The 67,611-nt window shown below is 34.4% G+C and overlaps 8 protein-coding genes, 2 long non-coding RNA genes and 1 pseudogene across 19 annotated transcripts; 5 read left to right on the top strand and 6 right to left on the bottom strand.

The window, feature by feature from the left end:
• Positions 1–2,746: 2,746 nt before the first annotated feature.
• LOC108473040 (two-component response regulator ORR24-like) lies at positions 2,747–5,425 on the bottom strand. Its single transcript, XM_017774603.2, has 5 exons — positions 5,136–5,425; positions 4,667–4,819; positions 4,156–4,434; positions 3,976–4,052; positions 2,747–3,721 (listed from the first exon to the last, which is right to left on the bottom strand). Exons 1-5 carry the CDS (start codon positions 5,281–5,283, stop codon positions 2,891–2,893), a joined length of 1,488 nt encoding a protein of 495 aa, XP_017630092.1. The 5' UTR covers positions 5,284–5,425; the 3' UTR covers positions 2,747–2,890.
• Positions 5,426–7,872: 2,447 nt separating this feature from the next.
• On the top strand, positions 7,873–13,703 carry LOC108470411 (uncharacterized). Its single transcript, XR_001869326.2, has 5 exons — positions 7,873–8,315; positions 8,419–8,478; positions 8,567–8,695; positions 8,898–8,987; positions 13,343–13,703. It is a non-coding gene; the product is annotated as an uncharacterized LOC108470411 (long non-coding RNA).
• A 1,717-nt stretch (positions 13,704–15,420) lies between these two features.
• On the bottom strand, positions 15,421–18,094 carry LOC108470410 (uncharacterized). Its single transcript, XM_017771705.2, has 5 exons — positions 17,345–18,094; positions 16,593–16,629; positions 16,191–16,427; positions 16,054–16,101; positions 15,421–15,969 (listed from the first exon to the last, which is right to left on the bottom strand). The coding sequence occupies exons 1-5, from the start codon at positions 17,641–17,643 to the stop codon at positions 15,685–15,687; spliced, it is 906 nt and encodes a 301-aa protein (XP_017627194.1). The 5' UTR covers positions 17,644–18,094; the 3' UTR covers positions 15,421–15,684.
• Positions 18,095–21,766: 3,672 nt separating this feature from the next.
• On the bottom strand, positions 21,767–25,260 carry LOC108470653 (uncharacterized). 6 transcript variants are annotated; one of them, XM_017772037.2, is made up of 9 exons: positions 25,031–25,259; positions 24,882–24,932; positions 24,427–24,448; positions 23,961–24,075; positions 23,780–23,812; positions 23,325–23,450; positions 22,866–22,972; positions 22,714–22,785; positions 21,767–22,469 (listed from the first exon to the last, which is right to left on the bottom strand). In XM_017772037.2, exons 1-9 carry the CDS (start codon positions 25,172–25,174, stop codon positions 22,108–22,110), a joined length of 1,032 nt encoding a protein of 343 aa, XP_017627526.1. In that variant the 5' UTR covers positions 25,175–25,259; the 3' UTR covers positions 21,767–22,107. The 6 variants fall into 6 exon arrangements, with proteins under 6 accessions (XP_017627526.1, XP_017627529.1, XP_017627527.1 ...); XM_017772040.2 differs by having other exon boundaries at positions 24,427–24,500; positions 25,031–25,172; XM_017772038.2 differs by having other exon boundaries at positions 24,336–24,448; positions 25,031–25,172.
• Positions 25,261–25,657: 397 nt separating this feature from the next.
• LOC108471112 (putative cysteine-rich receptor-like protein kinase 20) lies at positions 25,658–29,463 on the top strand. The gene is made up of 7 exons (XM_017772702.2): positions 25,658–27,339; positions 27,561–27,689; positions 27,817–27,992; positions 28,094–28,304; positions 28,408–28,645; positions 28,737–28,887; positions 29,019–29,463. The coding sequence occupies exons 1-7, from the start codon at positions 26,226–26,228 to the stop codon at positions 29,325–29,327; spliced, it is 2,328 nt and encodes a 775-aa protein (XP_017628191.1). The 5' UTR covers positions 25,658–26,225; the 3' UTR covers positions 29,328–29,463.
• Positions 29,464–30,692: 1,229 nt separating this feature from the next.
• On the top strand, positions 30,693–31,949 carry LOC108471499 (class V chitinase CHIT5b-like). The gene is made up of 2 exons (XM_017773111.2): positions 30,693–31,752; positions 31,837–31,949. The coding sequence occupies exons 1-2, from the start codon at positions 30,723–30,725 to the stop codon at positions 31,863–31,865; spliced, it is 1,059 nt and encodes a 352-aa protein (XP_017628600.2). The 5' UTR covers positions 30,693–30,722; the 3' UTR covers positions 31,866–31,949.
• Positions 31,912–35,693, bottom strand: LOC108470891 (uncharacterized). 5 transcript variants are annotated; one of them, XM_017772401.2, is made up of 10 exons: positions 35,301–35,693; positions 34,257–34,341; positions 33,717–33,791; positions 33,599–33,635; positions 33,392–33,475; positions 33,129–33,189; positions 32,914–33,020; positions 32,718–32,783; positions 32,278–32,417; positions 31,912–32,184 (listed from the first exon to the last, which is right to left on the bottom strand). In XM_017772401.2, the coding sequence occupies exons 1-9, from the start codon at positions 35,374–35,376 to the stop codon at positions 32,322–32,324; spliced, it is 687 nt and encodes a 228-aa protein (XP_017627890.1). In that variant the 5' UTR covers positions 35,377–35,693; the 3' UTR covers positions 31,912–32,184; positions 32,278–32,321. The 5 variants fall into 5 exon arrangements, 3 of the variants coding, with proteins under 3 accessions (XP_017627890.1, XP_017627891.1, XP_017627889.1); XR_008283426.1 differs by having other exon boundaries at positions 32,278–32,783; positions 34,439–35,669; XR_008283425.1 differs by having other exon boundaries at positions 32,278–32,783; positions 35,301–35,665.
• Positions 35,694–36,661: 968 nt separating this feature from the next.
• LOC108472491 (60S ribosomal protein L39-3-like) lies at positions 36,662–37,450 on the top strand. Its single transcript, XM_017774028.2, has 3 exons — positions 36,662–36,811; positions 36,996–37,099; positions 37,225–37,450. The coding sequence occupies exons 1-3, from the start codon at positions 36,809–36,811 to the stop codon at positions 37,271–37,273; spliced, it is 156 nt and encodes a 51-aa protein (XP_017629517.1). The 5' UTR covers positions 36,662–36,808; the 3' UTR covers positions 37,274–37,450.
• Positions 37,451–39,878: 2,428 nt separating this feature from the next.
• On the top strand, positions 39,879–44,082 carry LOC108472504 (ATPase 8, plasma membrane-type-like; annotated as a pseudogene).
• A 295-nt stretch (positions 44,083–44,377) lies between these two features.
• LOC108471279 (DNA replication licensing factor MCM5-like) lies at positions 44,378–47,349 on the bottom strand. The gene is made up of 11 exons (XM_017772918.2): positions 47,234–47,349; positions 46,954–47,037; positions 46,716–46,804; positions 46,502–46,634; positions 46,311–46,406; positions 46,046–46,137; positions 45,859–45,949; positions 45,565–45,674; positions 45,287–45,416; positions 45,102–45,203; positions 44,378–44,846 (listed from the first exon to the last, which is right to left on the bottom strand). The coding sequence occupies exons 3-11, from the start codon at positions 46,730–46,732 to the stop codon at positions 44,763–44,765; spliced, it is 855 nt and encodes a 284-aa protein (XP_017628407.1). The 5' UTR covers positions 46,733–46,804; positions 46,954–47,037; positions 47,234–47,349; the 3' UTR covers positions 44,378–44,762.
• Positions 47,350–47,993: 644 nt separating this feature from the next.
• On the bottom strand, positions 47,994–48,747 carry LOC128293291 (uncharacterized). The gene is made up of 3 exons (XR_008283462.1): positions 48,397–48,747; positions 48,211–48,309; positions 47,994–48,122 (listed from the first exon to the last, which is right to left on the bottom strand). It is a non-coding gene; the product is annotated as an uncharacterized LOC128293291 (long non-coding RNA).
• Between the last annotated feature and the right edge of the window lie 18,864 nt (positions 48,748–67,611).

Below are 67,611 nucleotides of genomic sequence, written 5' to 3'. Positions count from 1 at the left end.
TTTTTTTTTTTTGGGGGGGGGTGGTGTGGGGTGGAGGTGAAGTGCTAAGATGTTGATTAAAGAATGGTAACAAAAAATTTGCTTAAAATTATTGAAACATTAATTGGCACGTATATCTTCTTGGTTGTAGATATCGCAAATCTAGCTTAGCTAGCTGTCATTTGTTGTTCCTACATCAAACACTGAAATGATAGAAACGGAAGACCGTGATCTATTTACTATTAAAAAAATTAATTAAATAAATTTTAGTCCAGTAACCCTAAACTTATCTTATTTTGATACCAATAAATTTGAGTTCATTCCAATTATTATTTGAACTTAATTCTAAAATTATTTTTAATTTTAAATTTAATAAATCAAATAATTTATTTTATTCGAAATTTGTTTTAATGTGGTCATGTATAAATCCATGGTTGAGAAAGAGGGTTTTTTCCCCTAATGATTATAGTTGTAAATCATCGATTTCAAGCAAACCTTCTCTAAATGTTTAATTTACTAGTTTGCTTTATAGCCGTCTCTTTCTAGTGTATATAGTGGCTGATTTGTGGGCGACATGTTTACAAATCATTATCCAATTTGCCAATAAACTAGCTCGGTTCCAGCCATGCAGCGCAATCTTCACTATTGTTTAATCAAAAATAGTAATCATATCATATTAGAGAAAAAAAAAAAAGTCCGAAATCTTAATTCTTTAGCCACTTCTCCTCTCGAGTAGCTGAGATAGCACTCAATCTTTGCTCGCTTACCATTATAATCATTAATTTTTGCTCGTTTGGTCTTCAAACCTGAGTTTGTTCCAAAGATAGAAATGATGGGTCGGTCCCCGATTTTGTGGAATTGGGTATAAATAGAAGACAATAATTTATGCACATATTGGGTCCTCTTCAACGGAGGTTTGGACCTTAGTCCAGTGAAATTTCGAGGAGCATTTATATTTCACTTTAAAATTGTACACGAAACCCTAGACCAAGAACCATATGTTCTCCGTGATAGATTTTTTTGATGGAACACTTGGGCGGCCATAAATGGTTCAAAATCAAAGAGACTACATATATCTATGGTTCCTATCAGCTTAAAATGTCTCATAGAAGCCGATCAACATCAAAGCTCAAGGAACCATGGCTGCCAGTCCCTTGATGATGAAGTGAGTCGGATGAACTCTAGGAGACAAATGAATAGTAGTCTACCTGTTCTGAAGCATTTATTGTGGTTAGATTCTTCTTCTGTAAAACTGGGTTTAGAATCAATCTCCTTGTCTGGTTTCGTAATGGATTTCTTCTCCATGGCATTTATGAACTTGCTTAGATGTTTAATATACTCGGGATAAGTTTCCAGGTTGCAAATGGCCGCCACCTTTCACCCATAAAGGCTCCTATTTTCCCTTCATAAGCTCCCATAATCGTTTCGCATGATACCAATCGACAACCTCAACGTTTTTGCCATGCAGACATTTGTATAACTAAAACTGAAGAACTAAGGAAGGTAACCAAAATAATGATGCAATGGAAAAGATACTAACATGTATAACTGGATTGGAACCGGACAGTTGACTCGTCGTATTTTGTCTATGTTCTGCAAATATTCCGACCGAATGATTTTTAAGGATTGCAGCAGAAAGGAAGTGTTTAGAGTTTAGAGGAAGGTGAAAATGCTTTGAAAATATCAAACCAAAATGCCTGAAAGGGTGGCTCCCCTTCCAACAGATTGGCCATATCTCCATATTCCTTCTTCAAACAATTCTACACTGCCTCCATGTCATAATACGTGATGAATTCTGTTGACTATTGCAATTACAAGGGGAAATGAAAGCAACTTATCATATAGAAATTTATACATACAGGTAAAAACATTTTTCTACCAAATCAAATTTTCAATAATTTAAAAATTAATGGATATTTGTCGATTGAATTTTAACTCGATTGATATAGATAATGTTGCCAATACAAGAATACGTGTACACTTATATTGAGATAATTAAAAAAAAAATTCGCAATGTTGTAGTGTTGTTTACCCTCAAAACAAAGCGAAAGACAAGAAAAAGAAAGAAGACGAATAAATACAAACTTAAAGACTCTTCTACCTTACGAGAAGATCTTCATGTCCTAAATAATAATAACTGCAAAATAAATAGCATTGTAGCGGATATAATTTAGTGATAAAAGTGTGATTCATTCTATTAATCCCCTAAGAGTTAAGGGATCTTTCAATTTATTTTATATTCGAGTAAAAATTTTATTTTTAAAAGAATTTAATCATACATTCTCGTTATTTGGATCTAAGGGCCAATTAAATTATATATATATATATATTTAATTATATTCTAACTAAAATTGAAAATTAAATTATAAAATTACGAAACATAATTTTTTCAATTGGATCAATACTTACAATTGAATAAGTATGAGGAAAAGATTCATAAATAAAGATACAAAAGTGTATTTCTAATAGTAGCTAATTTTTTTATGGGATAGATTGAAGCAATAATAATAACAAAAGGAATAACACAAAAAGATAATTGGACATTAAAAAAAATTCAGGATTCATTTTTATATTATAGGAGCACCGTGAGTATCGGAAACATGTATAAATTCTTCTCAAATATCCTTAATTTTATTTTTTATTTACTTATATAAGATGGATTAAAATATGGGTTAATCACATTTGTGTTAAATGCAAACAAAGAAGAGTTTAAGCCATTTCATGAAAAGCTCTTTGAGGAAAAAAAAAGAGCGCTTGTGTTCGGAGATTAATAAAATGAAAATTCATTTATTTATCCATTTTTATTTTTTTTTAAGGGAAGAAGACAAAATGGACAAGTTACAGCCGGCCAACCTGAAATTAAAAGCAAGCAAAACAAATAAAAAAAAAAATGTTGAAGGAACATGTTGCTTCAACACCAAGCATCATAAGTCTTCTGACATATCTTATACACACAACAAAATAACACAAAACATACAAACAAAAATGGAACCAGGGAATCCGCTCGGCAGAATGAATGATTCGTATTGCCGTTATTATCGTGTCTGCTATCTCCCCTCTGTTGCTTTGTTGCATAATCCATATTCAGAATGATATAATTATTTAGACCAACATTGGAGATGTCTCCTTTAGAGTCCTCCAAATTTGCTGATTTTGCCTTGAAAGAACAAAGATCAAGAATGCTGTTACTAAGGGATGCTTGATTTCCAAACGCACCACTATGTTTCGTTTGTTGTGTGTTTGATTGTAACAACAAAGGGTTGCCTGAGGAAACATGTAGAGTATTACACGAGCCACCAACCGCCATTCTGGCATCTTGGAAGTTCGGATCATTAACGCGATTAAATTCTCCACAACCGTTCGTGGGCTTGTTCTGCGACGGTTGATTGAGATCTACCGATGTTGGGATCCCTTGAAACAAAGTTCCATTTTTTTTCTGGTTTGCAGGTACCACGGCTGGCTGGATCTTCCCAGAACCATTGATCGGATTGTTCGATGTTTGACAATGTCCAGGTTGAATCACGCTAGAAGAAATCCCATGTAGGCTTAAAGTAGCTGAGGTGTTCAGTCTCCCAAACATTCCACCTGGTTGATAAGATGGCAGAGAGGCACTTGAAATCCTTCCAGGTCCAGTCAATGTGTGAAAATATCCAAAGCCTCCCAATGGACCCATGCGCAAGTAAGACGGATCTTTACTGCCTAATGTAGCAACAATGCTGTGTCCTATGTAAAGCCTATATTTCTGCAAGACAACAGAAGATAGTAAGCTTAAATACTGCACACTTTATAAAAGCTCATACTTCAAGTATATGCAATTCTCCCATGTGCATGGCCCAGCCAAACTCTTACAAAAGCTTGAACTGAAGTTGCAATAACTTCATTAACAATGTGCTAATTCTAACAAGGAGTAAAATGGTAACAAAACACTCTACTAAAACTAGCAGATTGGTTGTTACGTTTTCCCTTGTGAGCCCTCACCATTCATAAGGACATTACCTGTAGATGGCTTGCTACAGTTTCCCTTTTGAGGCCCTCAACATTCATAAGGTCAAGAACTTTCTTCGGAACAGCCTCTGAATCATTTAAATAAAGAGAAGATGAAAAATTAAAACTAGAAATGAAGCTGGTATGCTGCGTCACAGTAAGAGACACGAATCTAAACAGCATAAAACTCACTATCAAGACCCAATTCGTTGACAGCTGAAACAAACTTCCTATGCACCTCATCAGACCAAACAACTCGAGGCTTTTCCTGGATCGAGCGATCCTCATCTTCGTGTCCGTTATCTTGATTCAGTGCATTAATGTGATCTTTAAAGTCAGGTTTGTTTTTTCTCACAACGTGTTGCCATATGTTTTTTAGCTCCTCGATGCGAACTGGCTTCAATAAGTAGTCACAAGCGCCATGAGTAATCCCCTTCATTACAAGCTCTGTATCACCATGAGTTGACAACACTGGAATTTCATCAAGAATAAGATAATATGGTATAAATCACTCTCAAACACTTATAATTTACTAATCAAATTTAGATCCAGAATAATTATGGGTTTATAAAACCATCAAACTTCACCCAAAAAAAATTTTCATTCATTCCACAAATAATTCAAAAGACAAAAGAGGGGAAAGAGCAAAATCAAATGGGAATAATTCAGTGCCATAAAATGGAAAAAAATGGTTAATACTTACTGATTACAGGTAGGTCCATTTCAAGCCCCACGAGTTCAAGAAGCTTAAAGGCATCCATGTCTGGCATGTTAACACCAGTAATAACCAAGTCATATCTGTTCCTGTTTTCCCTCAACATTTTGAGGGCCGTAGTTGCCTGATTGGTTGTGGAAACTGCAGAAAAAGAAAACATACATGATATGTCAAAAAGAAGCCCACTGTCTTAGCATTGTTACAAGTCAAACCTAGCATTCTACAATTACAAAGACCCTAATCACGTCAAAGCACAAGTCACAGATCTTCCTGACAGAAGCATTTATTTAACATTTTGAGAACAATAAATAAAACTTTGAATTAAAGATTGAGAATAAACAGAACAGTAAACACGTAACTTGTGAGCAGAATCTAGAAGTGAATTTCAACCTTTGAGATAAGAATAAAGAAAAATTTTCAAGAGCATTCAAAAGGGAAAACAAAAACAACCACTAACCATGATATTGGCATTTACGAAGGAGATTCTCCAAAACTTTGAGACAAACAGGATCATCATCAACTGCTAAAACATGCATGCCAATTGGAAACCGGTCCTTACCACCATCTTCACCATTGGAACCACCCCTTTTCTCCTGCAGGGTCATTGATAAAATAAGGGATCCAAACACCCACCCAGATACAATCTTTTTCAAGTTTATCTATAGTACCTATCTAAACTCAGATAGCCAAAACCAAACTGAAATGGTGGAAAAAGAAAAAGTAAAGCTTTGCAATTAAAATGATAAGTAATTCTAGTACAATAAATAACAGACTTTACTATATCTGCCCTATGACTCGATCAATTAAGTAATCTTAACCGTGGATTTGGGTTTGTCCTACACAAATTTAACAGTTTTATAAATATTTCATTCAAATGGGGTGTAACATCATTATTTTTTTATTTTTAAATGTTATTATTAATTTAAAATTATATTAAATGTTATATAAAATTAAAAATTTAAATTAAATTAATACTTGGATAATTATTATTTTTAATTATTTCATTAAATTTAAAATTAACATATAATATAAATTATTTAATTTAAATAAAATAGATATATAATTTTTTAATTTTTAAAAGTTCTAAAAAATTTATATAAATGTCCATAACTATTGTATAAATTTATTTTAAAGAATAGTATTTTAATTTCTCATTTTAACATTTTTTTGTATGTTTTACTTTCTTCAATTCTTTTAAATTTTAAATATTAAATTAAAAATAAATTATAATTTAATTAATAAATACAATCAAGTATATCACACAAAAAAAACTAATATATGTTATATTACGAGGTTTTAACTAAATAGTTATGTTTACACTATAGTTATATGACATTTGATATAACATATGAATGCCATGTATCTTTTAAACATTTAAATTTTAAAATATTAATCCAAATAATTTTTAGGAATATTTGAAATACGGTTTATAAAGAAAAGAAGCTGAAAAAAATATTTATTTAAAACTCTTATTCAAATTAAGAAAGGAAAAAATTTTAAAACGTTTCTATAATAAAATTTTCATATCTTTTAAAATAGAAGTGTGCATGGGTAGGGCTACCCGGCCCGCCCAAAGCCCTAAAAAATTGAAGGGTTCGGGTAAAAATATAGGCCGAAATATGAGTTTGGGCAAAAAATAAGGCTGTTTAGAAAGCGGGCCAGCCTCGAGTAAACCTTTTTTGGCGGGCAAAGTTGCCCTACCAATTATATACTAAATATATATATTTTTATTTTTAATCATATTTACATTTTATTTTCAATTTTAATATAACCACTTTTTATTATATTTTCACTTTGTGTATAGTTTTAAGAATTATTTTACCCTTATTTTTATTTGTTTCTTGTTTTAATATTTTTTATATTTTTAAATATATTTGATTTATTATATTTTAAATTTTTTATTTAATAAAATAAGCTAAAAAATTTAATCTGGCCATTGGGCTTAACAATTTTATTTTGGGCCGAGCCTGGACAAATTTTTAGGCCCATATTTCGGGCCGGGTAGGGCCCAAGCCTAGAATATGGGCCTAAAATTTTGTATGGGCCCGGCTCGACCCATGCACACCTCTATTTTAAAATATATTTAAACAAGTCATTAAATATAGGCAAAATCAAAATTTTAATGACATATATTTTGGTATTATTCATGTCTTTTTACAGTTCATGGTTGCCTCTTTCAACACTTTCATTAATTTTTTTTTTGCTTGCCGCTTTGGACCATTTGGGGTTAATTTATTCATCGTATTAAATGCTTGCAATCACTCTAGATATATCGTATTTGAGTTGTGACACAGACATTGTTAATATGTCATAATATTTTATTGATGCTGAGACTAAAACCTTTGTTGTGTTGATAGAGTTTGTCCTTCATCATCTACAACGAGTGTTTGTTATTTTTTTCTTGAATTGTATGGTTTCATTAATTGAATGAATTAATAAATTTATCTTTCAAAAATATATAGAGTTTAACATTTAAGAATATTTAATTTAAAATTAATAATAGTTTTTAAAACAATAAAAATATGTTTAAAATTTAAAATTGTCATTTAAATAAATTAAATTGAATTAATATTAAACAATAAAAGAAATATTTAATCTTAATTTTTTAAAATATTTAATCTTAATTTTTTAAGAATTACAAAATAAAAAGTAAAAATCATATTTAAAAATTAAAGATTTTTAACTAAAATTATAAAACAAATAATATTAAACAATTTTTGTATAAAAGTTTGTTTTTGATTAATAATTAACATAAATGTTCTAAAATTAAACATTTATATTATTTTATTTCTAAGTTGTCAATTATAGTATTTTTGAGATGCTGTAAATTTTGTAACAAAATTTTAACAAATGAATATAATATATTTTAATTTATCTATACAACTAAATCCATCCATCACAAGGGATGAAAAATTAATTTATAATAATAAATTAATTTGTTTTAAAAAATTAATATATGATATTTATATAATCATTACCATTAAATATTTCAAATATATTATAAATAAAAATTATTATTTTAAGAAATATAATCAACGTATTATATTTTAAAGTTAAAAATAATATTTTTAATAATTGGGGATGTGGAAAGGGTTGCTTAGAGTTAAACCTAAACTTTCATGCCTATAATATAATATTCTTGGTATTAGGCCAAATTTTTTTTTTGAAAATTAATCCGTTTATTATTAGGGCCAGAAAATCACTAGAGAAGTCCAAATCAAATCCCAAACAAAACCCAAAGTAAACAAAAAGAAAATAACAAAACATAAGAAATAAAACAAAAAGTATCGTCTTCCCCAGCATTTCCAGACTCTTCTCGCATCAAAGATCCCTATCAATAAACGGCGAAGTCTTCCAAAATCCAACAATGAATTGTCCGGAAAAGGAAAATAGTTGAGACGGTCATCCATATTTCAATATTTTCTCAACCCAATCGTTGCTACAAAGAAATGTCTATGGAGGTCGACTAGACCGCCGATCAGAATCGACGACTTCTACAGCTTTCAAAGGCGCATCTTCAATTCTACTTCATTTCACAAACCCTCAACAGCCATAGTATGTGCTGCTTGATCATCTTCACACGCAATAAATTGGATTTGGCAAGAATGAAAATGCCGCCAAATTCTTCGCATCTCAGGTAAAAGGTCTTGATTATGAGTAGTCTTCACTTGTTTGTTGAATATTTCGAACAATCAACCTAGAACCACTCTCCAGTATAACCTTTTTAAATCCCAATCCAGAGCAAATTGAAGCCCATGAAGAACAGCTATTGCTTCAGCAATCACTACCGAATGAGTCAGGTGATAACCCTTGAACCCCGAACCCATTATGAAACCTTCTTCATTTCTAATAATGAAGCCTAAAACTGCATGATTTTTTGTTACAAAGACCTCTACATCAACATTAATCTTAACCCACCCTTGCGGAAGGGGCATCTATTTAACCTTGGATCTTGGCTTGGGTTGCTTCAGCTTCAACGCACAGGCCCGATACTTCAATCCAAAACCCCGAATGAAGGTAACAATCTCATCTACTCTCTGCACCTTATTCTCATGAACATGTTTGTTGTGAGAGAACCAAAGTGCCCAAATTGCAATGGCAATCTCACCTTTTCTATTACTGTCTACACTTTCCAACAACCAATTCAACCACTCTTTAAAATTGGAATTTATCAATGAATTCGGCCACTTGAAATTTAACTTGGACCAAACTTGTGCAGCAGTCGAGCAATCCCGAACAGTATGAGTAGATGACTCGCAAACCAGTCTACAACGCGGACATTTGTTATCTGTGATCATTCTCATGAAATGTAAGTTCTGATAGATATGGATAAAATTTTTCACAAATTTCCAAATTAAGATGCGAATTTTTTATGGACACATTAAGCTCCATATCTACTTGAATAGCTTTTGCTCATTGACATTGACATTTGGAGGATCCAATAGTATTTTATAACCACTTTTCACTAAGTAAACACCTGAGTTTTCTTTAAACCAAACTACTTTATCTGATTAATTAGTTGTAAGAATAGGAATACTCACAATCTCATCAGCTTCTTCCTTCGCAAAAATCGAATAAATGACATCTTTATTCCATCAATTAGTATTCTACAGAACTAAATCAGACACCCAATCCATACTAGCCACCTTGTCGGTAGTGATAAGCTGTTGATCATTCTCTAGCAACCAATAATCTTGCCAAATTGACACCGATGTTCCATCTCCAATCCTCCATTTCAAACCCGAACCAATAAGTCCCTTTGCACACTAGATACTCTTTCATACAAGCGATGGATTTGTTTCTAACGCAGCCTCCATAAAATTAGACCCATTAAAATACTTGGCTCTAGAAACACTCGCGATTAGTGAACTCAAATTTTTCATAACACGCCATCCCTGTTTCGCTAGAAGAACAATATTAAATTTGGACAAATCACGAAACTCCATCCCATCATATTCCTTTGGCACAAACAACTCTTTCCACACACACCAATGAAGACTTTTTCTTCCAGCCTTCTTTTGCCACCAAAATCGGGCTAAAAATGCTTCTAACTCTTTACACATGGACGACGACAACAAAAAACAATTCATGGTATACAGCGGGATAGCCTGAAGCACAGCTCTAATCAGAACTTCTTTTCTTCCCATAGAAAGCAATCTCGAGCTCCAACTTGATACTCTCTTAGTTGGTTTCTGTTTGAGCTCCCTAAACGCCCTCCTCTTATTTCGTCCCACCATTGAAGGAAGACCAAGATATTTTTTCAAGTTGTTCCTCCAGTCAACCCCCAACACCTGGCACACATCCTCCCTTCTATTCTGTTCAACATTTAAGCTAAAGAAGATCCCTGACTTATCAAAATTGACTTATTGACCTGAATATTGGGCATAAACCTTTAAAGTGTCTTTAATCACAGTAGCCCCACAAACTGTTGCATTTCTAAAAATAAGGCTATCATCGGCAAAAAATAAACGGGTGATTTGTGGACCATACCGATTCACCCGAAATCCATTAAAAGCACCTTTAGAAGCAGCCATTCCAAGAAGAGCCGACAGCCTTTCGCTACAAATGAGAAATAAATAGGGACTAATAGGATCCCCTTTCCGAATACCTCTAGACGGGAAAAATAAATTACCCACCTCCCCGTTCATAACCATTGAGTAAGACATCGATGAAACACAACGTATGGCATTCTCCACTCACCTATCCGAGAAACCCATTCTTTGAAATATAGCTTACATAGAACCCCATTCAACCCGGTCATATGCTTTGCTCATGTCAAGCTTTAACGCAAATGATCCCTTTGGTCCGACTCTTTTTCTCTTCATAGAGTGCAAAATTTCATATGCTACTATGATGTTATCAGTGATAAGTCTTCTCGGGACAAAAGCACTTTATGCTTCATCAATACACAGATGAAGGATATTTTAAAGCCTATTCGCGAGCATCTTTGAAATTATTTTATAAAGAATATTACAAAGACTAATAGGCCTAAATTGAGTCATGTAACGAGGCGAACTAACCTTGGGAATCAAAACAATTCTTGTACTATTGATATCAGCCATATTATGGAGCCCATGCAACGTCTCGATACAGAAATCAGCCACATCTTTGCCCACAATATGCCAAAACCATTGATAAAAAATCTCTCCTAAATCGTCTTCTCTAAAAGCTTTTAACGAGCTCATCTCTTTAAGAGCCAAGCACACATCCTCATAAGTAAAATCCTTCTCGAGATCCTCGTTCATCGGTTGAGTTATGCACGTTTCAATCCCTTCCAAAATTGAACTTGGATCATCCACACCTTTCGATGTAAATAAAGAGTTAAAAATAATTAGTGGCCAGTTCTAATAAATCTGCATTGCTCTCTTGAATATTACCTTTACTATCCACCAACTCTTTCACCCTATTCCTCCGTCAACGGTCCGTTGCCATTTGATGGAAAAAAATTGTATTTCTATCCCCATTCTTCAACCAATTCACTTTCGCTCTCTGATCCCAATAAAGCTCCTCTCTAACAGCCACTATATTAAGTTCCAGTTTGGTCTCCACTATTGCCCCCAAAACATCATCTATGAGAATGGCTTTATTTAAACTAATCAACAGTTTTTCCAACTCATTCCTCGTAAGAAACTTCTGCTTCTTAATTCTCTGGAACCAACCCTCAAGGCCCACACCATTTCCTTAACCTTGTTTAGAACACCCCCTAGACTCTCAGCCCAAATCCTACTCACCTCTCTTTCACACGATTCCTCTATAAGCTACGTAGCCTCAAATTTGAAATGCCACTACTTTGGCTGTTGGTTTCCAGTAATCGAATTTAGTAATAAAGGACAATAATCCGAAAACACTTGTGGCAAATGAGATAACTTAAAATTGGGAAGTAATTCCCACCAAGTAGGATTCACAATACCTTTATCAAGGCGTTCCCGAATACTATTGATATGTGTACGACCTCTTTCCCAAGTAAACCACTGTCCATTATAGCCAATATCAGTAAGGGAACGATCCTCCATAACTTCTCGAAATCGACCCATTTGCCTTTCCCTTCTTGGAAGACCACATTTCTTCTTATTTGAAAAAGTAATTTCATTGAAATCCCCTATAACAACCCAAAGAATATTCGGGGAGTCATTCAATGTGCGTAACAAATTCCAAGAAGCTTCACGCATATTCTCCTCTGGAGCTCCATAAAACCTCGTACATCTCCATTTATTCCCCTCCAAATCTTCCTCAATCATGACATTGATGTGCCTTCTTGAAAAGGATCGAAGAGTAATCTTGCAATCACTTTTCCATCCTAAAGATAAACCCCTGTTTCTACCATCCAGATTCACGTCAATTCCATTAAGAAAACCACACTTGCGCCTGACCTTTTCCATCCTACAACCCTGCAGCATTGTTTCAATTAAAAACACCACATTGGGATTTATATCTCTCAGCATATGCCAAAGACGGTTAACAGTTCGAAGCCTCCCCAAACCCTGAACATTTCAGCTTAGGAGTTTCATTGCTCCCGGCTGACCTGTTTAGTAAGGCCTGCCGATTGTATATTTTTTTGTACCTGCAGTGAAGTACCAAAATTTTCAGTCGAATCCTCATATCCAGAGACTCTTGAAACAGTAGATTGTACTCGGGGTCGTTTTAGACCATCACTGTACACTATTGGGCTACTTGCTTCCTCATAGGCTACTATTTCCTTATCAAAATCCTCATTAATCTGGCCCTTCCATTTTTTAATTAGCCGAAAACAACCATAGACTTTCCTTTATCTTTAACAACCACTAAGACAGAATCTTTTGGGATTGAAACCCAATTATCTCATTTATTTACTAAATTTGGATTCAGAATCCCTTCATTCCTTCTTTCCCCCATTAACATCGGGTTTCCAAAAATAGGAGATTTCTCTCTGTCATCTTTCATAAGCCATCTACTCTTCCATGACTGATTCCTTCTTGACTGTGTACGTAGAGAAATATCCCTGTTAAACACATATTCTGACTGTGGCTGTGTAACTCTAGTTGGACAAAAACTTTCCCTATGTCCCAACCTTTCACATAGAAAACAGAATAAGGTCAATTTTTTGTATTCAAAGCGAACATAGACAGATTTGCCATTTTTCAACACAATCTTCTTCCATTTTTCAACGCAATCTTCTCCTTTCTCTTTAGTGGCTTTCTAACATCCACTTTCACCCTTATTTTTATTATACACTTGTGTCCCAACTAAACTGCAGCAGTATAATACTTACAAAATTCCCCAATAAAATTTCCCAACTGATGTGCAACAGAATCTGCCATAAACCCAAGAGGGATATCATATATAAGAACTCAAAAATCCACCCAATTTAATTGAACCACTAAAGGATCCTCTCCTAGCTTCAAACGATGGAGAATAAGAAGATAAGAATTAAAATTCCAAGGTCCATTCTTTATTACCCTTTCTACATCCATTTCATAATAAAAACGAAATAAATATCGATCCCTTCCTAGATCTAAGATTGAAACCCCCTATTGGATGCCAAACACTCGCTAGAGTTGATCGCATTGCTTGAAAATGCACAACACTAGAAGTAAGAAATACTCCAACTAAGCAGTTTACATACGATATCTCTTTAGATGTCTCTTCCACCTCCAGTTGAATGACTTCATCTTCTTCATCATCCAGTGAAAGTCCAGCAACTGAATCCTCCATTATCCTTCTACAGAAAACAGACAACTTACCATAAAACAGTAAAAAGAAAGAAAAGACACAGAACCAAGCCCAGAAGAAAGAAGCGTGTCAAAAGACAGAGAGAAAGCGTGTTAAAAGACAGAGAATAGTATAAATGTTGTATTATTATTATTGAATTCAGTATCAGGCCAAAAATTAAAGTTATTATATGATATAATAAGTGAGACATATTTTAACTCTACAATAATTAAGATTGTTGAGGCACTTTTTTGAGCAATTACAATAATAGTTACAATTGTGCTTGTAACATATTATAATTCATAAATTTTTCTTATTTGTTGCATATTTTACCAAAGTTATTTTATCCTTATTATATCCTTATTGATTTATTTTAATAATATGCAATCACAATAATATATGAGTTGACTTTATAAAGATTTATCTCAATACTTTGTATCCTTATTTTAATGGTAATTGATTCGATGAGAATAAGGCAGATCATAACGATTTGCCTGGTGAAGATGTATTCTAGATCTATACAATCAACCCTCTTTATAACAACCTTGTATGTTTAACAGTATTTTGAATGTTATAGAGAGAAGACTATTATACACCTATACCAATATTCGAGACACTTATAACAATATTTGAGATTTAAATCATATTTGAAATTTTAAAAATTCAAATTAAAAACTATAATATATTAATAACATTTTTAAATATTGAGATTTTAGATTATATCTTTAATAAAATTTACAAATATAATTTCATCTATTAAATATTATTTTCATTATTTTCATTTAATAAAATATAATTGATATATTTTTATATAAAATTTAAACATTTTATTAACTAAAATTTATTATTTTCGTTTCACTTAAAATTAAAACTAATTTTACTAAATTTTAATATAATAGACTGTTATAGAAACTAATTTAATAAATACCTTATTATTGTTGTTGTTATAAATGAAAACTTGTTATTGAAGGTAAAAATAAAACATAAAAGTGGTTTTACAACAAATTTAGTTGTTACAGTTAGATGATGTTATAGATGTGTTGTTGTAATGAAATTATGTTATAGAAACTGCCTATTATAGTTGATTGCAGAGGTTGGTTTGACCGATTGATTCCATTAATTGATTTGGTCAACTAATTCAATTACCGATTATTTAAAAATGTTTAGTAAAACTTAGTTGATAGTTGATAGTTGAAAATTTGATATGTATAAAATGACAAATAAGAGCATTATACATTTTATTGTAAAGTATTTATTTATTTATAATACTTAGTTTTTATTGGGTGAAATTATTGAAATAGAACACTATTACCAAGGAATTAAAACATCCATTATAGAAATTAATCGAGAATATTTTTGAAAATTTAAATAAACAAATTTCTTAAGTTCCTTATTTGCAAACATTAACTTTGTGAAAATTGATAAATATTAATAGTGTATCAATATAATTGTAAACTATACTCTCAGTGATAATTATGTCATGTTCCTAGTGATTTAGATTTTGGAGATGAAAGTGAAAATGAGAGCATAGATGATACTGATATCTTGACACCCATATTAGATTTGAGAGCATGTGACAATGAGAGTAATTTTAGGCAAGTATGATCAGATATATCATTCCACGTAACTTATTCCCAATCCGTTGTGAAAAAAGTTGTTCATCCCTGCATTTTTTATTTTGGAGGTTTAGCTCAACAAGTTATTACAAACTTCCATCCACCAAACATTATAATTAGAAGATTTGACTACTCAATCTTCTATTTATACCCAAATCTCAAAACCCTGTTTACCAAAAACCTTATAATCTAACTATCAATTAATAAAAGTAGAAATTATAAAATGAGCTTGTTAACAAATCGAATTATTATTTAAATTTAATTATAAAATTATTTTTAATAATTAATATTATAAAATTTAATGAATCAAATGAGCTTATTACAAAGATTGAAATAATGGGTCGGCCCGATTTTGAAGAATTGGTAGAAATAGAATACAATAATTTATGCACATATTGGGCCCCCTTCAATGGAGGTTTGGACCTTGGACCAGGGAACTTTCGAGGAGCATTTATATTTCACTTTGTAAAATTATACACGAAACCCTAGATCAAGAACCATACGTTCTCAGTGATATTTTTCTATCAGACCATAAATGGTTCAAAATCAAAGAGACCACATATATCTATGGCTCCTATCAGCTCACAATGTCTCATAGAAATCGATCAACATCAAAGCTCAAGGAACCATGGCTGCCAGTCCCTCGGTGAATGAACTCTAGGAGACAAATGAATAATAATATTATCTACCTGTTCCAAGGCCTCACTCCTTTTTGGAACCAGCTACCTTCTTCTTAAGTCTCAAGCATTTATTGTGTTTAGTTTCTTCTTCTGTAATACTAGGTTTAGAATCGAGCTCTTTCTCTGGTTTCGTAATGGAAATCTTCTCCATGGTGTTTATGAACTTACGTAGATGTTTAATGTACTCGGGATTAGTTTCCAGGTTGCAATGGCCGCCACCTTTCACCCATAAAGGCTCGTACTTTTCCTTCGAAAGCTCCCACAATCGTTTCCCATGGTACCAATCGACAACCTCATCGTCCGTGCCCTGCAAACATTTGTATAACTAAAATTAAAGAAGAGTAACTAAGCAAAGTAACCAGAACAATGATGCAATGGAAAGGTTGCTTACATGTATAACTAGAACCTGACAGTTGACTCGTCGTATTTTGTCTATGTTCTGCAAAAATTCGGACCAAATGATTTTTAAGGATTGCAGCAGAAAGGAAGAGATATAGAGTTTAAGAGGAAGGTGAAATTGGAACTTACTTTGAAGATATCAAACCAAAATGTCATCTTGACAGGATAAAGGACCCTAATGCCCGAAAGTATGGCACTGTGAAGAACAACTCCCCTTGGTCTCTGTAAACGAGAAGCCAAATGTAGGGTGGGTCCACTTCCAACGGATTGGCCATATATTATCAAATCTTCCTGCTTAACCCCATATTCCTTCTTCAAACAATTGTACACTGCCTCTATGTCATAGTATGTGTTCAGCTCTGTTGGCTGTCGCAATTTCAAGGAAAAAAAGAAGCAGCTTATCAGACATAAATTTAGACATACAAGTAAAAAAACTAATCCACAATGTTGTGGTGTTGTTGACCCTCAAAGGAAAGATGAAGACATGGAAAAAGAAAAGACGAATAAACACAAACCCAAAGACCCATTTACCTTACCGGATGATCCTCCATATCCTGAATAATCATAACTGCAAAATGGAAAGGAAAATAAATAAATAAATAATATCTAACAGGTTTTACCTTTAAAAAACCATTTTAGCTACTTTTCCCATACAATTCATAAGATAATTGGACATAAAAAAAAAAAAATTCAAGATTCATTTTCTATGTTATGGGTACACGGTGAGTATTCTTAATTTTAATATTTATCTACATATTTAAAAAAGATTATTCGAATATGGTCAAACACATGGGTGTCAAACGCAAACAAACAGAATTGAAGCCATTTTCATGAAAAGCTCTTTGAGGAAAAAGAAAAGCTTTGTGTTCAAACATTACTTAAAATTACAAATTATTTATTTTTTAAGAGAGGAAAAGTGATAGCCGGCCGACCTGTAATTGAAGCAAGCAAAACAATGATGGGCTGAAATTGGCTTTAATAATAATAATAATTTAAAGTTGACAAAAAAGATTGGTGGTTCTCAAATATGCGAAGACAAAAAGAAAAACAAATTAAAAAAGAATTCCATATGACAAAAGCATGTTGCTTCAACAGCAATTATCATAAGCCTTCTGACAAATTTTATGCTGAAAACAAAATAGTACAAAACATATAAACAAAAACAGAACTACCGAACTCAAAATACATTAAACTTGAAAGGCAAAAAAAGAGAGAAGAAGAGTTGAACATAATCAAAATCCAAGCAAAAGATGAGAAACGAATAAAAAGATAAAGGAAGGTACCTCATAATATTGACGCGGAGGTGGGCTCTGAGCTCAATGAAGAGTTCATGCATTTGGCCTAAGTCAGCGGCATTGCCATGGGAATACAAGAGGGTTAACTTGGCAATAGGGTGTTTCCAATAGTTGGCTACGATTTTATTGCCGCCTTTGGTATCGAGCAAATGAACATCCATGTTCAAATCAGCTCTGATCCCCGGCAAAACCAGCCTTCCATCTGAATCCTTGCAAACTTCGTACGTTGGTGGATCTGGTGGGAAAAACGCAAACTTTGCGGCCACGCTTGACGTTACGTTCCCCATTAACAAGACGACGGAAGAGAGCGAAAGGCACAGTTTCTTTCCCTTTTCTTCAGATACGAAACTGGACAATACATGCAATGAACATACAGGCTACAGGCAGGCAGGCGAGAATTTGTTTTATGATGTTTGGTTCGAAAGGGTATTGTTTCCGTTGAGTTTCCTTGAGAGTTTTGTCTTTGAATTTTCGTTACGGTTTTAGGCAAATTTTCTGTTGGGGGGCTGGTTTTTGGGTTTTGGTGATTGGTGATAGGTGATAGGTGATAGGTGATAGGTGAATTGGTGGTTTATTTGGTTTTTTCTTTTTGGAGGGTTTTGTTTTGTTTTATTACTTGGTTTCACTGAGGATGATGAAATGCCAAAATCCAAATAAAGGCGAAGAATCAAAGGATAATTGGATCCGATTTAAGCGGGTCTGAGCTGGAAGTGTTGCTGGAGAAGAACATAAGCCTAGAAATATAGCTATACTATTGCTAGCTAAAAAGCTTTTTTTTTTTTCAATTACCCTACCTGCCAGTTCTTCATTGCTTTTGAAAAATACTTTTGAAAAGTGTTGTGGAAAAGTATTTTTGAGAAGTGCTTTGGAAAAATTCAAGTGTTTGATATTGCTGTCAAAAAGTACTTTTGAAAAGTAAAATATCTATTTTAGACATGATATTATAAAGTAACAAATATGTATTTAAATAATGTTCAAATTAGTTAATATTATGATATTTTAGTAAAAATATAAAAAATAATTTATTATAACTTATTGTTAATATTTTAATATATAATATTAATTTTAAATATTTCTAAGTAATTAATATTAATTATTTATTAAATTTAATTAGAATATATAAACTATATTTAAATATTTAAATATATACGCTTTTTTGTCCACAAAATAGTTTTTATGCGTCTGTAAATGTAAAACCGCTCAACTTAATTCAAGAACAAAATAAGCAAGAAATCGAAATCTGGATTCATCTCATATATCAAATCGAAATAAAGACTTTCGCTTTTTATTTGCAATATTTGGAGTTGATACGTTAGATACAGATAGATCATATCTTGTAAATTTTCTCTACTTTTCTTTTCTCAATCGGCCCCTCCCCTTTTATCCTTTCTTTTGTGCTCCTTAAGAACTAAAGAACTAAACAAGTGGATTTCTTTCTTATAGCATAATGATAAACGTAACGATAATTTTTCTGTCTTTTTTTGTCACTCATTTTTTATCAGCATAATATTTTTCCTAATTTTTTTTCAATTATTGCTGGACTCTAGACTATATATAGTTTAGATAACCCGCAAAAATTTTCTACATATTTGATTGCGGTCTTGATATAGACAGGGCACTCATTCGTCTCAAAATCTGAATAGAACAATCTTTATTATTTGAAGCGGTTCTTTCGGGTAGTTATCAAAAGAGGGCAATTGCTTCGAATTTGATCAATTGAGATATATGGAAACAAAAACAATATCAATATAACAATAATATATATATTTCATTCGAATTCAAAGTGGATTCTTATTTTCTATATTCGTATTCTTTTTAGATTCAATTAGATTCAAGGGTTAAGCCTTGAATAAAAAAAACAGAGAATAGATTCATGGGCCCTACTTTATAATATAATGAAAGGCATGCTTGATAGAAAGATTAGATCACATAAAGTCAACGAATGAGGTGGGTTCATTAACAACTCACAGATGAAAAAATGGCAAAAAAGAAAGCATTCACTGCACAATTGTATTATTTTAAAAAATATTTTTTATTTTTAATTAATACTTTTAACACATTTATAAAACTTATATTAAATAATCAAGAAAAAGAACACAAAATAATAGCATCAAACACATTTTAAGTAAAAAAGTAATGTTAAAAAGGTAAAATAACAACCAAAAATGTTTTTTGGCTGAAAAAACTAAAATTTACTGCTTTTTCATTTCTAAAAAAGCTCATCCCAAAAGTTAAAAAAGTTGTCCTAATGATATGTATTCTTCATTGTTTTTAAGAGAAAAGCACTTTTTAACAAAAATTCATCCCCAAAGCAATGGAGAATACACCCTTAGAAGCCATGGATGTCTTCATCATGATCTGGATTCTTTTTTTTTTCCTTCATTTTCTGATTGACAATACCTAGTTTTGGATTTTTACCACCTTACCCTTTACTAATTAAGTATTTTGATCTTAATTTTGAATGAAATTAAAGATTGTGCTGTCTTTTTTTGAACAATTATCCAAAAAAATGAATTGGATATAAAATATAAAAAAATGTAAACAAATTTCTATAATAATAATTAACAGCTATAAATATCTGATAACAAATTCATGCTAAAAAAATGAAGGGTGTTTTTGACATTTAAATTGTAAAGTTGAATGTTCCCTTTATCCAAAACAATGGGTAGTTCTTAAAATCTAGTGCTCTAGAATTGGACGGAACAGATATTAAAGAGAAAATGAAATTTGTAAATTTGGACGGCTGAGGTTCGGTCAAAGGCAGGTGGGGATCTTTAGGAAGGAGAGAAGATTTCAGAAAAAAATGAATAAAAAAATTTGTCAGAATCCGACATTTCTTTTCCCTTTCGTTGCTTTGTTGAGTTCAGTTTCAGCCCATGTTTTTGTAACAAGCGTCTTCCAACTTTGACCATTTTTACCAACAACCTTATTTACTGTTTGGTCATCTCCAAAATTTACTACTCCTTTTCACTTCAACTTTTTACTTAACATTTGGGTCTCCACTGAAGAATGGACTTTTATATGAAAAAGAAAAAGAGATGAAATATAGTATTGTAGTAAATTTAGTGATTGTCTAAGAAACAAGTGGGGGTTTTGAGTGGTTTTAATAACTAAATAGAGATAGGTGTATCATCAATTATTGAAGTTCAGAATTAATTAATTATGATGAATGTTGGAAGTGAAATTGTGAAAATGGGGATTATGGAGTGACATTGGGAGAAACTAAAATTAATTGATTGGCCTTTGCCTGTCTTGTCTTTCGGCTTTCAAAAAAGAATGGACGATGGCATTACCAAGGAACAGGTAGTGGTCCTCCTAGGATGTCTCTGCCATGTTATCAATATCCACAGCTAGTGAAAATGAACGGTTTTGGAGAGATCCCCCCATAATTATACTTCGGCAATTACTAAAACTGAATCTAATTATTCATTACTACCTTAATTAACACTCAAATGATTATATATATATAAAAAAAAAGGCTACAGGTCCATGCAGAAGCCAATATTACTCTTACTAAAAGTACAAATAAATTATTATATATAAAAATATGTCAGTGATAAAAAAAATTCGGTTAATTTAAAGTATTAATTGACATTAAAATTGAAATTTGAATCTAACCGATCTTATATTAATACAATACATTTTAAAACATAATTATGAAATAATGAAAATAACAAAATGTCATGATAACAGAAAACTGGATCTAGCTTCGGTCCAAAGGAAAGGAAGAGAGTGAGTCAAAAAGGACATAGAATATAAGATAAGTTGGTGCACAAATAAATATGAAAAAGAAAGAGAAAGAGGCAGGTCTTAAGTTAAAGGTGTTATAATAGTATGACTAAAGAGAAAGAATAAAGTTTAGTCTGAAAATATGTTTTAAGTATATGCAATAGAATAAAAGAAAAAGAAAAGGAAAAGGAAAAGTGACCTGTTTAAAAGGTGTTTAACAAAAGAAAGAGTCCAATATTTTACAATATATGCTATAAGCCTATAATCATGATTGAAGAAATCTAGGTAATGGATCATCACTTTCATGTGCACAAATCCCTTTTTCATTGCCAAATATAACTGATTATTTTAATCCATTTCTCTACCTTGGCCATCATTAACAAATAGATTATGGTACCGCTACTTTCTCAATTCAATGTATTTGAACATAAAATAGGATAATATTATCCTTCAGGTGTATGTATGACTATATTTTATGAGAAGATAAAATATATCAACGTTATAGAAATGGTTACGGAGTACTGAATCAAGATGAAACTGTGAGCACATCAAATCATAAATTAATTGGTCAACCGTTGCCACCTGTCTTTCCTTTCACCACACTCTTGCCAAAGAATAGGATTCTTTTGAGGGAGCATAAGCAAAATGATATCTAGTCCCCTGCAAAGTTAAACCAGCCAGTTGAACAGCAAAAAATTCGAGCCAAGCTGTTCATAACCTTTTATCAAATGCTCTGTTTTTATTTACAATCCAATCAGTCAGAGATTGGATGAGCGCCCTGGACCCTGTTTCAGGTTGTCAAGAAAACTACAAGCTGAAAGCTAGCAGTTTTTTTATCATTTCCAAACATATAAACCAGAACTCTCCATATCACATTAACAAATGTTTACCAGTGAAGATAAGTCATATTCCTGCTACATACGGATGACTAGTAAGCAAGATTCAAGACTATTATTTAGATTTTAGCAGATTAATTCTGTTGCTGGTCTCTAAAGAGTGTAAGAAGTCAAACTCAACACCAATCAGCAAGAAGACTGTCCGTTCGATTTGAATAGTATGTGCTCCTCCTCTAATGTTGTCTCATTTCCAACAACAGACACCCAACTTTCGGAGATTTTATTCACTTGTCCACTCAATATCTCAACTAAAGTGAAGGCTCGGTAGGTGCCATCAGAATTGGATGCATGCAGTGAGGTCTCATTTGTGGATCTCTTAACCCTGGGAACTATGGCCCCATTCAGGTATATGATGTCGTCAGCCCCGACTACAATCATTTTACGAAGACCATTCCCATGTGCCAATTCCTTATGCATGTGACCAAACACAAGTAGTGGAATGGAGACGTTAGTAGTCTCTTTCAAGTGGGAGATGGCTTGTGCTAGATCTGTACCAAAAGATATTTTTGTTAGCTTTGACAAAATGGGGCCATTAATCTATTTCAAACATAGACAAACATAGTTGCATGAGGAAGGGCATTTGATTTATTAGTTTTGACACTCCTACGTCTGGTCTTCAGCTTCATATTATTCCACCAGTCTTTTCAAGCACAAAACAGAGTGAGATAACTAAATTAGTTTGAAGGGAAGGTAAAACACTGTATTGAAAGGAGCCTAACTCTGATAAATTACCTGGATCACCATGATCACCACCACCAAACACCCAGTCTTTTCCACAAATGTCATTCAGTTCACTGCCAAGACCTGCAAAAAGTAACGCCTAATGCTTTTATAGGAAAACCCAATTGGTCTCAAATAATGATTGAATTGGCAAGTCCATACACCTGTGGGTCCATTATGTGCAAGAAGTATAACTAGATGATCTTCTGGGGTCCCAAGCGCAGCTTCATAGATTCTCTTGGCACTTCCTTCCATATCTTGGATTCCATACCTAAATGGCACTCCAATTTGGTAAATTGCAACATGCATAAAGATTGTAAGACGAGAGCCAAATTCCACAATTAACAATCCCATTAGCACAGCCAGCTTAACTTATTAGATTGTTAGATTACAGAATAGTTTAAATCTAATAAAGCCGATTCGAGTGTTTTGCAAAATTAACAGACAAGCCAAACAAGATTTATCTAAGGAAATAGTAGACAAAGGTTGAAATACGACCTTGCAGAAAAGTGAGTCATTGTGGGGAAAGAGTAAAAGTAACACAACATACAACACGAGAAAAGTATGAAAAGTCAACAAAACAGGTAGTAAATTAACAAACAGCTGCCACCATGCAATACTACCTTGCAGACAGAAGCCTTTTCCTAAATATTTGTTGACCACCACATGAAAATGGCCGTCCACCAACAATACTGAGCTTTAGTAAAGGAAAGTCCAGACGTTTGTAACCTACATGTTCCTGTCCAAGACTATAATGTGAAAGTAACATTGTTATCAACTGATGCCCTTCAAACGCTACAACTTACAAATGATTATAACATGCAAAAGGACCATATGATGACACATACAATAAACTGTGTCAGTAGCCAAATTCCTTATCCATACGTTCGCATTTTTAACTTTTGGCAACAGAACATTATAGCCAAGAGATTATATTGATATTTGAAACAAATGTACTGGACTAATCCAAGCCTCAAATTTTCACAGTTACCATCTAACATGGAAGAATAAAAGGAACAGAGAAAATTACAGAAGCACGCATTCTCAAAATTCCTTTTTATAGGTCAGCAAAGCTCACCATTCTAGCTGAAGTTGAACTCGATCCTTCTTCCTAAACAAGAAAAGATGTGCTGAATTAGAAATCATTAGATTGTCTAATGCATAGCTAGCAACTTAAGACATGAACAAGAACCACCACATCAAAATCCAAACACAACCAACAGGCATATTAGTCAATCCATCGGGCATAAGTAACTCACTTAGAAGAAAACTGTTGAGTGCTCCAAGAATCATGATTCCCCAAAATAACTGCTTTGGGAAAGTTGAGAGCAGCGACATCTTGAACTAGTTCGAGATTTTCATTACCAAAATCACCTGAATGAAGCAAAAGCATGTGAACAAGGAAAAAAGGGGAGAAGCAAAAGCTTGACGGATGTAACAGGTTGTTCAGGTAGCGCTAGAGCTAGACATTGGCTGCTTGATTTAGGCACATAAGCTACAGTTATCTAATTTCTTTTAAATGAATGAACAACTCTAGAGTGTCTCAGACATATCCGAGAGTGTGAAATGGCGCCAGAATCTAGCCACAACATGGTTACAACTTACAATACATGTTTCTTTTCAACATGACTCACCAATTGGATCTGGAAAAATATTAGAGGGAAGACTCCAAAAGTGAAAAATCATAGCACACATTGGTTGGATAAAGAGGAAAGAGGAACCTGCCTGTGAAGAGCACCAAATCCGGCTGCATTTCCACGAAGTCTCTTATCAGATAGGTTTTTGAGATCCATATGAAACTTTTAAACATCAGAAGAGTTCATATAAAGCCAAAAAAACCCAATAAGAAGACAAATCTTTAATTTAACGGAAACTTGAAATCTATCAATGGGATCCGTGAAAATGTAGTCTGGCAACTTGTACAGTTTCATTGAACACATGTAATCAGGGAATTTGAGAATAAAATTCCCAAAGCTAGAATGCCGAGTTAATTAAAAGCACCCAAATCGATAAGCAAATTATATTATTGAATTCCTCTTATGTTTATTTTTATTTTTCACATTAAAGCAGAACCCTTAGCGCTTTTTTTTTTATTTTTTTTTTACACTTATCTAAAAAGCCGACGGTTTTTTTTTTAACGAAATTTAATCTTTCTCAAACATAAATAAAACAAAAATTACCTTAAGAAATTGAAGGGCGTTTGCATCTTCTTCAAGGTTCCAATCATCGTGCTTCAAAAAAAAAGCCCAAGCTAAAAAAATATAAACGGAAAGGAAATTTCAATATGATACATATGATCCAATAAAGACGAGGTAAACCGACAACTTACGACGTCACCAACAACAGCGATTCGAACCAGGGAAGAGGAAGCCATGGAAGAGAGACAAGGGCGGGGCTTTGGCTGAGGTTGAGGGGAAGAAGATGAAGAGCAAAGAAAACTTAGAGTAGGCGCGTGGAGAAACGCGCTAAGCATTTGTTTTATGGTACTCCTCTTTCCCGCTTATAATTTACTGGCAATAGTTGATAGGCTGACTCTAAAGAAAGTCAACCCTTTGTTCTCTAATAAACAGGTAATGTAAGGAGCCCTTGTGGCCGTCCAATTTCAATCATTACTGGCCGTCCGATTTTTTGTTCTGTTTGTGAAAACTCTGGCATAATAGGCACGGCTCTTTTTTGATTTCATGATTTTTTTTCTTTCAGAAAATAATTTTAATTTGTTGAAATCAAAGTATTTGTTAGGTTTATTTTATGATTAATGAAAATTAATTTTTAAAGTTTAGTGATTGTTTCTTTCAAGAAATTTTATATAATAAGTAAAATGTATCACAAATTTGGTAGGTGGATTATTTTTCTCGGAAGTAAAAGAAATAAAAATTCACACTAAAATGTCGTTATGCGATAACCATTGTGTCATGCAGATAAAAACTGACGTAATATACATCTAGAATACGAGATTGTAATTACTTTTGTTTCTGTGTATAGAAGGCTGCTGCTGCTAAGCTTGCTTGCTCCACTACCTTTTAACTTTTAATTTTATATCATGGCGGAAAATCCATGAAAACTCTCAACAATTTATTATATTTTAGCTAAACGGTAGCTCTCAAAACATCTTTTCTACTTCTTTTGTTTGTCTGTTTTCATACAAGTGTCCATCATCAAATGTCAAAGAACTCCCTTGCTCTCTTAATTCAATATAGAATTGAATGAGTTAGGTCCTATGACAGCCACATACGAAAACCCAAAGTCTTGTCGATGTAGAAGAAGCTGCGGTGGCTTCCTCTTTCATTGCAGGAACCATTGACGGGCCGGTTAATACAGTAGTAACGCTTCGAAAACGGGGTTTGGAATGGACTTTGGAGCGTGGTTTTCAATTTTCAAGTGAAGGGTAGGTGTAGTACATATTGTATTTGCCAGTTCACAAATCGGGAAGCCTCTTAAATGGAAAGTCACTGTTAACACGTGATGGTATATTGACTTTGAAGAACAGTTTTAGCTTTGTAGGAGATCTTGCCTTTTAAGTTTCCATGGCATCCAAAATTATCTTCTTCTTTCTTTTCATCTTATTCCCTTCTCAATTCCACTTGTGCGGGGCACAAACTTTGGTTAAAGCTGGGTACTGGTATGCCAGTGGTGAATTTCCCATACAAGACATAAATTCTGCCTTGTTCACTCATCTTTCATACGCTTTTGCTGATGTGAACGCCTTAAATTATCAGCTCCTTATCCCGTCTGCCTCTCAACAATATTTTTCTACTTTTCCAACCATAGTCAAACGGAGAAACCCATCGGTTAAACCACTGTTATCCATCTGGAATGGAATATCTGCAACTGGAAAATCTATTGCTGGTGAAAATGTTAATGACTCGGTTTTATCTTCAATGGTTTCAGCATCTTCTAAAAGGAAGGCTTTCATTGATTCCTCTATAAAAACAGCTAGGCGTTATGGTTTTCAAGGCATAGACTTGTTCTGGGTCTGGCCTAACAGTACAGATTTGTCTAATATTGGTGTTTTATTAGATGAGTGGCGAGCTGCCATTAATTCAGAGCAGATACAACCAGGTGAGTCGCAATTGATCTTAACACTAGCCATTCGTTACTTGCCAACAATTGAAATGGTAAGTTATCCAATCGATTCCATAAGAAGAAATGTAGATTGGGCTCATGTTGTGGCATATGACTATCATTTGCCGACAAGGGAGAATTTTACAGGCCTTCATGCTGCTTTGTATAATCCATCTAGTAATGTCAATACAGATTTTGGGATTAGGGAATGGTTAAATAAAGGAATGCCACCTAGCAAGCTGGTTTTGGGTTTGCCTTACCATGGGTATGCATGGAAATTGGTGAGCAGTCAAGATAATGCCATTGGTGCACCAGCTTCAGGTCCTGCTGTCAACATTGATGGTTCCATGGGTTACAAAGCTATCAAATCATATATTCGAGATTATGGTTATGGAGCTACTAGTGTATACAATGCAACTTATGTAGTGAACTTACTAGCTACCCCAACAATTTGGATCAATTTTGATGATGTAGAGACTATCAAAGCAAAAATGTCCTATGTAAAGGAGAAAAAGCTTATTGGTTTCAAAGCTTTTCAGCTTTCCAATGATGATAATTGGGTGCTATCACGGGCAGGTAGGTATTTTCAACCATCTCAGAAGATTTTTGAGCTTAAAAACTCTGCACTAGAGAGTTAGGATTTGGTTTCTATTTGCTTGTTTTGTGTAGCTAAAAACAACCTTCATAACTTTTAGCCAAATCAATCTTTACATAAAAGTAAACAAAGCAGATAAACAAAAGTGCATCAACTTTGATGACAGATCCTAATTAATGTTGCTGCTAAACTACATTGGCAGCTCAAGGAGGGGAAAACCAATCAAACAGGCAGCAGTTGTTGCTTAAAATCATCCTTCCAGTATCTCTCATTGTTATCCTTGCAGTAGCTATACTGTATTATTTGCGTAGAAGAAAGGTTCAATCAGAAGGTAAATGGCCTTCAACTTTGAGGATAGGAATTGGAGCGAATGTTTTGGTTGATAGCAATGCATAAAAGGAAAGATTCTTTTCTTTTTCTGAGTTTTCCTTGTACATTTTTTTGGTTCGTTTTTACAGTGGAAATGGTTTTAACAAGCATTCCTAGCCCAAGAATTAATGCACCAGCTGCTGAAAATTTTGGCAGTGATGCTTCTCATTTGCAAGTGTTCAAGTTTGCTAACATCAAAGGGGCTACAAATAATTTCTCAAGTGCAAATAAGCTTGGAGAAGGTGGCTTTGGTCCTGTGTACAAGGTAACATAAACAGTATACGGTTGGTCAATAGCATTTACATTCAGTGCTGAAGCAATGGCACCAGCAAATGATGATTGAGTATCCTTTTTGGATTTTGATAGGGTAAATTACCAAGAGGCCAGGAAATTGCAGTGAAGAGACTTTCCAGAACTTCTACTCAAGGACATGAGGAGTTTCAAAATGAGGTTACATTGACAGCCAGGCTTCAACATATAAATCTAGTAAGGCTGTTGGGATATTGCACAGAAAAGGAGGAAAAATTGCTGATATATGAATTCATGCCAAATAAAAGCTTAGACCTCTATCTCTTTGGTATGCTATTAAGTTGATTTTAAGTCTTAAATTTTAGTTTAAAGCACATATTGGACACAATTTTATAGTTGATGCTATGATCAAAAGTGTGGGGTTGTTGCAGATCCAGTCAGGCGGTATGTTTTAGACTGGGAAAAGCGTGTGAGTATCATTGAAGGGGTTACTCAAGGACTGTTGTATCTTCAAGAATATTCGAATATTACGGTGATTCACAGGGATTTAAAAGCTAGCAACATATTACTGGATTATGATATGAACCCCAAGATATCAGATTTTGGGATGGCTAGACTTTTCAAGAAGGATGTAAATGAAGCAAACACTGGTAGGATTGTTGGAACATAGTAAGTTAAACCTTTTTCGAAACAGGGTTTCCTTTTGTTTGATTTGGTGTATATTGCTTAGCATTTTAATGACAAACAAATCTCAATTCAGTGGCTACGTTCCTCCTGAATATGTAAGAAAAGGTATATACTCCATGAAGTATGATGTTTACAGCTTTGGAGTTCTTCTTCTGCAAATTATAAGTGGCAAGAGGAATACATGTTATTATGGCCCACAGGAGAACTTAAACCTTCTTGAATATGTAAGTTAAATCACCATGAATTCATTAATGTTTAAGCTTTCAAGGTCTTTCCAAATGCAAAAAACAAACCCATTTAAGCTACTGAATGGATGACATTAATGGTTTTTTTTTTTTTTTTTAATGATTTGCAGGCATATGAGTTGTGGAGTGATGAAAGAGGGACAGAGTTCATCGATACATCACTTGATGATTCATCTTCAACTTGTAAAATCATGAGATGCATGCAAATCGCATTGCTTTGTGTGCAAGAAAATCCAGAGAATAGACCAACCATGTTAGAAGTTTTCAGTATGCTTAAGAATGCTTCAATGGCGGCAACTACGCCTAGAAGGCCAGCTTTCTCTGTAAAAGCAGATAAAAATACGGGAAGTACGTCTGCATCACAACAAGAAATTTGCTCTTTCAATGACCCTCAGATTTCACAATTGGAACCCCGATGATTGCCGCTGCAAACAATGACAACAGATGATTGTTGATTTCCTTGTAACTATTTGTAGTGTCTTTTTTTTTTGTTTGTTCATATTTTTCATTGTTAATAATTTCAGACCTAATACTAATACATGACTTGTTCTTAAATTTTTGTCATTTTTTCAATGACCAAGTACTTGAAAAATTCATTTATTAATAATGCAACATGAGAAAAAATATCTTAATTATTACGTACGCATATACCAGCTTCTTCATGTCATAATTGCTTTCATGGATCTTGAAATGTGAAAGGGTAACCCGTAACCCACCTATTCAAAATTTTCTGTGAAGGTACCTAAGCGGTTCCTATAATTGGTTTAAATATGTTAGAGAGTTTTATACTCTTTTAAAATTTAAAATTTTATCTTATATTTTACTTTTGAAACATTAAATTTTGATATTTTATTGGATTTGAAAATTTTGTGTAAAAACTAAATTTTAAATTTCAAATAGTACAATATCACTAACCTATTTAAACCATGATTAAATCAAGCTTTCTCTTATTAAATGAATTGATTTAGTTCTTATATTATTAAAAATTAAATCAAAATAGAGTTCATATTTACTGTTTAAGAAATATTATTTCTTGTTTAATAGGATTAATATTTTTAAATTTTTATGATTCTGAAATGAGTAAATTTAGAAATTTTTAAGAAGGGCTAAAATTAATTATAAATTTTGAGAGGTTAAAATATAATTTTATTATTTTTAATAGATTAAATTTTTTAGAAGGTAAAAGTGTAATTTCTTTATATATTATTTTTAATTTCATTATTTATAAGGTAATCAAAATAGCAAGTTTTGTTTTTGAGGGATCAAAATCCTGCCTACCTGGTTAAATACATTTCCCTTGTTAAATGAGATTTTTTGTATGGAGTTGAAATGCAATTGGAAAAATATAATTTTCAACAAAGTGAAATTTAACTATATTACATAATTGATTTTATTTGATTCCTTAGAGTAAATCGATGTATTTCTAATAGAGGGATTAATAGGACTGCCCAATACTTTGACCAAAATTTTCATTTGACAAAATTTTGAAATATAGAATATAAAGACTTCTCCACTTGTCACTGCCTTCACACTCGCGTTCATTTCATCTCCGCAAGCAGACGTTAGTGCCCAGACAAAAACAAAAGGCCATTATATAAGGTTCAAGCACATACTGACCATTAAAGTATTTGTTCTATTTTTTATATTTAGTGTTGTTTGAACAGTTAACTGTATATGTATATATACATACGTGTGTTTTTTTATGCTGTATATTGCGAAAAGCCTCTGCAATAATGGCAGCCCTCATCATATACTTTCAGCTGTTTTCCATTCTTAATATCGTTTTCTTAACATTGCCTACAAGATCAGTTGCCATGGCGTTTGCACCGGCTGTCAAAGCAGCTTATTGGCCTTCAGATTCAACCTTCCCACCATCAGCCATAGATACATCCTTGTTTTCTCATATTCACTGTGCTTTTCTCATGCCAAGCAACGTCACCTACAAGTTCGAAATATCAAATTCAACAGCCCTACTGATGTCAAAATTTACTACCACCCTGGGCCACATGAATCCTCCGCCCGCAACCCTTTTCTCTATCGGCGGTGGCGGTTCCGATTCCCTTCTATTTTCTCGCATGGCTTCAAAGCCAAAGTCACGTAAAGCTTTCATAGCTTCAGCTATGGAGGTGGCACGAAAGTTTGGGTTTGATGGGATGGACTTGGACTGGGAATACCCCAACAACCCGAAAGATATGAAGAACTTAGGTCATTTGTTCAAGGAATGGCGACGAGCTATCAAAGTTGAGGCTAAAGTAACATGCCGAGCACCTCTACTTCTCACGGCGGCCGTGTACTTCTCAGTTGAGGTTAACTTGAATGGAGTCTACCGAAAATACCCAGCGAACTCTATGGATAAAAATCTGGATTGGGTTAACGTAATGTGTTTCGATTATCATGGAGGATGGAACACTTCAGTGACAGGAGCTCATGCAGCGCTTTATGACTCGAGCAGTAATGTGACTACGAGTTATGGGCTTAGATCATGGATCAAAGCTGGGGTGGCTAGAAGCAAGCTAGTTATGGGACTACCACTTTATGGAAGAAGTTGGCAACTAAAGGATCCAAGTTTTCATGAGATTGGATCAGCCGCTGTTGCAGTAGGGCCAGGAGATAACGGAACGATGACATTTCTGGAGATAGAGGAGTTCAATAAGAAGAACGGTGCCATTGTAGTACATGACATGGACAGTGTATCGACATATTCTTATGTTGGTTCATCTTGGGTTGGATATGATGATGATATAACAGCGACGTTGAAGATTGGGTTTGCACAAGCACTTGGAATTCGTGGCTATTTCTTTTGGGCTCTAGGCTCTGATAGTGAGTGGAAAATCTCTAAACAAGGTAATAATAAAGTTGGAACATTTTTTACTCTTTTCTGATTTAGTTAATTAACAATTTACTGTTCTTTGGTTGATGTTTTTGCAGCTTCAAGAGCGTGGATTCTTGATGAATGAAGATTGAAGCTTGCTTGGTCTCTTTAGTACTACCAGAATGAAACTGTTGTGATAAAAAAAAACATGGTTTAAAACTATATATCAATATATCCTTCATTGGGTAACAAATCCTTTTCTTTTCTTTATTTTTTTTGCTTAAAATAACTAACTGTAAAAAGGAAAAAGGAAATATTAATGAATGCAGAATGTATAAACCATCTGGGGACAACAAAACTGCAGCTTTAACCAGAGAAAAAGGTTCAGTAAAATCAGTTTAATCAGTTATGATATGAGCCAAGCTCCAAGGTTGCTGTGGTTAGGTTTTCCACAAGGTCTTGTCCTGTCGACAAATGAATCAAAATGAAAACTTTACAGTTCTTTAATACATTCAAGGGCATAACATCTAAGGGACACACAAACAGAAAGCATTTACCTTATGAAATCAGCAACCTGCAAGACATACAAAAAATGGCAACACTAGCTATGCTTTTCTCTCATCCATTCAACATAATTATCAAGGATCAAGGGCCAAGCTTGGGTTGCATCATAGTTTTCGAGATCTGGAAAGCTAATCTGTTCTAGCAACGATTCAAAGTTATTATAGATGCCTCAAGCTTGCTTGAGGAAAAAGAAAATAATGATAATAAAAGAAACTAATGCCTTTTCATCAACTATCAAGTACATACGTCAACCATGTGAATCTAGCATGAATTATTCATATATTTACATGTCATTTTCTTTTCTTAGTTTTTCTTCATTCTGGCAGCCAACACTGACTTCAAATGCTGATGGAAAGAAAATTTTATGGTATTGAGTTATGGCAGCAAATGAGAAATTAAAATTAGCAAACTTGTACATTTCCAAAAGGTTTACCTCCTTGCAAAAACGTAGAAAATTTATCCACTGGTCTGAATTTATTACTTTGTAATCATTCTGGACCTAGAAAATCAAGTCCAAATATCATAAGCACGCATGGAATATATGCTCCAATAAAAAACAGTGCACCCAATTATCATCTCCTTTGCTAAAAATTAAAGAATAACAGCCTCAAACAAAATTGGCAGCCTACCTTCAGATATTCAATTAGTGAATCAATCTGAGGACGAAATTGAACCCCTAGAACAAGATTCAACAATTCACAGATGCTTTCTATGTCCACACTCTTCTGTTTCTCCTCTGGGGAAGTGGATAAGTGTTAGCTTTTTATTAAAAAACTAATCCTATAAAAGTGAATCTGTGCACTGAGAAAAAAAAAAAGGCTGCTTTCATTCAATTAATAGGAACCTGTCAAGCAGTATCGAAATGCATAGGTATAGAAATCCTCATAATTGGATGGCTTCTCCACCTATTTTTCAGATATATAAAAGATCAAATCAGTACTACAACTTAATTGCTTACTTCAGAAGGAAAATGGAGATATCCTAGTTAGGAGATCAAATTATCTAGGGTTCTATTTTCTATTTATGAGTCGAGGGCTCCATTTCCTACATCAACTTTTCTATCAGAAAATGACCTTTACAATGATTGTAATAGCCATTGCAACATACCTCTTTCTCCAAATCAGAGAGCGCCTTCTTTAGTTTGCTAAGTGAATCAACCCCCAATGCTTTAAGGCCTGTTTGCCACTCATCCTGGTTCAGTGCAAGTAAAAAAAAAAAGAAAAGAAAAGAAATGGCTCATCTAATGTCAGTTCACTTTTTCTATTAAGGCATCTGTTGAATGTAGCGAGTCATATAAGTAGTTCGTCTGCTTACCTGGGTAAAATAGCCCTGCTTTTCAGCTTTTAGTTTCCTGAGATATCCAGAACATATTTGTTAGAAGAAACTCTCCCCAAACATTAGGCCCAGTCATGGTCCACAGAATACAACATACCAAGCGAGCATCAATATCCTCACATCAGTGTAGTCCACTCCTAGATCTGAACAGAGTGCTTCAATACCTTCTGGACTGCTCAAGCAAACCAAGGGTATTAAAAAAAAGATATGTATGCAATTCTGTAAAGAAAATCATTCTTTGTGCATCCATGGGACTTGTCTTAAATTGTTTCATACAAATTAGTTTGCAATTGTGTGACCTCACATCAAACTAATCAGACAAAAAGAAGTCCTAAGCATTCGTCAAGTACCTTGATACAAAATATAACTCTATGTATCATGCAATAACATATGAGACATTATGTTCAAACAACAATTATGAATAATGTAATTCCTTTAAGAACCAAAAGCTGAGAGAGATGCTTGACCTTGAAAAATGATAGCAGCATGATTTGGATAAGTATAACAATTTTATTTGACATTTTCTTTTATATTTATAAATAATTACACCAATTGATCATTGAGCAAGAGCAAGAAGTTCATATCACCATATCAGTAACTCTAAAAATATAAAAGAATGTAGACAAAATGTACTTACTCAATCATGCCCAAGGAACTATTTGCATATGTATTGAACAAGCGATCTATTTTTTCCAGCCCCTTTATTTTAGCTTTACTTGAGACTGAAACAAAGAGTAGCATTATCTAATAAGAATACCGGGCACCTCACAAGAAAAACACGAAAACTTAGTCGATTAAATATTAGGGGACCATCATTACCATTACTGTATCCAGCTAACATTCAAGTCAGATAGCAATTTGAATGCCGGTTCCAGTCATTTTCAGAAGCAAACACCATACGATTAATTCTCCACCAAAATTATCAATATTCTACATATCAACCTTCTCAGAATGCTACTTTAGTCATTATTAAACCCTATAAGGCTATTCACACACCAGTTAGGGGACCGAAAAGACACGAATCCTACTGACAACAGGAAAACGAGCCCAAGTTGCGCTCATTACATGGAGAACCATCATGAACAAAAAGCAAAGTCCTTTTTAATAGTTTGAACCCATGTCTTCCTCACTCCTAGCATTAACTTTCAGCTCTAATGCTAAAAGACCCTATTTTTTATCTCCCTCATATGCTATTTTTCCCTAACTTGAGTATTGCTGTGAAAAAGGACCTGTAATATTAATTATAATATTGATAAATCCCAGGAGATATGTTCAATAATTCAATCAAAGAACGAATCAGATTTATATTGCCATCGATTGATTTAGACTGTATCCTAAGAAGCTTCCTAGCCTAAAAAAGGATAAGATTTAACAGAAGATGATTAAAAAATAGTTAATGCACAATTCATCAATTTAACGTATTCTCTTTTCCCACGGTTTCTGAGAAGCTAATCTGAGTGGAGCAGTCGTCATTCACACACCGACAAACCAAAATAAAATAAAAGAGAGTAAATAACAATGACTACTGTTAAGAAATAATCGGGTATTGTACGATTTTCGCTTAAATTCTTTTACTTTCATTGATCTTTTTCCCGCGCTTTCTCGGTTACCAAACAATAAAACACATAAAAATCACTTTTTTTAAGGGAAAAAATAAAATAAGAAAAGGAGAGGGATGTACCAGAACGACCGTCGGATGATGTGACGGATGAGGAATTGGGTGGGGCAGATTTTCGCTTAGATGCGCGAGGAGGCATTGGTGACAAAAGAGATCGGACTGAAGCCAATGATGGAACAACCACACCCACTCGATTTGATGGCCAATGACCAATTGACTGAAGCGGAAAAAGAAACCCAGAACCCTAGATCCAATGATATTTAGAGAGAGGCAGCGAGACTGTACTAACACAACAGACTAACACAAGATAGAGATAGAGATATAATTGGAGTAGCTTTTGAGATAGAAAGATATTAATAAGTAGTAGTTAAGATCGAAATAGAGAGACTTTTGCATGCGCCACGCGACTATCCGCTGCGAGTGGAGGTTAAGTTTTTGAACTTCGGAGAAAGGAAATTACTATTTGTAATTAGAATGTTTTTTATTAAATACTAATTAGGCTGTATATTTAATGGAGTGATAAATTATTTTATAGATATAACTATCTAATTAAAAAATATACATAAATAAATAATTTAAATTTTATAAAAAATAAAAAATAACACAGAATACATGAAAATGTGACGCGGACTTTTGTACGCCACGCGAGTTTTGCTACATGCAATAAGTCATGTTCAATTTTTCTTTTATAATTGAGAGTGAAGAATCATATTTTCTACATTAATAAATATTTAATTTTATTTCATTAAAAAGATAAATTATCCCTTTATAAAAATAAAATATTCAAATAAATATATTTATCTTTCGTCCAAAACTGTAGAAAAAATAATACAAAATATCATATTAATAAGATTAAAATTAAATAATAATTAATTTTAAAAAAATAATATTTACTTTTATCAAACAACTATATTCAATACATATATTTATTAATTTACCAAACAAATTTTCAATAAAAATTCAAAACATATAAAATTTAATAAGTAAAAATTTAATAATTAATTTTTCTGCACCTAAATTTTCAATTTAAATTAATATTTTTCAAATAATTACTTTTAAATTATTAAACATTGAATTAAATGAGTAACTCAGCCTTTAAATTACTCTACCCTTAACAACGAAAATTGATTTTTTTAATTTTTAATCTACCATTGATCTTCAGCCTTTAAATTAGTGTATAATTTTATTCCACAACTAGGTCTCAAATAAAAATAATGTATATTTTTAAAAGAGTTATTAAATGAATACGTATATAAATTTTCTTGAATTAATAAAAAGATGAAAATAAAATTCAAAATTAAGAAAAACTAAAAATGAAAATTGGAGAAGGCCCAAACGATGAAAAGAAGTGATCCACTGGAGCTCAAATCCCAGAATCATTTGGTCCAAAAGTAAAAAAAAAGTCAACATTCCCAAAGTCATAGTCCACGTATGGCCCAACAAGGTAAACCCTAGAAATCCCAGATTCAGTGCAAATTTGGTAGGTTTTTCACGCTTCCTGTTTTAAAAGCTTCACCCAGCAGCTTGAGAACCTTAGTGCCGCATCCCTCTCAACAGCTGAAGTGCCGAAAATGGTAATCGCGCTCCCCCTACCTTCCTTTCTTCCTTACGTTAGAAAATAGTTGTGCTATTCATTTTTAAGCTTTAATTGCTGTGGTTCTTGCTTTCATTTTCCCCTTGCAAAAATGTTTGGTTATAAAAATATATGTATGTGCAAAGAACAGTTGAGTCTTAATTTTGAAAGGTTTAATTTGACAGCCTTCGCACAAGACCTTCATGATCAAGAAGAAGCTGGCCAAGAAGATGAGGCAAAACAGGCCCATTCCTTACTGGATCCGAATGCGCACCGACAACACCATTAGGTCTATATTTGCTTCATTTTTTTTGCTCAAACATGCTTACAAGTTTATGTTTTTGTCTCACTTTTAAGGTTTATTCAGATTATTTATTGATTTTTTTTTTTCAAATTTTTGTTCTTTGATTGAAGGTACAATGCTAAGCGTAGGCACTGGCGCCGTACCAAGCTAGGGTTCTAAGTTCGATGGGCTTATTTGTTTCCAGTATTTTCTTTAAGTTTTCTAAGTTTATTTTCGGAATTATTTTATTTGGGATTTAATATTGGGAACCATCGAGAATCTTTGTATTAGAGATTTTGATGAGATTGTTAGTTTCTTCGTTTTAGTTTGATTTTATATTATCTCATCTTAATTTGAGTGCATGGTGTTGAATTTTCCTTTGGTAATTGCTTTAATTTACCTTATATGTTAAACAATTCTCACCTGCATGATTGCTATATGCTTGAGGGTGGCTTTATCAAAATTTTTACTTTATTTTAACTGAACCATTGTGGTATTATGAACTAATGCTCTTGAAATGGTTAGGTAATATGGTTTTTCTTTAAGGCAGAATTTTGAGTGGCATGCCTTGTTGTATTGAGTTCTGGAGGGCAATGTTGATCATATCACATGCTAGCTAAAAAATCTGTTGGTGGTAAGATTAACTATTAGAGACAATATATAGGGTAAACTTGTAATGACCTGACCCAGCCTACTGAGCTGTGTTGTGAGATGCAAACCAAAATTGTCCTTTTTGGCGCCCACAGCTCTCTTGGGGAGTTTGAGGATTTGTAAGCGAATATGAAGGTAATAAAACCTTGAGGGATTCGTGGGTACCAAAACAGGATAATTTTGGTTTTTGTCTCATGATGTGGTTAAGCGGGTTGGGTCTGGTCATGAAAAGACACAAGACTTCAGTTTAGAAAGGAAGAGATTGATGCCTTGTATGCATTGTTGTTTCTAGATGGGGAGATTATTTAGGTAGTTTGACATGGAAAATGATTTTGAGGGAATTATTTGATTAGGAAAGGTTTAACGTTAATATGGTCCGCAGGTGTTGTGGAAATGAAGAGTTAATAAACTAGCGTACAAGGCAACAAGTAATGAATTGGAACTACGGAGGTGGGTTGTAATGGTCTCTACATGATAGGGACGATTATGATGGTTACAGTCGATTGATGGCTTGTGTGTTTATGATGTTTTTGAGGAACAGAGTGCACTTTTATGGAAGGAAAAGTAAATTTTACATGATGACCTTGGTTACCAATGTAAATACTTGAATTGCAGTTATGATAATTGGAGGTAATAATACTTGAATTGCACTTATATGGAAGGAAAAGTAATTTATTCGTTTGCTTAAATGGGTCGTATAGAAAAGATTTGTCTGCTACCCAGCTTCCTGCTAAGTGTGAGCACCAGCGTGTGCGCCCTTGTTTACGAAGCATTTTCAAGTTTGCTGAATCAAAATTTCGAGCTTGACTATGATGGATCAGTAGAGTGGAATGTGCGGTTGCAGTTATTAAAATCAAGATGTTAGGAATGGTGGGATTGTTATTCTATAGCAGGCTTCTAGCCAGGTGGGTTATCATTTTCACAACAATGAAATATCAAACTAATAAGGATGAAATTTTGACATCCGAATATCGTAATATTGACGTGCATAAGGCATCTATTCGGCTTGGTTTGATCTTTAATTGATTGGACCTGCGTTTTGGACAAAATTTTTAATAATTAAAATTTGTATCTGTATTTACATTTAGTTAAAGTTAAACTACACAAAATCACTAAACTATTTTGATTATTCAATTTCAAAAAGTTATAAAATGGCCATTGAATTATTTAAAAGTTTTTATTTAATTCACTGAATTATTAAAATTAATGTTATATGACCTTTTTTATTCACGTACTATTTGAAAGTTTTTTTTTCTCCTTTTTTATAATTAATTTTTTTCATGAAAGAATTTTGAATCTCATGAATCTATGAATTGAAATTGACATAGTTCTTTTTCTCGATTTTTAATGTAGGTCTTCGATGGGTATAGACCTATCATACTGATTGTTGAATCATTGCTTAGAGCTCGTTAGTAGGATTTAGAAAAAAAATAAACTTTAACCACTTAGTGACTTAAATAAAAATTTTTGAATAGTTTAGGGACTTGAATAAAATTTTTTGAATAATTCAATCATTATTTTGTAATTTTTTGATATTGAATGAGCGATTAAAATGTAAACTATTAGTGATGTTGCTGTGTAATTTATCCTTAGTTAAAAATATAAATGAGCTTGAATAAGAAAAAAAAGAAGGTAAATTTGATTGTGGTCTGACCGGATCCATACTCCTCATGTGTTAACTAGAGACAAGATGCAAAGAGTAAACCCTCTATTCAGTTCGGCTAAAAATATTTGCGCTGAATTCAGTGTTTCTTTACAGTTTAGTGGGCAGTCAGCAGAACACTATAAAAAGCAAAATATCGGTTTTAACTTCTAAGCTAGTTCTGACTTTGAAAAGGAATTTGGGAGGATGGCAATTTTCTACGACACAAACCTTTGTTCAAAACTGCATGGACAAGTCATTTCTTTAATATAAAAGGCTGTTGGGTGATGTGATGAGACAGTTCATGCAAACTAAAAACAGCGCAATTTATGGCAAACCACAGAGCCTCCAAAGAAACTAGTCCAAAATTCAATGTCGTTACTGTCTCCCTCTCTCATTTGCTTTCGAAGCTCGGGTTAATTATATAAACACTAGTTCATTCAAGCCAAAATAACACTTCCAATAATAACGAAACTCATCATCTCATTGCCAATGGCTTCCAATGGTGATATCTCTTTGGAGCAGATCAAGAACGAGACTGTTGATCTTGTAGGCATTTTGGCTTCCATTCTTATTGGTTTTCATGTTGCTTTTTTCAGAAAGAATAGATACTAAATTACAGTACTTTGTGTTTGCTTTTATTAGGAGAGAATCCCTGTGGAGGAGGTTTTTCAGCAGCTGAAATGTACAAGAGAGGGTTTGACATCAGAAGAAGGAGAGAAAAGGCTCCAAATCTTTGGCCCTAACAAGCTTGAAGAGAAAGAAGAGAGCAAATTTCTTAAGTTCTTGGGCTTTATGTGGAATCCTCTGTCTTGGGTGATGGAGGCTGCTGCTATTATGGCCATTGTTTTGGCCAATGGAGGTGGCAAGCCTCCAGACTGGCCTGACTTTATCGGTATCGTTTCCTTGCTTTTCATCAATTCAACCATCAGTTTCATCGAGAAAAATAATGCCGGCAATGCCGCAGCTGCTTTGATGGCTGGTCTTGCACCCAAAACTAAGGTATATTTTGTTTGCTCATTCATACATGTATGTCTATTGCTTGTCTGGAGTTCCTTTTCTAGGTTCCATCAACTTCATGGTTTACTTTGTAGGTGTTGAGAGATGGCAAATGGGGTGAGCAAGAAGCTACAATTCTGGTACCAGGAGATGTAATTAATGTTAAGTTGGGAGACATCATCCCGGCGGATGCTCGTCTTTTGGAAGGCGATGCACTCAAGTTCGATCAATCGGCCCTAACTGGTGAGTCCCTGCCCGTTACCAAGAATCCAGGTGATGAGGTCTTCTCGGGATCCACCTGCAAACAAGGTGAGATCGAGGCTGTTGTCATTGCCACTGGTGTTCATACCTTCTTTAGGAAGGCTGCTCACCTTGTTGACAACACCAACAATGTTGGTCACTTCCAAAAGGTACCTTAATCATGGTTGTTTAGGTATTATGATGTAAATCCATTCATGTTTGGATTATTTAATAACCCACTGCTTATTGGTACAGGTATTGGCAGCCATTGGCAACTTCTGTATCTGCTCGATTGCTGTGGGAATGCTCATTGAGATCCTGGTTATGTACCCGATCCAGCACAGGAGGTACAGAGACGGTATTGACAATCTTTTGGTGCTTCTCATCGGAGGAATTCCAATCGCCATGCCCACAATCTTGTCTGTGACAATGGCTATTGGGTCTCACAGCTTGTCACAACAAGGAGCCATCACCAAGAGGATGACTGCCATTGAAGAAATGGCAGGGATGGATGTTTTGTGCAGCGATAAGACTGGGACTCTCACCCTCAACAAGCTAACAGTAGACAAGAGTCTCATTGAGGTAAGTTATTAGCATTTTTCCTATCTTTCTAACATGGTTTCATGAACATGAAGTCAGTATTTGTATCCGCAGGTGTTTATAAATGACATGGATGCAGACACCCTTGTACTGATTGCTGCAAGGGCTTCCAGGGTTGAAAACCAGGATGCCATTGATGCTTCGATTGTAGGGATGTTGGGAGACTTCAAAGAGGTATCTGATACAATTCACATTTCCATTCATACCACCTGTAATATCTCTGCCATTGCATGTGTTGCTGATTTTGCTGCTTATGAAACTATAGGCAAGGGCAGGAATCACTGAGGTACACTTCTTACCGTTCAATCCCGTGGATAAGCGCACAGCTATCACCTACATTGACAGAAATGGTGAGTGGCATCGTTGTAGCAAGGGTGCTCCTGAGCAGGTAACATAGTACATCAACTGAATTGCCATTGTAGTTCATTTCTAATCTTCAGAGTAATCACCGGTTACACAAGTTTGGCTCCTGAATTCAAAATCTTATTATGTGGGTTGGTACCAGGTCATTGAGCTATGTGAGCTCACCGGTGGCTTGAGGCAAAAGGCGCATCATGTCATTGACAGCTTTGCTGACCGTGGCCTTCGGTCCTTGGGAGTTGCTAGACAGGTGGATGACCCTAAAGCTAAATGATTTCAACATGAATATGTATATTAAGATCAACCACTTCTCTAACTAATTTATTTGGTCTTTGCACAGACAATTCCAGAGAAAACAAAGGAGTGTGCTGGAGGACCATGGGAGTTCGTGGGCCTTTTGCCTCTCTTTGATCCCCCAAGGCATGATAGTGCCGAGACTATTCGACAGACCCTTGACCTAGGTGTCAATGTTAAGATGATCACAGGTGACCAGCTTGCCATTGGAAAAGAGACGGGTCGCAGACTTGGCATGGGGACGAACATGTATCCTTCTTCCTCCCTCCTTGGCCAGTGTAAGGATGAGGCTATTGCTACCATTCCCGTCGATGAACTCATTGAGACGGCTGATGGATTTATCGGAGTCTTCCCTGGTAATTGAATAATCATCTTAAGTCTAAAAAATAAAAAGAACCAACTATATTCATAGTAGATTTAATGTGTTAGTATGGTCAATTACTTAATTACTTACAATTTGTTGTGTGCAGAGCACAAGTACGAGATTGTTAAAAGGCTCCAAGAATTGAAGCACATATGTGGCATGACAGGAGATGGTGTCAACGATGCCCCAGCACTTAAGAAGGCGGATATCGGTATTGCAGTGGCTGATGCAACTGATGCTGCGAGGAGTGCCTCGGACATAGTCTTGACCGAGCCAGGATTGAGTGTGATCGTGAGCGCGGTTTTGACCAGCAGAGCCATCTTCCAGAGGATGAAGAACTACACAATTTATGCTGTTTCCATTACAATCCGTATCGTAATGGGATTCATGCTGATTGCTCTCATCTGGGAATTTGACTTCTCACCATTCATGGTGTTGATCATTGCCATCCTCAATGATGGAACCATCATGACTATCTCCAAGGACAGGGTCAAACCATCTCCTACACCCGACTCGTGGAAGTTGAAGGAAATCTTCATCACTGGGGTCGTCCTCGGGGCTTACATGGCGATTGTGAGCGTGATATTTTTCTGGCTGGTCCACGACACGCTGTTCTTCACTGTAAGTGAATGACACTGACCAAAAAAATCAACCAAACCAAGAGGGGAAAACGAAAAAGACAAGAAGTGAACATTTTCTTCCATATTTGCAGGAGAAGTTTGGAGTGAAACCGATAAACGAAAACGCAAATGAGTTAACTTCAGCTCTCTACCTTCAAGTGAGTATCATCAGTCAAGCACTCATATTCGTGACACGGTCAAGGAGCTGGTCCTTTGTTGAACTCCCTGGTCTCTTGCTTCTTGGAGCCTTCCTCGCAGCGCAGTTGGTCAGCATAATATGATGTTATATTTCCAAATTTCAGTTTTATGCATTGTTTAAAGTCATATATAATTAAAGACAAGTTGAATGTTAAAACAAGTGTGTGTTACTTGTTGAACAAGGTGGCTACTTGTATTGCGGTGTATGCAAACTGGGGGTTTGCCAGGATCGAAGGCATTGGATGGGAATGGACAGGTGTTATTTGGTTATTTAGCGTTATTACATACATCCCTCTTGATATCCTCAAGTTCATCATCCCCTACTCTTTGACCGGCAAAGCCTGGGACAATCTGCTTCAGAAAAAGGTCAACCACATTTTCTTCGTTAAGACATTAATTTCCTTCCTTTTTCTTTTTCTTTTTTTAATTTTGCTTTTGACTAAATTCCTTTTTCTGGTTTAACAAATTAAGGCCGCATTCACAACAAAGAAGAATTATGAATTATGGAAAAGAAGCGAGGGAGGCACAATGGGCAGCAAATCAACGTACCCTACACGGCCTTTCACCCCCAGAAACCAGCTGGACCAATGAGAAGGACCACCACGAGTTGTCAGAAATAGCTGAGCAGGCTAAGAAGCGTGCTGAGATTGCAAGGTAATTTCCTTAAACAATCACCATTGTTTAGAAGCACGCAAGCTTTTGTTTATTTTCTTTCTAAAACTATAATCACAAATTAATTAAGTTTGGCTCTGATTTTGGAAGGCTGAGGAAGCTCCACACACTCAAGGGTCATGTTGAATCAGTGGTGAAGTTGAAGGGGATAGACATTGATACAATCCAACAACACTATTCTGTATAATGCAAGGCTTTAACAAAATTATTACAAAGGCTGAGGGAGCTCCACACACAAAAAAAGGTCGTGGGAATAGTTACCGTTGTTGAGTGCCATTTCAAAAATGTGAAATAAAGAAAGCGAATGTTAAGTAGTATGATTATGATATTGTATATTACCTTTTAAATATATCCTTCGACTTCTCTTACCTTTTTTATTTTTATTTCTTTATAACTTTTACTCTTTCTATTGCCGTTTATATATTAACAAAAACAAGTTCACTCGTCCCAAAAAACAATACAGACAATGTTTGGGAGGATATTGATGCACATCTCTTTAAAACAAAAAAATCCATCATCATTTTGATTTTAATATAACAATTACATGAAAAGCTATGTGGTAATGTACAAAGGAATGAAAATTGTACATGTTGGGTTTGGGTGTGGTTCAATTCGCTTAAAGAAAATAAATCAACAAATAAATATATTTAACTTATTAAAATTAAGTAACTGGGTTACCATGTCATCTTCAGATAAAATTTACATGCCAAAGCCTTTAAGGCCATGCACCTCATGCAATACATTAGTAAATATAAAAAGGCATGAATACAGTAAACCCTCGACTTGAAAAGGCTGCTGCGGCAAGGATCGGGAACCAACCCAACACTTATTTGCAGCATTATAATACATAAAGCTTTTGTTAGTCATATCAAGTCAGGTCATCCAAGGAGCAAATGTAACATTGGATATGGCCATAGACATCAAAACAGCTCATAACCAGTGAATTTTCAAGACCCTCTTGATTATTTTTGCTAGCAAATAATCAAGAGGGGGGGGAGGGGGGGATTGAGCACCAGTACAGCAGCTTACTCATACTTTACGAACAATAATATGCCTTTCACGTTGACATTCAACTTCACCTCTCTGATGCATAATTAAAATGGCTCTTCTTACCTGCCAATTATATATATATAGATGTTATAACAAAATCTCAAAACTCAGCTAGTCAGGCGGTATGATGAACAGGATATTGAACATATACAAAATAAGGTTGATTCAACCATAATTATCATATTTTTAACTGATATTATTCCTTGTTTATTACTAAATTTAGTTCCAACCAAAATTTTCAGGATACTCCTTAAGCATGATATTCAAGTCATTAAACAAATGATGAATGGTGAGAACATCTGGATTTAAGTTACTTACCATTGACTCATTCATATCCATTCTAGTAAGATCATCAATCAATGATCTTTCGGATATGTGATTTCCAATTCCCAATCTTCTCTTTATCTGGTTTTCTGCTTGCTGTATACATCAGATTTTGTTAACTAAAATATGAGAAAAAATTCAGCAATAATGTAAAAGGATTGGTACTAATGTCTACAAACCTTGATGTCATTAGCCATATCAGGAGTGATATGAATGTGTTGGTTTATTCCAGAGCATGCTGCATCCATTGTACAAACTTTGAAAAGTCTTAATGCTTCAGTTACGTCACTTTCAGTGGCAACATGTGACCTAAAACACATTCTTAGGTAACTGTTAAAAGAGGGCAAAATTTTCATCTAGTTATATCAAAATAGAGTTAAAAAATGTCACTCTTCCAGTTTGAATTTTAAATTTAAGCATTCACAACTCAACTTGATTAGCTAAAATCAGTGCTTACAATTTCATTTTTGCAAGAGACTCGTTTAACCTTATGATGGCCTCTAACTGCATCGCAGTGATGGGGATTGCAGCAGCTTCTCCAGTCTCATTTGCTTGCTGCCTCATTTCCTACAAGAATAACTCATGTTGATGACTAATATTAGTTAGCATATTAAATAACCTTGAGATTATTATTTTAAAATATATTTCAACTTCTGGTGTCAATGGGCAGTTAGGGAGCCTTTTTTATTAGTTTAATTCAGGCACAAACATACTAAGACAATACTCATTTATAGCCAAAGTTTGAGATTACCCTTCTGATATCAACATAATCACTCTGAAGCTTAGCACATGCAGCTTCTGAAAGGTGAGGGTGGCATTCTGATCGGCAATACTGTATATACCTGAAAATTTTCACTAAATTTAGCAGCAGATACATGGTAGCATAGACGTTGGATATGGTCCCAGTAACTCAAGGTGACTACATTCTACATATGTACCTTTTCAGCCAATTCTCTTCTTTAGAAGCTCTAATATCACCTGAGGCTGCCTGAGCAGATGAATGAACTTTTATGATATGACTTGCTATGATCTGCAAAAGAAGTGAAAGTTCAAAGCCAATGAGGGTTTTCTTTTTTTCATTGTAGCATTAAACCAGAAGAAATGCGGTTCAGTGATCAGGAAATAAGACCGTTAGATAACCCAACAGAACTGAAACAAAGTAGAGCGAGGAAATCTTAGCAGAGAAAAATGAACATAAACTACCTTGTCTTGGTCATACAGACTGACATCTTTGACAATGAAGATCAAGTCAAATCTTGAAAGAATTGTAGTCCGTAAATCAAAATTATCCTGTGCTGTCTGCAAGGTGGTCATTTCTTTCAGTTGCTTCATATAAATGGCAAGCAGAAATTGGAGAAATAAACAAAAACAGAACAGGAAGTGCAACTCCAGACCTTAAGATCATCATAACGTCCAGAAGGAGGATTAGCAGCTGCAAGTACTGAAGTTCTAGAATTGAGAACAGTCGTTATTCCTGCTTTGGCAATAGATATTGTCTGTTGCTTCATAGCTTCATGAATTGCAACCCTAGGCAATTCAAAGTCAGTAAAACCCCATAAGCAGCATACTTAGTGAGATCTAACAAGTTTTATCATTAATCTACTTTACCTATCCTCTGGTCTCATCTTATCAACTCGTCAATACATGCAACACCTCCATGTGAACAAAACAATGGCTCCTTCAAGATAAAACTCCCGCTGCATTGCATAGATACGGGAATCAATGTCAGGAACCTTTCTTACGGAAGGTTATGGGAAAATAACAAAATTAAGGACACTTTCTCAAAAATTAAGGAACCAGCAAAACAAAATTATCTCCCAGAAGGCAAAACAGAGCAAGAGCTTACCGAACTACTATCTCGAATAACTGAAGCTGTAAGACCAGCAGCTGATGAGCCCTTTCCAGAAGTATAAACAGCTATGGGAGCAGTCTTCTCAACGAAATTGAGAAAATTTAAGATGTAACCATAAAATTAAGACGGACTTCAGTGAGAAGTACTAGAAATTATAATATGGAAAAATGCCCTAAAACTAAATGGGGAACAGAGACAGCGCTAAAGGAGATGGAAAAGCAAATAACATGGATTTTGGCAACCTTAACCAATCACAGTAACATGTATAACTAACCTGTGACTTGGCAGTAGATGGATCACCAAGAAGTAACACATTAATATCACCTCTTAGCTTCACCCCATCAGGCAAATTCTACATATTGAGAAAGCCAGTTATGAAGACAGTAGATTGAAAGAATATTGAAGGATAAAAGTTAAAGATATGAAACTTACCTTCCTGGCTCCTCCAAAAAGAAGACAAGCAACAGCCTTCTTGACATCATCATGACCAAAAATAGAGGGAGCAATCGTGGAGCACATGTCTTTACATGCATCTTGATTTGAGGCAATTTTTTTGAATTCTCTACCTGCAAATGATTAATGATGAAGAAAAAGGGGATCCATTCAAACTTTATTTTAGTGCTTGCACAGAAAACACCCAACACACGCAAGTTAAACAAATTAACTCAAACAATAATAAAGAGAAAAAGGAGCAAGCTACTCCAGGAACTTGTGGATACATGCATACAGTTGATACAAATGCACAGATCATGACACAAGGGGAATAGATGCAGTAAAGTGGGGATGAAAATTTTTAAGTTAACAACATTCAGGATCACTTTGATGTTTACCTCTTCTTGGGTGGAAGTGGCAGGCCCTCGAGAACTGGCCTCATTGGTCTCTTCCATTCCCACTATCCTGATATAAGGCTGTCTGACAGTAACTTCTCCTTTATGGCTACATAAAATCAGATAAATTCCAATTAGAAGATAAAATTCCAATTAGAAGAGAAAGATGGGAGCAAGTGCAGAAAGCATTGAACTCCTCGCAAAAGGCTTACTTTGTTGATGAATTGGCAGCTTGAAAGATACTATAAATCCCCATTATTGTCAATCTTGTACCAGGTACAATGGTTTGAACCAAATGCCGATCCACCAAAAGCAACATATTTCTAGGAAGTTCACCTGTGGGTACATCCTTCAAAAAACATAAATATATCAGCAAATAAATTTCACAATTCGCTAAAGTTTCTCCTAAACTAAAGACCCTTACCTCTGGGTTCTCCTGCAGTGTCAAGGTTTGTTGGTCGACATTCTTGCTCCTCTCAGGAACCACGATCCAGGGATCAATGGGACAAGGTTCTTCTCCGGGCTACAAACATCTCGTTAATCCAATCAGAGATTTAAATGAAATTATTATTGAGAAAAAATCTACAGTTAATTTTATTAAGAAACAAACCTGGGGAACATGGTCACATGATCGGGGAACAATTGCTCCACCAAGCCCTGGGCGGCAGGTAACCGTCCTTGAACTGTTACGGTTCTTGCAGATTAATTGCACATAAGTAGCTTTTTCCTTAACCCTTGAAGCAGCAATGGTAATGCCTGATATCTTAACTAGTTTCAAGATATATTGAGCCTAAGTAAAAGAAAAACAATCCGTCAAAACTGTAAATAACGCAGCTTCTTTCATAGTTCATACCAATGGATCAAAGATATTCCAAACTGTCAGATTTCAGTTTCCTAATTAAGGAATATTTGAGATTATCAAAGAGGATTCTGTAAATATTTGAGTCTATGTGTATAAATATTTATGTAATTTCTTGTGAAAAATATAATCAAAATAGACTATTTTTAACATGGTGTCAGAGTTTTTTTAATCTAATTTCTGGGATTTTTTTCTTTGTCTGGTGAGTTTTTTCCTAACTCCAACCGGTCCTCAAACCTGTAGAATTTATTCAAACGAAACATGACTGAAACTGTCAAAGATCAATAACACTGGGGATGTCTCAGAAGTTTCTGTGAACAACTCAAACCCAACAAGTGAGTTTCAGAACATCCAAGTAGCCTACAGGCTAAATAGGAAAAATTATTTGAAGCGGTCTCAACTGGTTCGTACATTCTTGAACGGAAGAGAAAAACTGAGCCACTTACTCGGAATTGGACCTAAAGAAGGAGATCCTAAGTTTGATGCTTGGGATGAACAAGACTCTATCATAATGTCTTGGTTATGGAACTCTATGATGCCAGAAATCAGTGATACATGCATGTTTCTTAACACATCCAAAGAAATATGGGAAGGCGGAAACAGACTTATTCTAAAATTCGAGATCTTGCTCAAATCTATGAAATCAAGACTAAGATTTCATCTACCAAGCAAGGAAGTCGATCAATCACGGAGTATTCAATCATTGCAAAGTTTATGGCAAGAGATGGATTATTACCAATGCATTCGGATGAAGTGCGGTGAAGATGCGACACTCTTGAAAAGGTTCATTGAAAAGGATCGAATTTATGATTTTCTTCTTTGGACTAAATGTTGAGTTTGATGCATTAAGAGTTCAAATACTTGGAAAGAGGAACTACCATCACTAAATGAGACAATTGCAATTGTTTGTCTTTGAGGAAGGAAGAAGAGGAGTTATGGTTGAGAACGATCAAGTGGATAGTTCACCTTGGTTACAAAAAGCTGTAAGTGAGAGGAAATTTGGCGGAGCGACCAACTAGGGAAGATAATAGAGCAGAACGCATACAAAGCCTATTAATGAGGATTTCGTATGGTGCACCTACTATAAAAAGGCCGTCACACTAAAGAAAGATCTTGGAAACTCCATGGGAAGCCACAAACAACAAATAAAAATTTTTAGAAAAAGGTGGACAACCAAAGGGACAAGGCGAGCATATCTGACAAGGCAATTTGGATGGAAAAAATAATTCTTAGGAATCACTGTTGAATTCAATAAAGAAGAAATTGAGAAGTTAAAAATTTGTTGGGATCATTGGAAAAATCTTCTTCAGCAGTACTTGTAGTTTGGCTTTTTCGGTATATCCTCTTCTCAAGATTCTAAAGTCTCGAGATACATTCACCAAAAATTCTTGGGTCATTGACTCAGGAGCTACGGACTACATGACCCACTCCTCATAAAAATTTGTTTCATATACACATTGCCCTAATAGTAGAAAAAAAAGAGTACCCGATGGTTCTGTGATCACAGTGGCTGGTCAGGGTGATATTGTTATAAACAAAACCCTTACTCTTAAAAATGTTCTTCATGTTCCAAAACTATTTACCAATCTTTTATCCATTCAAAGAATTACCAAAGACTCTAACTATAAAGTGGTTTTCTATCACAATCGATGTTTTTTTCAGGAACAAAATACGAGGAGGATGATTGGACATGCTAAGGAAGTAAATTGCCTATACAATCTTGAAGAATCTAGTGGAGAAGTTAGTGCTCTGAATTTCTCACCTTCATATTTCATATCCGAATCTATTAAAATCAATAAAGACCAAATTTGGCTCTATCACCTTCGCCTTGGTCATCCATCGTTTAGAGTCCTTAAAATTATGTTTCCTTCATTGTTCAAAGGATTGACTGTTGAAAAATTTCATTGTGATATCTGTGAACTTGCAAAACATAAACGTACCTCTTTTTCAGTAAGCAATAAAAGAACATCCACTCCTTTTACTCTTATTCATAGTGATGTTTGGGGCCATCCACTATTTCAAATATTTCTGGGGCTCGATGGTTTGTATCCTTTTATTGATGATTGTACTCGTGTGTCTTGGATATTTCTTTTAAAACAAAAATCTGATGTAAGGCCTGTCTTTCCAACCTTTTACAATATGATCAAAACACAATTTGGAGCTGAAATAAAAAGGTTTAGGTCAGGCAATGTCAAGGATTATTTCAATAAATTTCTCTCAACATATGATGGCTGTCGATTCCACCAATATAAACCTACACCTAGTTTGCAAATTAAAGCAGTATAGGGAGTAGGGTCTGTAATGCCCCCACGCCCGAAACCATCACCGGAGTCAAGCTTGAGGTGTTACTAAACTTATCTTACCTTTTAAACAACTCTAAATCACTTATTTTAATTTTCGGAATAAACTGTTTTTCTGCGTCATGGTTACTTAAAAATTCATTTCTCGAGTTTCAAAACTCAAAATTAAGATCCGTAAATTTTTCATGAAACTAGACTCATATATATATCTACTAATTTTTTTCTAGAATTTTTGACTCAGCCAATTAGTACAGTTTATTAGTTAAAGTTTCCCCTGTTTCAAAACTCGATTGCACTGACCTCTTCTTACTACAAACCATTTTTCTTCCTGTAAAAAATTCATATGACTAATTCGTTTGTTTCTCTCAAAACTAGATTCAACGAGCATTCTAACCATATAAATTATACCTTCTAATTAGTTTTGTACAATTTATGGTGAATTTCCAAAGTTGAAACAGGGGATCCAAAAATTGCTCTGACCCTGTTTCACTAAAACTCAGATATATCATAAAATATAATACTTTTACCTGTTTTGCTTATTCCATAAGAAAATATACATAATAAGCTTTAATTTCATATATTATTCATCTTCAAAGTATGTTTCTACAATTTTAGTGATTTTTCAAAGTTACATCATTTTTGTTACTTGAATCTGTTTTAGGTTACTTTCACATTTTCATAATTTTCATGTGATAATCATCATTCAATCATACATATTAATAAACATGTATATCATCAGCTATTTTCTTAGCTAATCACTAGCAAGTATTTACACATCATTCATTATTCATATTATACCAAAAGTAGCTAAGTTTCTATACATGCCATACCCAAAACAAAACGTCTAGTTATACCGAGTTATTTCTTTGATAGTGTGATCGGCCTCCGACATTTCCTTCGATCCCCAAGTGACTAGATAAGTACTATAAGAAGAAGAAAATAAAGAGATTAAGCACTAGGCTTAGTAAGCTTACAAGCAAATAAATCACAACATTCAACATAATGGATAATTATGCATAATATCATCTAACATCATAAATTTCTTTACTTCTCAATTTCTATCTTCTTCTTTATTCCCTTACCTTCTTTCTTACCTGACCTTTCCTTTTTCATAAGTATAATCTACTTTTCCTTTGCTGTTAATTCACTGTAATTTAACTCGTATCCTGACCCGTTGAACCACTCGGAATACTAAGGATACTAGGGTCGTTCCTGTCTATCAATATCCTGCCAATGCCATGTCTTTGATATGGACTTACATGAATTATTCCTGTCTCCAATGCCATATATAATATGGACTTACATGGCTCAATCCTTTCTCCAAAGCCATATTTCTAATATGGACTTACATGGCTCATTTCGTTCTATCCTGTCAACCCTAATATCCTAACATTCCTAGGGTTCAACCGGGGCTTTCTAACACTTTTCCTCTGTCACTTCACCTTAAATTCGACTTTAAATATTTTCATAACATAAATATATAAATGCTGGAAATTGACAATAATAATGTAAAATAAAAGAATATTGCATTTATTTCTTTGTAAACTTACCTTGATACAAAATGTGACTAAACCTTACAATTTAGTCCTTTACTTTTCTTTTCCTCGTTCTTCTTTGGATTCTTGATATGGTGCAAAATATGAAAAACCAGCATAGGAGACCTTTCTGGCGTTTCGGCTGAGAAAGATGAAGAAATGTCTAGATTTTCAATTACATCATTTTTTAACTATTAACTTTTATGCTAATTCCAATTTTGTCCCTTGTTCACATTGTTTTCTTGCTTATTTCATACCCAAACCGTCCAGCCATTAACCTTTGGGTCTAATTGCTCTTTAAATCCATCTTTTAAATACTTAAGCTATTTACTCACAATTTAACAAATTTTGAGCTATTTTCGATTTAGTCCTTTTAATTAATTAGCTATCCAAACATCAAAATTTTCTAACTGAAACTTTAATACTAACTCAATGACACTTCATAAATATTTATAAAAATATTTATAGCTCGATTTTCAAATTCGAGGTCTCGATACCTCGTTTTTGACCCGTCGACCTAATAAATTATTTTAATTCACTAATTTCACCATTTCACAAATTCTTCTAAATTCTTACTTGACTCATAAATACTAAGTTACTATCTTGTTCAATCTTATTTGTCTGATTTAGTGATCTCAAATCACCATTTTTGACACCACTGAAAATTAGGCCGTTACATTCTACCTCGAATTTGTGGTTTCGCAACCACTATTCCGTTTAGGCCCTATTTCGGGATGTTACAGGGTCGATCCCACAGAGACTGGAATTACTGAAAATTGCTTGTTTCTTGACCAGATTAGTGTCTAGGCAGTTGTCGTGCCCGCGACGTTTGGGGGGGGAAATAAAATATGAAACCTGAAATAAACATAAGAAAACGTAAAAAGTAAAAAGTAAAAGATGAAATAAAAATAAATAATGAAATAATTTAAAGGAAAATCAATAAAACTTAGCTCAACCTTAAGCACGGGTTTTCCCGTCTTTGACCCATTCCTCGAAATTAGGTGAACTCCTCTTTTCCGATAAGCTAGTTATAGCTACCAAGGACGCCTCGGACACCAACTCTTCCTTGTGTAAATTAGTTATGGAACGTCCTATAACTAACCCTTACCGATCGAACAACCTACGAAACGTTCGTGATTTAGAACTCCGACAGCTTTGCGTTCTAGAAGAGCCTAGCTCGAACCAATGCCCTCAAACGTTTGGGAAATTTAAATCCGGTTACTACTTCCCTTGACGGAACCAAATAGCAATCCCCATTTGGCACACCAATGTGTTCACGGAAGACCAATTAGACAATCGATCCTTTCGGAATTCCAACTGTACGTCTACCCACACTAACTCAAACGACGTCTTTTTTGACTTAGTATTGACTTGACTTTGTGAGTTGACGAAGTCATACTCTTAATTCGGAGAAATAATAAATATCAAAAATTGGGAGTTAAACAGCTTGGGTTCGTAACTCACGGGTTTTTTGACGGGGTTAAAACCGGCTTAAAGCTGAAAGGGGTTTAGTGTGGCATGAATTTAATCATTCTTGAAGGTTGTGGAAATGATAGAAATTATATGAAAAAGGTAGTGGAAATGGATAGGAAAAATATTTGCAAAGAGAATTAGACAAATTTTGTAAAAAGAAGACAAAATAATCTAATGCTCAATTGAATTAAGAAAAAGAAAAACAAGGTGGATAATGGAATTCCAAAATGAAATAGGAATATAAAGACAATTGATTAATGGATGATTTCCTAAGAACTAAAACCCCCTATTTATATAGATAGGGTTTACTAAAAATAGCTTAAGAAAATTAATATAAAATCTAAAATAATAATTAAAAATAAATAAAATTAAAATAAACTTAAAATAGAATTTCCTATTTTTGGCTTCTTACAAAGTCAAATTTATGACTAGTCCTTGGCTTGCTCTATCTTTTCGCTTTGGCCCATTCCAATAATTTTCTTCTAATTTGGCCCCTTTTCAGCTTGCTTTTGATCAATTGCATCCCTGACAAGAATTAAATCATAAAAACACTTAATTAGCAGGGTTCAGTTCATCAATAAACCAAATTAAGCACAAAAAATATGCAATTTGACATGTTTATCAAATCCCCCCTACTTAGCTCATGCTTGCCCTCAAGCATGTTGTTCTTTCAAACATTAGAATTAATTCCACAATTTATTAAAAATCGAGCCCCTTTTCCATATCCTCAATCAATGCAAACAACATAGGCAAAAAGAAATAAATGTTCAAAATATACATTTTAATCAACAAGTGTCATAAAATTGAAATATGTCAACTAAACAATTTCGTTGTAACAGCCTAATTTTCAGTGGTGTCGGAACAGTGATTTGAGGTCACTAAATCCGAAAAATGAGTAGGAAATATTATTAATTTAGTGAGTATAAGTTAAATGTGAAGTCAGGAAAAATTTTGAAATAGTGAAATGTACTAAATATATATATATATATATTAAAATAATTAAAATTGAAAAATAGGTATCGAGACCTCGAGAATTTTAAATCGAGCCATAAATATTTTTATAAATATTTATGGAGTGTTAATAAGTTATTATTAAAGTTTCGTCAAGAAATTTTAAAGTACTGATAGCTAATTGAACAAAAAGGACTAAATTGTATCAAATGCAAAATTGTGGGAAATGATTAAATAGCTTAAATGATAAAAGAAAGAGGGTTTAAAAGGAAAATAGACCCAAGGTATATTTTGGCTGGACGGCAAGAGCATGAAATCACCAAGAAAATAAGGGAAATTAAGGGAAAAATTGGAAAATTGCAAAATTTACTTAATAAAGCTAGGACAAAAGTGGAATTATCTAGATTTCTCTTTTTTTTCTGCATTCTCATCAGCAAAAACACCATGGAAGAGTTCCCTTAAGCTGGTTTTTCATATTTTTATTGCAAGTAAGTTCAATTCTTGATTATTTCTTGAAATTTTTGTGTTTTTGTGACTTTTACAACTAGGTCCATTTGTTGAATTCATTAGTTCTTGATTCTATGAAAGAAATTGAAAGTTTCTATGAATATGTTCTGGAAGTATATGATGATTTGATATAGAATTAGAGCTTTAAATTGTTTATATGCTGGTTTTATTGAAAGTATTGAATAGAAAGTGAATGTTTGGGACCTAAATTGTAAAAGAGTTTGAAGTTAGAGTTTTATGTGGAAATTCTGAATTTCAATAGTTATGAAATAACTTATAATGTCTAGGAAAAGTATTAATTGAGAAAAATAGTTTAATTGAGGGGTTAATTAAGTAAGGACTGAATTGTATGAACTGTGAAATTTGGGGCAAAATGAAAATCAACATTTTGCACTAAAACAGTTTTGGACAGCAGCAATAGTCTAACTTTGAAAAATCTCCAAAAATTGTATAAATATAATTAGAGGATGAATAAAATATTAAATTAAATCTTATTGAGTCTAGTTTCTTATAGAAGAAACGGTGTAAGCAATGGAATTGTAAATCATGAGATATAATAAGTTTTGTGAGACAATGTCAGAATGATTTCGGGTTCCCCTGTTCTGACTTTGGAAAATCATAAAAAATTGGATAAAAATAATTAAGGGATTAAATTTATATGTTTAAAATCCTTAAAGAGTCTATTTTCAATAGAAATAAGTGGAAACATCATCCGAATCTCGTACAATGAGATAATTAATTCTTAGTGAAGAAGGGTCGGAACTGTCAGACAGCAGAACAGGGGAAACTTTAAAGAATAAACTGTACTTATTGGCTAAACCAAAAATTCTGAACATTTTATGGTAATAAGATAAGTAAGTCTAGTTTTAGGAAAAATTAGCGGATCTTAATTTCGAGTTCTGTAGCTTAATATATAAATAATTTAGTGACTATGACGCAAATGAACAGTTTTGAATATACATAAGTAAATAGTGAAATTATTGATAATGTTACTTGTTGCATGTTATATAAATTAAGGATGTGGAATGGAGAGGAGGAGGAGGAAAATATGTATGAATATTCAGCTAGCATGGCTAAATTGTATGTTTTAGGCTCATGGACTAAATTGAATAAAAGTAAAATTTTATGGGCAATTTTGTAAAAAAATGTTAGAAATGACCAATTTGCATGAAATGGATTATTTTATTATTTAAATTACAAAATTGAATGAAATTATTAATTTAGCACAAGATCAGGGAAAAACATGTTTTAAGGATTAAATTGAAAAGTGTTGAAATTATGGAAAATTCTGACATTTTGTAGAATTCATAGATTGTTATCAATTTGTGTGAGAATAACGACTGGAAATAAGGATTAAATTGTAATAATTTTATTTTATTTTAACCTAAGGATGAAATCGTCATTAATTAAAAGTTTAGGGGTAAAATGATAATTTTGTTTAGAACATTAGTTGAATGTATTATAACATGAAATAAATGAAAACGACGATCAAATTTTTTTATAAAGATCCAGATGACTTGAATAGAGACTTGAACGTGGAAAAGAAAAGATATCAGATTAATGAAATATCTGATAAATGAATCGGTAACTCCGGTAATGCTCCGTAACTCTATTCCGGTGACAGATTCAGGTTAGGGCCGTTACATTCGCTAAATTGAGATTGAATCCCATAATTTGCTTGGCATTATTAATTAACTATGCATCAGAAAATTAATAGACAAGATCAAACCTTTTTACGCGAACTAGGATGACAACCCAAGCACCCTATCCCGGCTACTCAGTTCAAATAGTCTTTATTTATTATGTATTTTTTTTACTCTTTTTTTATTTTATGGGGTGTTCAGCTAGCGGAATGTTTGTAAGTTATCGACTTGTCACTCGAACCTTTTTACGCGAGACAAGATGACAACCCAAGCACCCTGCCTCGGTTACTCAATTCGGTCACGTTTTCGAAACTTCATTCATAGCCTGAACCTTTATTAATTTATTTATGCACAAGCAAACATATTTTATTCAATCAACCAATTCATGCGAAAAAATTTTAGCTACATATACCAATTTTAAAACCTAAACGTCGACCAATCTATATACTTAAACATTTAATTTGAAATTTGCCCAATTGCTTAAATCGACTAAGTATGAGGTTTTAAGGCTCAAATGTTGAATAAATTGTCGAAAGAATTCATTGTAAGATTGAACACATGGAAAAGAGAAAGACATGCAGCAAAAATTAACATATCAATCCAACCCCCCCACTTAAACTATGCTTGTCCTCAAGCATGTAAAATAAAGTCAGCAGCTCAAAATATATTAAAAATGAAAAAGTTCAGAACACTCCCCGTGTATTTTAATGACATCATTGGTGTTGAGAGTCACGACTTTGTAGGATATTGAGGATGGTGGCGACTTGTGTTTCCATTGTTTCAAGTCTAGCTTCGATTCGACTTAAATGGACCTCTACAGTCAAAGGGTGTTCCTCTTGCTCTCTCGTATTAGTGTGTGGTATGTTTGCGAAAAACTCTATTTTTCCGAGCAGCCCGTGTACCTGGAGGAACAAAATAACACGAAGTAGGGTGCCGGCAAGCAATCCCATAGAATCCAAACAATGTATATCTAGGTGGTCCATACGATATGCACATGTGAAGGTTGCGAAATCAATTTCAGACTCAAAAAGTCGAGAGGCTAAATTTGAAATAAATGATCCAAGTATAAGTGGACGGTTGTAACTCAAAATGGCATGAAAATTTTGTAATGCCCCAATTTTCGGGAATTCTGTGAATGTTGGCATAGGTTTAATTATGTTAGTGGGCCTCTAGAAGGCCCAAGTTTAAGATAGAACCCGGCAATTTTAGTTAATTTTTGTTCCATAAGAAAAAGCGGGTGAAATTATGAAATAGGACTTATGTGAAAATGTTTGAAAATGCTATAGGCTAAATTAAAGTGGCCAAATAAATAGGAGTGCAAAATAGGAGGATTTGCATGACAAACCTCCCATTTTACATGAAGTGGCCAGCCATCATGTTGTTGTAGACAATATGAGCACTTGATATCCATAATTCATGGTACAAATTGATAATGGGTTAGGTAAATGTTCCATGATAATGGATTAGGTAAATATTCCATGATAATGGGTTAGGTAAATGTTCTATGATAATGGTTTAGGTAAATGTTCCACGATGGGCATTTCATGTCTTTTGTATTAAAGAATTAAATGGATGAAATGTGAAATTTTATTAAAAGAAAAAGGGGTGAAAAGAACAAAGTTTTGTCCATCTTTGTTCATCATAGCTGAAAGTTAGAGAAGAGAATGGAGAGGAGAAAGCTCTTGAATGTTCGGTCACTTGGGGAAGAAAATTGAAGGTAAGTTCATGGTAGTTTGCTTCTATCTTGATGTTCATGAGTTCTTCTTGATTCTACCTTAACTCTTGAAGCATATTTTGGTTTTTAGTTGTGTTGTGAGCATTTAGTCATGAATTAAAATAAAGGAAATGGTTGTTGTTTCATGTTCTTTTGATGAAAAATGGAAGATAGGTGAAGTTTAGCCAAACAAATGAGCATGCATGTGCCTTAGATGCTAAAGGGAAAAATCGGCTAACATGTTGTGCTTTAAAATGATGAAATGGAGATTATACTTAAGTAAATTCATAGATATGTGATGATTGATTGGTGATATACATGTTTAAATAACATGCATGCAAGTTATGTGTGAAAGAGTGAATTTGGTAATAAATCTGCTTGGGACAACAGCAGTAATGTGACTTTGGAAAATCACCATAAATTGTGGGAGATGAATTAGAAGCTGAATAAATTATGTAATTAAATCTTAATGAGTCTAGTTTCAAATGAAATAAACGAGAACATATTTTGAATTCTGTACAATGAGAAATTTGATTCATAATAAAGAGTGGACAGATTAGTCAAATAGTGAAACATGGGGAAATTTTGAGAAAAATCTGGTATTGATTGGCTAAACCAAAAATTCTGAAAATTTTATGGATAGAAGATATATGAGTCTATTTTCAGGGAAAATTAACGGAACTTGATTTGGATTTTCGTAGATCCAGTTATAAATGATTTAGTGACTATTCCTCAGGAAGACAACTTGCAGTGAAATTTTGATTATGTGGTAAACATTGACAAAAAATTTGTTAATGAGTTGCTTATTGATTTCTTATAAGCTTACTATGATCTGTAGGTGTGGTTGGTCGAATATTGTAAGGGGTTAATATGTAGTTCATGTTTGAATAGTTAGATTAACGTGTTAGTAATCCAATTGAAAGCAGTTCGTGTGTGGATCTCGTCAGCATATCGTCGCAAACAGGTGTGTAACTAACACCCTCTTATAGACTAGATCGGCACAAGCCGAAAAGCCAAAAAGCTGGTATTTTGAGATCTTGTGAGTGTGTGAATGCTCATGAGATTAATAGTTTGATGTACATGGTAAATTAAAGTGATAAGACTGCAGAGTGCGCGATTCTGTGCATTTCGATATTTTTGGGCTTAATGGGCCAAAAACAGGATAATGGGCCAACGGGCCCAAATTTTTAAGAAAACGCGGTAAGTGTTTCTGATCATATGTAAATGGCTATATTATGTATGAAAACCTTAAGAATAGTTAAATTACTTGAATACCCCTACGTATACAAAATTACCATTATACCCCTAAGGTTACTTTTGACTGAAAAGCATGACGATCTGATTCTGTATGATGTATGCCATGATTATATATCTGTTGTATGGGGACTTGGGTTATACTATGGAGGAAGCGTCCTGGTGGCTATGCCACAATTATCTGATCTGGTGGCTCTGCCACATATATCTGTCCTGGTGGCTATGCCACAATTATCTGATCTGGTGGCTCTACCACATATATCATTACGGTGGCTCGCCACAATATTCATATCTGGTGACTTCGTCACAATATCTGGCAGCCTCACTGCGATTTCTGTGGTGTGTAGCGGTTGGGTGGGTCGAGTAGTCTCCCCACATGGTGTAAGGTTGGTACGGGGGTGTTATGGATGAATCTGGGTTGGGTTTCTGCATAAACATGTAATATATGTTCTGTTCTGTTATGGGCCTATGGGCTTTATTCTGAATTTCTGTCCTGGGCTAAGGTAAACTTATTCTGTTTCTATGGGTTGAGCTGATTTAGACTATGATTGGGTTATTTTACACACTGAGTTTTCCCAACTCACCCATTATTTTTCATTCACGTAGGTAAACCCCAATCATAGTGGGCTTGGAGCTGTGAGGGAATTCAGAGTGGCCACACATTTTGCAAATTCCTGTTTTCTTCCGGTGAATTGGACATCTTTTCTTTTATTTTTATGATTTGGGTTTCAAGTTGTAATACGGCCACTTAATTATTTTTGATGGTTTTAATATGTATTACTAAGATAGGTATTACTTATTTTAACTGTTGAAATTGGATAGCTTTAGGGCGCATTTTCAAAAACAACAATTGATTTCAAAATAACACGACAACAAGCAAAGCTTCCGCAATGAAAGTATTTTCCAAAATTAATCATTTTTCCTAAAAATGACTTAATCAAATCGGTTTCCTAGAAATATCCATGACGTTAAGGTGTGGCAATGGCGGTATGCATGTCAGGATTGGATCCGAAGGAGCTTGGTACTTAAGTAGTCCGATGGACTCAGACCTCTTTTCGGTTTCCTATCGGTGCATGACTTCCATTCACTTTTACCTATAATGAAATTATCTTTTAAAACACTAAGTAAGTTTTTCTGGATCAACAATATAAAATGTTTTGAACGCTTCGATGTGGCATGTCAGATCCGGTCATAACGTCTGGGCCGGGTTTGGGGTGTTACAAATTTCGTGCAAACTAATATCCTAAATTAACTTGAAGACCCGAATGCATGCACCACAAAAAGAACAGTTCAGTTTTAGTCAAAGCAGCTGATGAGTCATTTCTACCTGAAAAACAAAATGCTAAAAATCGGTGTATGTATTTTAAAGCAGGCTCATGCACCCATAAATCTTTTATGGTCTTTAGATTATAAAGTTGGTCAGAATTAGGTAAAACACGATAAACATGCTGAGCATCGAAGTCACTGGGAACATCTAAAAGAGCAGAATGATAGGCATCGGATTGAATGTCATTAGCGTCGATGAAACCCATGGCAATGTTAAATTCTGAAACAGACATCCGAAAGTCTTTTCCAAGCAAACGAAAGCACACTATATTTTGTGTTTCAACAGTTTGCAATGCATTTATATTGAAGCTAAATATGGTATAAAACTCATATACTAATTCATAATATGCATCACAAATAATATTAGCTAATAGAGTCCAACCAATAGCATCAAAATAATGGAGCACTGCATCATGAATATCTAGAAGTTCAAGAGTAGGGAAATCGATTTGCTTACAGACCGGAAGTGAGCGTTGTCGAATGGCGTTGTATCGTGTTTGCTGTTTCGATGTCGAAAACTCTAGAAATCCTTGTAAACGAGTATCGGTAGGAATAACATTTGCTCGACTACGTCTGTTGCGTTGATTTGCTAGGGGTGGTCGAACGTGCTCGTTAGGTGAATCGGGTGGGGGATTTCATTCAGCAGCTTCAGTACTGTTGTGCGGGGGCGTCGATGGCTCACGTGTCGACCGTCAATGACTTCGGGTTTGGCGTTGAGAGCCTTGTTCAACAATGGTGGGTGTAAGCTCGACATGGACGTTCGAAGTTTTGACTTCCTTTGGACTGCCCGAAGTGCTTGTGTCGGCCGGGGTTAGACTTCGTCGTCGGTGGGCTCTTAGTTGCGCAGCCGTTCATCTAGGAGGAGGTGGAGGAGGGTCGTCATCGGCTAACTCAACGACAGGAGGCGTAGAGAAACGGTGTCGATTTCGATTAAGTGAAACCGGGGTATTGTCTGCCGCTTAGTTTTGAGTTCAGACCATGGTATCCGTGCGAGTGTCCCGAGTAGTCAGTTCTAGTGGTTCGACGATGGCGGACTTGGCGGTGGCGGACGATAGCGGCTTACGGCGGCGTATGGCGGCTGCGAATGTTGGTGGGGTGATTTCGGACCGTTTTTGTGGAGGGTGAAGGTGGGGGTGTTGATGTTGGGGTCGTTTAATGTGGGGGTGGGAGTTTTGGTGTTTCAAAGAAAGGAAAAAGAAAGGAAAAATGGGGGTTGGGGGGAGCGGAACGGCGGAGAGTGGAAGGCCCCGTTCGGCGATGATGGTGTGTCGCAGGTGGGAGGTCACTGCTCGGCGGTGGTTCGGCAGTAGGAAGGGCGTCGAATGGTGGTGGTAAGAGGGGGAAAAAAGAAAAGAAAATAAAAAAAAAGTAGAGATGGGGCGTCGGTGCGGGGTCGACATGGCCATGTGTGAGGTGGTGGCGAGTGCGGTGTGATTTGTGTGGCAATACCGTGAAAGGAGTGACGGCGACGGTCGGCAGCTTGGGTTGGTTTGGGGTTATGTGTTGTTTGTGGAGAAGAGGAAGAATATAAGAGTATTTGGGAATTTAGGGATTTTGGGTGTTTAAATTTATTTATTTTTTGTTTAATTTTTATTTGGTATATTGGGTAGGGTAATTGGGTTAGGTGTAGGTTGGGCCAACTTTGGGTATTGGGTTTTGTGTGGGTGTTGAGTGTGTATGGGTATTGGGTTTAGATTTATGTGGGTTTAAAGGAAATGGGTAATTTTGTAATTGGGTTGGGTTATTTTAGCTTGTGGGTAAATGGGTTTGGATTTGGGTATTGGGTTGATTTTGGGTTTTGGTTAATATGGGTAACTTGGTTTTTAGGTTTTAGGTATTTAGGTATGTGGGTAAATGGGTTTAGGTAGGAATTTTAGTGGATGATGGTTTTTTTTTTTTTACTATCACCACATTAGCAAGTCGTGCCCACGCCACCTTCATTACTCGTCTTTTTGAAAATTAATTACTTCCACAGTATTCCTGAAAACATCAAATTGACTAAGTTAAATAAGAATTTATTTATTTACATCCTAATTTACTTAAACTAAAAATAAATGAAAATAAATTTGGGTTGCCTCCCAAAAAGCGCTTTTTTAACGTCGTTAGCTCGACGACCTGTTATTTAAACTTTTGGCTCATCAAGAACAATCTCCTCAACTGTGTGTATTTGAAAATTCTCGAAAAAGGGTTTTAGTCGTTGACCATTCACTTTAAAGCGCTTTCGTGTCTCTTCACTTTGAATTTCCACTGCACCATTCACAAATAAATTAGTAATAATAAACGATCCTATCCATTTGGATCGAAGCTTACCAGCGAAGATTTTTAAAGTGGAGTCGTATAGAAGCACTTTTTGTCCTATTGAAAACTGCTTCCTAGTGATGAACTTGTCATGAAATGCCTTCGTCTTTTCTTTATAAACTCGAGCATTTTCATATGCATCGTTTCTGATTTCCTCGAGTTCCTGGATGTCTAATTTCTGAGATTTTCCCGCAGACTCCATTTCCATATTGCATTGATTAACTGCCCAAAAAGCCTTATGCTCTAACTCGACCGGGAGGTGGCACGGTTTACCGAAAACGAGTCGGTAAGGTGACATGCCTATTGGTCCCTTGTAAGCTGTTCTATAGGCCCAAAGTGCGTCATTCAGTCTTAAACTCCAATCCTTCCTGTTAGGTTTAACCGTCTTTTCCAAAATAGACTTGATCTCTCGATTTGACACTTCAGCTTGTCCGTTTGTTTGTGGATGGTAAGTTGTGGCAATTCATTGAGTCACTCCATATTTCTCCATAAGTGCACTTACGAGCTTATTGCAAAAATGTGTTCCTCTGTCACTGATTAATGCTCGTGAAGTACCATACTTGGAAAAAATAGAATTTTTAAGAAAGTCAACTACGGTCTTAGCATTATCATTTCGAGTGGCCTTTGCCTCTATCCACTTAGAGACATAATCAACAGTTAAAAGTATATAAAAATTACCGAAATAAGAAACGAAAGGACCCATAAAGTCGATGCCCCACACATCAAAAATTTCACAAATATGAATAGGAGTAAGCGGCATCTCATTTCGACGACTAAGGTTGCCAACTCTTTGGCATTTTTCACAAGTTTTACAGAAATAAAAGGCATCACGAAATATGTTTGCCCAAAATAATCCACATTCAAGAATTTTGTATGCGGTGCGTTTAGGTCCAAAGTGCCCTCCGCATGCATAAGAATGACAAAAAGTTAAGATAGACTGTACCTCTGTTTCTGCTACACAACATCGTATTACCTGATCCGAGCAATGCTTCCAAAGGTAAGAGTCATCCCAAATGTAATATTGTGCATCCTTTTTTATCTTATCTTTTTTAGACCTTGGCAAATCTGAAGGAACAGTACCTGTGACGAGATAATTTACTATGTCTGCATACCAAGGATGAACTGCATTTGCTGAAAATAGATTTTCATCTGGGAAGTTGTCCTTCAATGGTGTATCGTCTACTGGATTCGGTAATCGACTCAGATGGTCAGCTACTAGGTTATTGAGACATTCTAGGCATCTTTGTAATATCTTAGCAAGATTATTGAGACATTCGTTAAAAGAGTTACCGTATACCGTGAAATCATCCATAAAGACTTCGATGATTTTCTCGACGTAATCAGAGAATATGCTCACCATGCATCTTTGGAAGGTGGCCGGAGCATTGCAGAGTCCAAACAGCATCCATCTATATGCAAATGTTCCGAAGGGACATGTGAAAGTTGTTTTGTCTTTATCCTCCGGAGCCACTGGAATCTGGAAAAATCCTAAGTACCCATCGAGACAACAATAATTGGACTTACCGGCTAATCGCTCGAGCATTTGATAGATGAAGGGGAGTGGAAAATGGTCTTTTCGGGTAGCTGCATTCAACTTTCTGTAATCGATGCAAACCTTCCATCCATTCTGTACTCGTGTAGGGACCAGCTCACCTAACTGGTTTTTCACCACTGTTACGCCAGTTTTCTTGAGCACGACATGACCCGGGCTAACCCAATTTGTAACAGCCTAATTTTCAGTGGTGTTTGAATAATGATTCGAGATCACTAAATCCGACAAATGAGTAGGAAATATTATTAATTTAGTGAGTATAAGTTAAATGTGAAGTTAGGAAAAATTTTGAAATAGTGAAATATACAATATATATATATATATATTAAAATAATTAGAATTGAAAAGGAGGTATCGAGACCTCGAAAATTTTAAATCGAGCCATAAATATTTTTATAAATATTTATGGAGTGTTAATAAGTTAGTATTAAAGTTTCGTCAAGAAATTTTAAAGTAATGATAGCTAATTGAGCAAAAAGGACTAAATTGTATAAATGCAAAATTATGGGAAATGATTAAATAGCTTAAATGATAAACGAAAGAGGGTTTAAAAGGCAAATAGACCCAAGGTCTATTTGGGCTGGACGGCAAGAGCATGAAATCACCAAGAAAATAAGGGCAAAATTGGAAAATTACAAAATTTACTTAATAAAGCTAGGACTAAAGTGGAATTATCTAGATTTCTCTTTATTTTTTTGCATTCTCATCAGCAAAAACACCATGGAAGAGCTCCCTTAAGCTGGTTTTTAATATTTTTACTGCAGGTAAGTTAAATTCTTGATTATTTCTTGAAATTTTTGTGTTTTTGTGACTTTTACAACTAGGTCCATTTGTTGAATTCATTAGTTCTTGATTCTATGAAAGAAATTGAAAGTTTCTATGAATATGTGCTGGAAGTATATGATGATTTGACATAGAATTAGAGCTTTAAATTGTTTATATGCTGATTTTATTGAAAGTATTGAATAGAAAGTGAATGTTTGGGACCTAAATTGTAAAAGAGTTTGAAGTTAGAGTTTTATGTGGAAATTCTGAATTTCAATAGTTATGAAATAACTTATAATGTCTAGGAAAAGTATTAATTGAGAAAATTAGTTTAATTGAGGGTTAATTAAGTAAGGACTGAATTGTATGAATCTGTGAAATTTGGGGCAAAATGAAAATCAACATTTTGCACTAAAACAGTTTTGGACAGCAGCAATAGTCTAACTTTGAAAAATCTCCAAAAATTGTAGAAATCTAATTATAGGATGAATAAAATATTAAATTAAAGCTTATTGAGTGTAGTTTCTTATAGAAGAAAGCGGTGTAAGCAATGGAATTGTAAATCATGAGATATAATAAGTTTTGTGAGACAATGTCGAATGATTTGGGTTCCCTGTTCTAACTTTGGAAAATCATAAAAATTGGAGAAAAATAATTAAGGGATTAAATTTATATTTTAAAATTCTTAGAGAGTCTAGCGGGAACATCATCCAATTTAAAGACGATGAGATAATTAATTCTTAGTGAAGAAGAATTGGAATCATCGGACAATGACAGAAAAGGGCAACTTTAAAGAATAAACTGTACTTATTGGCTAAACCAAAAATTCTGAAAATTTTATGGTAATAAGATAAGTAAGTCTAGTTTCAGGAAAAATTAGCGGATCTTATTTTAGAGTTACAGTAGCTTAAGATATAAATAATTTAGTGACTATGACGCAAATGGATGCTTTTAATATACATAAGTAAATAGTGAAATTATTGATAATGTTACTTGTTGCATGTTATATAAATTAAGGATGTGGAATGGAGAGGAGGAGGAGGAAAATATGTATGAATATTCACTAGCATGGCTAATTTGTATGTTTTAGGCTTATGGACTAAATTGAATAAAAGTAAAATTTTATGGGCAATTTTGTAAAAAAATGTTAGAAATGACCAATTTGCATGAAATGGATTATTTTATTATTTAAATTACAAAATTGAATGAAATTATTAATTTAGCTCAAGATCGGGAAAAACATGTTTTAAGGATTAAATTGAAAAGTGTTGAAATTATGGAAAATTCTGACATTTTATAGAATTCATAAGTTGTTATCAATTTGTGTGAGAATAATGGCTGGAAATAAGGATTAAATTGCAATAATTTTATTTTATTTTAACCTAAAGATGAAATCGTCATTAATTAAAAGTGTAGGGGTAAAATGATAATTTTGTTTAGAGCATTAGTTGAATGTATTATAACATGAAATAAATGAAAACGACGATCAAATATCTTTATAAAGATCCGGATGACTTGAATACAAGACTTGAACGTGAAAAAAAAAAAGATATCGGATTAATGAAATATCTGATAAATGAATCGGTAACTCCGGTAATGCTCCGTAACTCTATTTCTGTGACAGATTCGGGTTAGGGGCGTTACATTT

This window comes from Gossypium arboreum, chromosome 5 (assembly GCF_025698485.1).
Source record: "Gossypium arboreum isolate Shixiya-1 chromosome 5, ASM2569848v2, whole genome shotgun sequence".
Lineage (NCBI taxonomy): Eukaryota > Viridiplantae > Streptophyta > Magnoliopsida > Malvales > Malvaceae > Gossypium > Gossypium arboreum.
The sequence above is the reverse complement of the archived record's forward strand: the minus strand, read 5'-3'. Positions and strand labels throughout refer to the sequence as shown.

Excerpts from the sequence above, each read along its gene's own strand:
- LOC108470891 (XM_017772400.2), bottom strand. The coding sequence starts at position 35,376 with ATGCCTCCTCGCGCATCTAAGCGAAAATCTGCCCCACCCAATTCCTCA. Across the intron at positions 33,792-34,256 it reads AGTTCCTTGGGCATGATTGA|TCCAGAAGGTATTGAAGCAC; the intron begins GTAAGTACATTT and ends TTGCTTGAGCAG. Across the intron at positions 33,021-33,128 it reads ATTTCGATACTGCTTGACAG|AGGAGAAACAGAAGAGTGTG; the intron begins GTTCCTATTAAT and ends CCACTTCCCCAG.
- LOC108471279 (XM_017772918.2), bottom strand. Across the intron at positions 45,950-46,045 it reads GAAGAGAATTGGCTGAAAAG|GTATATACAGTATTGCCGAT; the intron begins GTACATATGTAG and ends GAAAATTTTCAG. Across the intron at positions 45,417-45,564 it reads TCTCTTGCAAAAATGAAATT|GTCACATGTTGCCACTGAAA; the intron begins GTAAGCACTGAT and ends AATGTGTTTTAG.
- LOC108470653 (XM_017772037.2), bottom strand. The coding sequence starts at position 25,174 with ATGCTTAGCGCGTTTCTCCACGCGCCTACTCTAAGTTTTCTTTGCTCT. Across the intron at positions 24,449-24,881 it reads ACGCCCTTCAATTTCTTAAG|CCGGATTTGGTGCTCTTCAC; the intron begins GTAATTTTTGTT and ends GTGGAAATGCAG. Across the intron at positions 22,470-22,713 it reads TGGTGATCATGGTGATCCAG|ATCTAGCACAAGCCATCTCC; the intron begins GTAATTTATCAG and ends CTTTTGGTACAG.
- LOC108471112 (XM_017772702.2), top strand. The coding sequence starts at position 26,226 with ATGGCATCCAAAATTATCTTCTTCTTTCTTTTCATCTTATTCCCTTCT. Across the intron at positions 27,993-28,093 it reads GCTTTGGTCCTGTGTACAAG|GGTAAATTACCAAGAGGCCA; the intron begins GTAACATAAACA and ends GGATTTTGATAG. Across the intron at positions 28,646-28,736 it reads GGTAGGATTGTTGGAACATA|TGGCTACGTTCCTCCTGAAT; the intron begins GTAAGTTAAACC and ends ATCTCAATTCAG.
- LOC108473040 (XM_017774603.2), bottom strand. The coding sequence starts at position 5,283 with ATGACCCTGCAGGAGAAAAGGGGTGGTTCCAATGGTGAAGATGGTGGT. Across the intron at positions 4,820-5,135 it reads TCGTAAATGCCAATATCATG|TTTCCACAACCAATCAGGCA; the intron begins GTTAGTGGTTGT and ends CTTTTTCTGCAG. Across the intron at positions 4,053-4,155 it reads CAACGAATTGGGTCTTGATA|AGGCTGTTCCGAAGAAAGTT; the intron begins GTGAGTTTTATG and ends TAAATGATTCAG.
- LOC108471499 (XM_017773111.2), top strand. The coding sequence starts at position 30,723 with ATGGCGTTTGCACCGGCTGTCAAAGCAGCTTATTGGCCTTCAGATTCA. Across the intron at positions 31,753-31,836 it reads GTGGAAAATCTCTAAACAAG|CTTCAAGAGCGTGGATTCTT; the intron begins GTAATAATAAAG and ends ATGTTTTTGCAG.
- LOC108472491 (XM_017774028.2), top strand. Across the intron at positions 37,100-37,224 it reads CGCACCGACAACACCATTAG|GTACAATGCTAAGCGTAGGC; the intron begins GTCTATATTTGC and ends CTTTGATTGAAG.
- LOC108470410 (XM_017771705.2), bottom strand. The coding sequence starts at position 17,643 with ATGGGGAACGTAACGTCAAGCGTGGCCGCAAAGTTTGCGTTTTTCCCA. Across the intron at positions 16,630-17,344 it reads CTCCGCGTCAATATTATGAG|TTATGATTATTCAGGATATG; the intron begins GTACCTTCCTTT and ends TCCATTTTGCAG. Across the intron at positions 15,970-16,053 it reads GTCAGGTTCTAGTTATACAT|GGCACGGACGATGAGGTTGT; the intron begins GTAAGCAACCTT and ends AAATGTTTGCAG.